Source organism: Theobroma cacao, chromosome 5, assembly GCF_053813885.1.
Source record: "Theobroma cacao isolate CCN51 chromosome 5, ASM5381388v1, whole genome shotgun sequence".
In the NCBI taxonomy this organism is placed as follows: Eukaryota; Viridiplantae; Streptophyta; class Magnoliopsida; order Malvales; family Malvaceae; genus Theobroma; species Theobroma cacao.
The window spans coordinates 13,739,795-13,811,883 of record NC_142643.1 but is presented as its reverse complement, the minus strand read 5'-3'; the positions used below and the strand labels follow the sequence as shown (position 1 = coordinate 13,811,883).

The 72,089-nt window shown below is 34.4% G+C and overlaps 1 protein-coding gene and 1 non-coding gene across 3 annotated transcripts; both read right to left on the bottom strand.

The window, feature by feature from the left end:
• Positions 1–41,533: 41,533 nt before the first annotated feature.
• FAS1 (chromatin assembly factor-1 (FASCIATA1) (FAS1)) lies at positions 41,534–49,987 on the bottom strand. 2 transcript variants are annotated; one of them, XM_018122172.2, is made up of 13 exons: positions 49,207–49,987; positions 49,003–49,102; positions 47,121–47,268; positions 46,921–47,044; positions 46,352–46,713; positions 45,951–46,262; positions 43,799–43,880; positions 43,593–43,730; positions 43,067–43,480; positions 42,805–42,942; positions 42,225–42,286; positions 42,096–42,141; positions 41,534–42,005 (listed from the first exon to the last, which is right to left on the bottom strand). In XM_018122172.2, the coding sequence occupies exons 1-13, from the start codon at positions 49,687–49,689 to the stop codon at positions 41,895–41,897; spliced, it is 2,520 nt and encodes an 839-aa protein (XP_017977661.2). In that variant the 5' UTR covers positions 49,690–49,987; the 3' UTR covers positions 41,534–41,894. The 2 variants fall into 2 exon arrangements, with proteins under 2 accessions (XP_017977661.2, XP_017977662.2); XM_018122173.2 differs by lacking the exon at positions 42,225–42,286 and having other exon boundaries at positions 49,207–49,985.
• Positions 49,988–54,706: 4,719 nt separating this feature from the next.
• Positions 54,707–54,812, bottom strand: LOC148762470 (small nucleolar RNA R71). The gene has a single exon (XR_016026824.1). It is a non-coding gene; the product is annotated as a small nucleolar RNA R71 (small nucleolar RNA).
• Positions 54,813–72,089: the final 17,277 nt, after the last annotated feature.

Below are 72,089 nucleotides of genomic sequence, written 5' to 3'. Positions count from 1 at the left end.
GAGTTGATTTCAGAGGCAAACAGAGAGATTTAGGTTTTTATTTTGAGAGCAACGAGTTTCAGGGGAGAGAGGAGGAGAGGCAATCAACAGTTATTACAAAAATAAACTCCTCACCTTTCTTTTAAGTGCTGCCTTATTTTATTTCTTTATAATTTCAAACTTCCCTCTAAATTTTGGTTATTTACCTTTGACAGTTTTTCATTCATTCCTTTTACACCCATTAAACCTAAATTCTTACCACATTTTACTTTTCTTTCTCTAAAACTCACTAAGTCTTATTATTTAAGGGTGTTAGACCATTCTTAGTTGACTGAGAAATCCTTAGTTGACTGAAAGCAGTCTGCTTTTTATGTGAAAGCTTAAGGTTTTCTTATAATTCCTTCACACTAATCATCCCTAAATTTTTTCTAATTTCACAGAATTTACCTTCACTCAGAGGTATGGTAAAAATGTTTGCTAATTGATGTAAAGTATTCATAAATTCTATCTTAATTTCATGTTTCACCACATGGTCTCTAATAAAATGGTGTCTAATTTCAATGTGCTTTGTCCTAGAGTGCTGCACAGGATTTTTTGATATATTGGTTGCACTTGTGTTATCACAGTATATTGGAACATTATGCATAATTATTCCATAGTCTTTTAATTGTTGCTTGATCCAAAGGATTTGTGCACAGCAATTACCTAATGATACATATTCATCCTGTGCTGTAGATAGTGCCACTGAGTTTTACTTTTTGCTGGACCAAGACACAAGCATCCTTCCTAAAAATTGGAATGTTCCACTAGTGCTTTTCCTATCAGTTTTGCTGCCAGCAAAGTCAGCATCTAAATATCCAACTAAGCTAAGAGTTGAGTCTCTAGAGTACCATATTCCTAGTTCTTGAGTGTCTATGAGGTATCTAAAAATTCTCTTAACAGTTGTTAGGTGTGATTCTTTAGGCTATGACTGAAATCTAGCACACGCTAAACTGAATATTTAGTCTACTTACTGTTAAGTAGAAAAGAGAGTCGATCATACCTCTATAGAGCTTTTGATCCACATCCTTACCTTTTTCATCTAAGTTGAGTTTCGTGGATGGACTCATTGGTGTAGAAATTGATTTCAGCTTTACCATATCAAATTTCTTGAGCATATCATGAATGTATCTTTCTTGGATGATGAAGATTCCTTCCTCACTTTGTTTGATTTGAAGACCAAGGAAGTACTTCAGATCTCCCATCATGCTCATTTTAAATTCACCCTGCATTTCCTTTGCAAAGTTTTTGCACAAAGCCTCATTAATTGCACCAAATAAAATGTCATCCACATATATTTGCACAATAATTAAATCATTTAGATATCTTTTAATGAACAATGTAGTATCGATGTTGCCTCTATCATACCCTTTCTCAACTAGAAATTTTGAAAGCCTTTCATACCAAGCTCTAGGAGCTTGTTTCAATCCATACAAGGCTTTATGAAGTTTGAAAACATGATCAGATTTTTCAAAGTCTTCAAAACCAAGTCGTTGTTCTACATATACTTCCTCTTGAATTAATCCATTTAAGAATGCACTTTTGACATCCATTTGGAACAATTTAAAATTCATGAAACATGCAAAAGCTACCAACAACCTTATTGCTTCAATCTTAGCAATCGGAGTAAAAGTTTCATCATAATCTAATCCTTCTTCTTGGTTGTATCCTTTTGCTACCAACCTAGCTTTATTTCTAATTACATTTCCTTTCTCATCTACCTTATTTCTAAACACCCATTTTGTACCAACAATAGGGTGATTTGAAGGTTTAAGTACCAATGACCATACATGACTCCTTGTGAATTGATCAAGTTCTTCTTGCATGGCCATTATCCAACTTTCCTCTTTTTCAGCTTCTTCAAAGTTTTTAGGTTCAATTTGACATATAAAAGCTTAAAGCTCACAAGTTTCTCTAGTTGCTTTCCTAGTTTTAACTCCTTGAGAAATTTCACCAATTATTTGGTCTTGTGGGTGATCTCTCACAAATCTCCAACTCCTTGGTAGATCATCATGAAGATTTTCTAGAGGTGGAGTTTCATCTTCTCTTATAAGTGAGTTTTGTTCATTATTTTTGTTGCTTTCTAAGCTCATTTCCTCCATTTGTTTTTCTAGGACTTCTACATCATCATCATCATCATGAACTTCTTTTTACAATGCATTTGACTCATCAAAAACTACATGAATTGATTCTTCAACAGTCAAGGTCCTTTTGTTAAAAACTCTATATGCCTTTGAGTTTAAAGCATATCCTAAAAATATTGCTTCATCACTCTTTGCATCAAACTTCCCTAGGGGTTGTTTTCCATTATTCAATACAAAGTATTTACAGTCAAATCTCCTAAGGTGAGAAATATTTGGTTTCCTACCTTTATAAAGTTTATATGGAGTCTTTGAAATCAAGGGTCTTATTGAGACTCTATTAAGAATATAAGCCGCTGTATTTACTGCCTCAACCCAAAGATACTTAGGTAGGTTGTTCTCACATAGCATGGTCCTAGCCATTTTTTTCAAGGTTCAATTTTTCCTCTCTACAACTCCATTTTGCTAGGGTGTTTTAGGTGCAAAAAAATTGTGATCCAACCTCTTTTCATTGCAAAACTTTTCAAACTCATCATTTTCAAATTCTCCTCCATGATCACTCCTTATGCTAACTATGGCTAATCCTTTTTCATTTTCTACTTTCTTACAATGACTTAAGAATGCTTGTAGAACATCATTCTTATGAGCAAGAAAATACACCCAAGTATATCTAGAATAGTCATCAACTATAACAAAGCCAAAAGATTTTCCTCCTAAGCTAGTTGTGCTTATTGGACTAAATAGATCAATATGAAGCAATTCAAGAGGTCTAGATGTTGACACAATTTTCTTGGACTTGAAAGATGTCCTAAATTGTTTTCCTAGTTAGCAAGCATCACATATCTTATAATTTTCGAATTTTAAGTCAGGCAGTCCAACAACAAGATTCTTCTTAATTAATTTTGACATAGTATGCATGCTCACATGTCCTAATCTCCTATTCCATAGCCAACTATCATTTTCAGCATTTGCAACAAGACATACTTCACTATTTACTTCAAGATCTTCAAGAAAAATTACATACATATTCTTCAATCTATTTCCTATAAATGAGATTTTATTTGTACTCATATCTATCAGTTCACACTTAGTTGAATCAAAGCACACTCTAAATCCTTTATCACATAATTGACTAATACTTAGTAAATTATGCTTGAAGCCTTTAACCAGCAACACAAGACTAATTTGAGTTTGGGAATTCTTACCAACCGTACCTATACTATGAATTCTTCCTTTTGAATCATCTCCAAAGGATACGGTTCCTCCATTTCTCTTATCCACCTAAGCAAACAGCATTTCCTGTCCTGTCATGTGCCGTGAATAGCCACTGTCCAAGTACCAAGGCTGTTTCTTCTTGAGTTGAGCTTTTGAACATGTCTCCTTGAAGTCCAGCTCAACCTACAAAACAGAATTTTAATTTTTCTTTATAGGTACCCATACTTTGATGGGTCCTTGGTTGTTAGTTGCAACAAATGATCCCTTAGGAACCCAAATTTTCTTAACTTTCTACACTGTTCTTTTCTTAAAACACTCATATGATAAATGACCATGTTTACCACAATTATAACATCTAGGTAAAGCTTTAGCTGAATTATTATTCTAGTATACAACTCTTTTTAAGGATTCATTTTTCAAACATTTAAGAGTTGTATTTTCATCAAGAGTTATTTGCAAAGCTTCAGACTTGTTTTCCAGCTCTTGTTTTAAAACCTCAAAGTCTGTTTTTGAGTGTTCTAACTCGATTTGCAAAATATTTCTTTGCTCAAAAACAGAAGTAAACTCTTGTTTGATTTGTTCCAAATCTTTTTCAAGAAATGCAGCCTTTTTCTTTAATGATTTGTATTTTGAAAAAAGTTTTTCAAATTCGTCATAAAGGTACTCATACTCATCCTGTAGATCATCATAAGAATTAATGCAGAGGGATGAGGGTACCTCTGTTTCATCCTCTTGTGCCATTAAACAGATATTTGCTCTTTCCTCATATTTTTCATCATCAATTTCAGAGCTTGATGTGTCACTGTTCGACCATGCAGCAGCCACCATTGCTTTCTTGGATTTCTTATTTTTCTTGGGTGTTTCATCTTTCAGCAATGGACATTCGAACTTAAAGTGACCAGGTTTCTTGCATTCGTAGCAGATCATCTCTTCCTTTTTGTTGGAGTCATTTTTGTTCCTTATTTTCCATGAAGCACCTCTTTCCTGAAACCTCTTCTAGTTAGCCTTATATTCTGCTCATTAGCTTTCTGAATTTTCTTGCAACTAAAGCTAATTCTTCATCATCATCACAGGAAAGCTCTTTCAGCTCTTCTTTAAGGATGTTGGCTTTAAGTGCAATGCTTTTTTCTTTTCCTTTGCTTCCCTTCGATCTTCTTCTTCTTCTTCCTTAAGCTCCAGCTCAAGAGTGAGAAGAGAACCACAAATCTCATCGAGAGTGATGATGTTCAGATCTTTAGCCTCTCTAATGGCAGTCACTTTTGGTTTTCAGGATTTTGGTAGGCATCTAAGCAGTCTCTTAACTAATTTATGTTCAGGGATAGGCTTGCCTAGCTGACTTAATTTATTTGTGATGTTTGTAAACCTATCAAACATGCTGGTGATGTCTTCACCAGGCTCCATTTTGATCATTTCATAACTATGTGTTAAGAGAACAATTTTGGACTCCTTTACTTGAGAAGTCCCTTCATGGATTATTCTAAGTTTTTCCCACACTTGTTTAGCTGTTGTACAGCTTGAGACTTTGTTAAATTCAGTGGGGGTCAAGGCACAATGTAATGTGTTGATGGCCTTAAAGTTTATTTGAACTTTCTTAGTTTCAGCCTCAGTCCATTCAGACCTTGGCTTGGGCATCAACTCATTTGTCATTACATTCACGGTTGAGATCATAAAGGGTCCATCAGTTATGACGTCCCACATTTCATAATCTATAGCCCTAATATAAATTGACATTCTAGTGCTCCAATAAGGGTAATTAGAGCCATCAAACAGAGGTGGTGTGTTTGTTGATTGTCCCTCAGCAACTATGATTTTTTGTTGAGCCATTTGGATTTTCCCAAAGGATGTTAAGCCTTAACAATAGGAAACTAGCTCTGATACCAATTGTTGGTCCCGATAATATGGGCTAGAGGGGGGTGAATAGCACAATTTGGCTCTTGACAAGATTAGAAACTGATTTCCAGAACTTAAGAAAACAAAAACAGAGTATAAAATGCACAGTAATTTTGAGTGGTTCGGTCCAAGACCTACATCCACTACCTTGATTATCCAACCGAGGATTTTCTCACAAATCCATTATGGACCGGTGAAATTCACAAGTTTTCACCAAGCTTTACAATGGCTTTTACCAGGCTCAGCCAAAAACCTTTTACACTAGTTTTTTACGGGCTCAACTAAAATCCAATGTGGTTTTCCAAGGCTAACCACAACCTTTAACAATCAAGCTATCCCAAGCTTGAACAACCCCTTAGAGTGACTCCCTCACTCTAAGAATACAAGAGAAGTAATAAAGAAGTACCTATGATCACTTACTTTGATCTAGATGGTACAAGATGAAGTGTTGAACTCTATTACAAAGATTGGCGTTTAAATGCAATAAGGTGCAGATAAGCTTTTTTGGTTTTTTTCACTTTCTATAGCTCAAATCTCATTCAAGGCTTCAAAAACTTGTTTCTCATTATTGGAAGACCCTTTTATGCTTGGAGATGCAACTCTTATGACAGTTTGACAGTTTATGGCTGTTGGAAACAGTTGAGGATGAGTTCTAGCTGTTAATCTATCTTGTAGTGCTCTGGTTCAAATTACAAACAGAGAGCTCTTAGTCGACTGACTTGGTTGACTAAGTTGGTTCTTTTTCTGGTTTGCAGATTCTAGCAGAAAGCACTTAGTCGACTGACTTGGTTGACTAAATTAATTCTGTTTCTCAAACTCTTCAGCCTGCCATTTCTCCAATTTGAAATTTGGTCAACCAATGTTCTTCCTTGTTTCACCAATAAGCTTCCTCCTTGTTATTTAGTTACATCTTATTGATTTTATCCCTCTTTTTCTTTCAAAAATATTCTTTGAATTGTCAATAAATTAATTTTATATATTAATTTCCTACACACTCAAGTAAAGGTATTAGACACAAATAAATGGGAATGTTTTATTATCATCAAAAACTAATGAAGCCAACACTCCCTACTCACACACTCTAACATCATCATGTGTGCACTCCCTACTCGCACACTTCAACATCATCACATAACATTATTCATCAATGCGAAACATATATTCATATATATATACATACCAACATAATATAGGAGCACATGGATTCATCCTTTTACACATTTCACATTTTCACAACATCAAAACATTTTTTCAAGGTCTTGTTTCCCGTCACACATTTTTAAAGAAAGGTTGGATAAAATCATTCAAATGTTTCGTCCAAATACATTTACATTTCCCAAAGAAATTTTAAAATGCAAGTTCACTCACCAATCTTTATTGATGTTTTGGTGGGCTCTAACTTTGACTAAGGTTCCGAATGGAGGTGTGGGGTTTCGTTGGAACCTATCACACACAACAACATCACCATCAACCCAACTTGGCATTAATACTATTCCAAAGCTATTTTCTAAATTGAGTTCTACTAGTCATTCCTAACTAGCTTCCAACTACCATTAAATAGCTATTATTTGCACTACTCTAGTCACACTAAAAATGATTAAATAATATCAACAATAAAACACTCACAAATCAAATTACTAGACATTATCAACAACTAAAAATCAACTCTAATTCACTACTCACCTTGGTAGCTTTGTAATTGAAATTCTTTTAAATAAATTTCAAGCTATTATAGAAGCTCCCTCTTTCTCTTTCTAAAACACCTAACCAGTAAGAGGAAGTATAAAAGTAAGACTTTTCAAGGGTTTTAAAGTGAGAGAGTGAAGAGCACAAAAGGTTCTATGAAAGGGTGCACAAAAGTATGAAAATTGGAGCTAGCTTGAGAGAAGTTATGGAGGTTTCAAAACAAGCTTCCATGAAGGATGAAAGCAGCGTGAGATGGGAGGAGGAAGAAGAAGAAGCTGTTGGAGAAATGAAGAAGCTACTAGAACAAATGATATTTATAGCTAAAGCTTATCTAATCTCTTCTTAAATTACGAAAATGCTCTTAACAAGTTGGCTTGTCCTCCTCTAATCCTTGGTGTAATCTTTTTACTCTTTTGACACTAGGACAAGGTCCACAATAGTCTAGAAATACTCGGGTTCACAAAAACTTAAAATTTTGACCTAAGATGAAAAATGACCATTTTGCCCCTACCTTGGAAATCATCATTATTTCTATCTCCTTTGTCATTTTATCCTTATTTTCATCATTCATTTATGCCTTAGGCCTACTTAAGCCTTAATATTTTTTGAAAACATACGTCTAGGGGCTCATTAAGGAAATGACGAAATCACCCCTAGTTAGTGATATCGCGTCTACTTCTAGCTACGCATTTATAAAGATCAAGGTCTCACATATATACAGACCACAAGAGCTTAAAGTATATATTTCAGCAAAAGGATCTTAACTTGCGGTAACGTAGGTGGATGGAGTTGCTTAAGGATTATGACTGCACCATTCTTTATCATCCTGGTAAGGCTAATGTAGTGGCGAATGCCTTAAGTAGAAAGTCGATGGGGAGTTTGGTACATATATCTATAGATAGGAGATCCTTAATTCGGGAGATATAAGGTTTAGGAGATATGGGTGTGCATTTTGAAGTTTCAGAGACAAATGCATTGTTAGCACATTTTAGAGTTAGACCTATTTTAATAGACCGAATTAAAGAAGCATAAAGTAAAGATGAGTTCGTAGCCAAGGCCTTGGAGGACCCTCAGGGAGGGAAAGGAAAACTATTTACTAAAGGCACAGATGGAGTATTGAGGTATCGAACCAGACTTTATGTTCCTGATAGTGATGGATTGAGGCAAGAAATATTAGAGGAGGCACATATGGCAGCATACGTGGTACATTTGAGAGCTACAAAGATGTATCAAGATTTAAGGAAGGTATACTGGTGGGAAGGACTTAAGAAAGATGTAACGGAGTTTGTTTCCAAGTGCCTGGTTTGTCAGCAGGTTAAGGTCAAGCACCAAAGGCCCGCAAGGCTACTACAACCATTACCGATGCTCGAATGAAAGTGGGAGCATGTTGCAACGGACTTTGTAACAGGCTTGCCTAGAACTAGTGCAAGCTACAACTCGATTTGGATCATAGTAGATCGGTTAAAGAAGTTAGCTCATTTTCTTCCGGTTAAAACTACATATGGGGCTGCCTAGTACACCCGAGTTTATATGGACGAGATAGTACAACTACATGGTATCCCCATTTCTATAGTATCTGACGGAGGGACACAATTCACTAGTAGGTTCTGGGGAAAGTTGCAGGAAGCGTTGGGCACTAAGTTGGATTTTAGTACAACGTTTTACCCTCAGACTGATGGGCAATCTGAACGAACAATACAAACATTGGAAGATATGCTGAGGGCATGTGTAATAAACCTTGGGGTCAGGTGGATCAGTATCTACCCTTAGTGGAGTTTGCTTACAACAATAGCTTCCAAGCTAGCATCCAAATGGCACCATTTGAGGGATTATATGGATGGAGGTGCAGGTCACCCATTAGGTGGTTAGAGGTAGGAGAAAGGAAACTCTTGGGGCCAAAGTTGGTGCAGGACACCACCGAGAAGATACGCATGATTCGACAGAGGATGTTATCAGCATAAAGTAGACAAAATTCATACGCTGATAACAGACGGAGAGACTTAGAGCTCCAAGTGGGGGATCATGTATTTTTTAAGGTCTCACCAACAAAAGGGGTAATGAGGTTCGGCAAGAAAGGAAAATTAAGTCCTTTGTATGTAGGCCCTTTCGAGATCTTAGAAAAGGTTGGAGCAGTAGCATACTGGTTGGCACTACAGCCAGCCTCTCGAATATTCATCCTGTGTTTCATGTGTCAATGGTTAGGAAGTATAACTCAAATCCATCTCATGTAATACGGTATGAAACCATTCAGTTGAGAGATGACTTAACCTATGAAGAGCAACTAGTGGCTATCCTTGATAGGCAAGTCAAAAAGCTCCGTTAAAAGGATGTAGCCTCAGCGAAAGTGTTATGGCAAAACCACACCAGTGAAAAAGTAACGTGGGAAGCGGAAGAGGAGATGCGAGCAAAGTATCCGCACCTCTTTAATACGTAGAGGTACACTACCTTATAGTTAGATTTAAATTTGGGGATCGAATTTCTTTTAGTGGGGCAGAATGTGAAATCTCAACCTTCATAAACTTATAGCGGAGGTAGATACGATGACATGGGTTAGGGGTAGTTTTGTCATTTTCTTTGTGAGCTCCTAAAAGTGGGTTTTTCTAATATTATCAAGGTCTAAGTAGGCCTAAGGAATAAATGAATAAGGTATATAATAATGAAATAAATGAAGAAAATTAAAATAATGATGATTTCCACAGTAGGGGAAAAATGGTCATTTTGAACCTCGAGTCTAAATTTTTAAGTTTTCATAAACTTGAGTACCCCTAGTCTATTATGGACCTTTTCTAAGTGTCAAAAGAGTAAAAAGTTGAGCCAAAGGGAAGAAGAAGGCAAAGTCAACTATGCAATGGTATTTTTGTAAATAAGTGAAACTTTAGTCAACTATAGTATAAATATCAAATTTTTTCAGCACTTTCTCCTCACTTCCAGCAACTTTTTCTTCTTCTTCCCATCCTTCTTCCTCACTAAACATTTTCCATCTTCCATGGAAGCCATCCCTTGATACCTCCATAACTTTCTCAAAGCAACTTCAATTCTCATGCTTTGGCACACTTTTTCGTAGAATTCTTTGTGCTCTTTCACTTTTACACCTTAAGAGCCCTCAAAAGTCTTTCCTCAATACTTTCTCTCACTAGTTGGATGTTTTAGATAGAGAAAGAGACTTTCCATAATAGCTTGACAAACTCTTGAAAAGGAATTAATTTACAAAACCACCAAGGTGAGTAGTGAGTTAGGGTTGACTTTTAAGTTGTTGATGAATGGCCAATAATTAGAATTGTGGGTTATTTTATTGTTGAAGGTTATTTACTTATCCCTAGTGTGACTAGAGTAGTATAAAATAATGACTAGTCAAATGGTAATTGGAAACTAGTGAGGAATAACTAGTAAAGTTTGATTTAGAAAATAGCTTTTGGAATAATATTCATATCCATGGAGTTGGTGTGATGCTATTATGGGTGATAGGTTCCAACGAGACCCCACATCTCAACTTGGAGCATTAGTGGAAGTTGGAGTTGATTAAAGAACCAACAAAGACAAATGAGTGAACTTGCATCTAAATTGTTTTGGCAAATGCATATGTGTTGAATGAATCATTTGAAAATTTTATTTGTTTTTGCTTTAAAGTGTACTTGGGGAACAAGCCCTAGATGAAATGTTCTTATATTGTGAAATGTGCAATGTGATTGGTTCATGTGTTCCTACATTACGTTGATGCGTATGTTATGCATTAGATGGTATTATTGTGTGATAATTATAACCGTGCGTATTCGGTGTGGGAGTGCACATGACAGTGCCGATAGTGTGCAGTGTGGGAGTGCACACACCAACGATTTATGCCATGTGCGATGTGGGAGAGCACATGATGCTAATGATGATATTGTAATGTGCAGTGTGGGAGAGCACATGATGCTGATGATGATATTGTAATGTGCGATGTGGGAGAGCACATGATGCTACTGATGATATTGTAATGTGCGGTGTGGGAGTGCACATGATGACCTAGCTATGTGCAGTGTGGGAGTGCACATGAGCTAGGAGAGAGTGGGGTGATGCCGGTAGTTGTATATATGTTTATATATGTTATATATATATAGAGGTTATAGAAAATATATTGTGATTGCATTGAATATTGAATGTTAAAATTTGACAAATGCTTTCCAATTGATTTTCACTGCAATAAAAATGGATTTCGTTGTGACAATAATTCTTTTAATTTCATTGCCTTGTTTTTTTAACTGCAGCAAAATTCATTCTCGCTGTAGCGAGAAACTCTCGGGTACTAGGGGGCTTGACTAGCCTAGATTTTTGCTGCAACGAAAATGCATCCTCGCTGCAGCGAGAAACTCTCGAGTAGTTGAGTAAAATGCTTGCTCGGGTTTTCGCTACAGCGAAATTCATTCTCGCTGTAGCGAGAAACTCTCAGGTGGTTGGTTCAAAATTTTACCCTAAATTTCACTGCAGTGAAGAGGCATTCTCGCTGCAGCAAACTCTGCTATGCTTGCCTTGCTTATCGTAGTTTTAACTCTTTAACTTCATTGTTGATCATGGATCTTTCAAAACTAAGGCACTAAATAATCAAGGGTTGATTTGAGGGGTTTTAACAAGAAATTAAGCTAAATTGCATTGTTTTCAACATAAGTGCATAATGTTTTCTAAAACTTCCCGTACTGATGCTTGTTCCCTTCCTATGTTCACTCACTGAGCTTATACTCACTCTTTTCAACTTCATGTTTTTCAGATTCAAAGGTAATTGGGACCTAGACTGAGGCGTCCATTTACACTCACCTTTTGGTAGGTATCATGGCATTCAGTAGCTGTACCTTCACCCAAGGTCACTCCGCTGGAAGTCAATGAGTCTTTTTGCCTGTGTATACGTACATGTGATGTAAATCACTAAGATACATGTCGTAAACAATATATGTTTATTTTGATTAACGTTGCCACTATGAGTTGGCAATGGGTGACATTATTTTGGATAATATAAATGTATATTGTTGAAATAATCATACGTGAAAATCATGAAATATGACATTTAAAGTGATGGATAGAATGATGAACAAGATCATATAAAAAAGGCTTGCTTGGGCTTAGTGGGCTATGCCCATTGGGCCCATGCACCGGTCATGGCACAGGAATTGGGCTGTGACACTTTTGAGAACTGGTTTTAGTTTTATTTTTATACAAATGTTTACACCATGCATTTAATGTGAAAAGCATTTTGAAAGGTTATCGAACCTTGTTTTTAAATGATTTTAAGCAAAAGTCTCAGAAAGCTTGATTTGGTTTTGAAAACAGTTTTGACAAACCGAGAGCATCGAGAGTAGGCCAAATGTCACATCGGGATAGTGTGACCTTTGTGCACAGGTGAGCTCCATCGAGAGAACCTTTGGGTCACCGACAGGCTATTAAACGAGGCTAGGGCCACGGTTTGTGATATATATGTGGCAAGGCCATGAGTTGATATATGTGGCTAGGCCACAAATTGATATACGTGGTTGCAACCACTTGATTTCTCTGATGTCAGCGAATATCATAGAAATTACCATGGCTATGGGAATCCGATGGAGGAGGACCTCCTGGATTGTTATTACGTGGAAGTGGGTCCACGAGTGATTACTATGTTTACCTACTCGAGAGCCTTGAGAGTTTTAGACTCGTACTCTTTTGCATGGTGGAGAGTTAATGTTTTCCGTAACTCCCCTATTTGCTTGCAAGCTTTCAGCGCTTTATAAGTTGATTTTGAGTTGATATACGTGAATGTGCACAGTTATTTTTACATGCCACACATTTTGGGAGCGTGCGTGATTTGTACGACTATTATGCTTTTAAAGGAAATGGATGATTTCGAGTATTGAAATTTATTTTACTATGCTTTATTTTCAGCATTGTTTACCAAGGAAAGTATTGCATTATGATTTATAGCATCATTTCTACAAGGCACAAATACCCTATTTGTGATTTGGTTTCATAAGATTATCCTTTTATATTCTGGTTTTATTATTCAAATTATCTATTTTGCGCTTGTTTCCCATCTACGCCTTACTCACGAAGTCGATGATCATTGAGTCTATGAGACTCACCCCCTTATCTCCCTTTTGTAGATAGTGATCAGCCTTGTGTGCATTCATCAACACATTTTAGCTATTACAGATAGGTAAAGGTATCACATAGCACCTTATTCCAAGTTGCTCCACTGCTAAAGGTCAAGTCGTCCGTAGTATGATGTATTGGTAAATAGTGTCAATGTAAATGTGCAGTTACTAAATTATAAACTACAATGTATTTTTACAATTATGGCAAATAAAGGTTAAGATGGCTTATTGGAATTTATGTTAAATATTTATTACAAAGAGTCATATGGTTCAAAGTAATTTCATAGATAAGTAGCATGAATAGGTAGTAATAGCTAAAATTCCAATTAAGGCTTGTTCGGGACTTGACGGGTTCTCCAGCAAGACTCGAACGCTAGTAATGATCGAGGAGCGATCGTTACAGACTTGGTATCAGAGCCCTAGGTTTAGTTAAGTCCTAGGATTTTCTGTGTCTATTAGTGGAGTTGTTAAAGTTAGTGTAGAGTCTTGTCCTTGGATTGTGGATGCGCAACACAAATCAAGGGAAGAAAGCTATATAAACTCTTATTCACCTAGAAGCCTACCTTTGTCTTAATACGTAAAAGGTTAAGAATTAACGCATGATTGTGAACAAGTTTTTGAGCTTCCCCTATGACACAACATGAGCAGCAATGAGAAGAAAAGGAAATATTCCCATAGTACTGAAGAAGGATAAATGGAATCCACTTATCGGAGCCGTTATGTGAAAGAGTGTGAAAGCCCATAAAGCAAATTAACCCAAATTCCTATTGGATGGGTTCTGTCATGACCTAAATTCCAGGTCATGACCGGCGCATGGGCCCAATGGACGTAGTCCACTAAGCCCAAGCAAGCCTATTAATCTGACGTGTTCATCATTCCATCATAAACTGTTAAGTCACATTTCATAACTTAGGGTCAAAATAATATTAGACATTTGTCATGTCAAACCCTGTTCTATAAAATAATTACGATGTCATTTACATGCTCAATAGAATGTTTGCATATTTAGGAAGTTTGAAAAATCGTTAAAAGACGATATTGCCCCTAATGGTACCATTAAGTCGATCTTTGTGCTTCTTTAATCCGATCCATTAAGATAGGCCTCACTCTAAAATGTACTAGCAACGCATTTGCCTCTGAAACTTCCAAATGCACACCCATGTCTCCTAAGCTATGCATCTCCCTAATCAAGGATCTCTTGTCCATAGAGATATGTGCCAGACTCCCCATCAATTTTTGACTCAAGGCATCCGCCACCATGTTTGCCTTACCGGGATGGTAAAGAATAGTACAATCATAATCTTTGAGCAACTCCATCCACTTACATTGCCGTAAGTTAAGATCCCTCTACTGAAATATATACTTTACGCTTTTGTGGTCCGTATATATCTCGCAAGTCTCACCATACAAGTAATGTCTCCAAATCTTTAAGGCAAACACGATTGCTGCCATCTCTAAATCGTGTACGGGGTAATTCTGCTCATGCCTTTTGAGTGCCTTGATGCATACTATCAAGCCTAGCTCTACAATATGTTTATTATGCCATTCCTACATAAGAATACATGTTTGCTTACTTGGGTACCTTGAAAATTGTTAAAGGACAGTATTGTACCAAATGGTACAATTCAGTCGAATTAAGCCTCGAACTAGTCCAAATAGAAATTTTAAGATGAAATTAAGAATTTTAAAACCCTAGAATGACTTAAAATGGTGATTCGGACTTCGAGGACCGATTTGGAGTCAAATTGGAATTTTCATGACCTAGGGGTAAAATGGTCATTTTTCCACCCGAGGTTAAAATTGGAATGTTGGAAGAAGTTTTTGATCAAGATTGACTATTTAGAACATAATTTGAGTTTGAGAAGTGAAAAATTTTAATTTCAACATTTTTTCGAGTATAGGGGTAAAATAATCATTTTGCCACTCATGGGCAAAATTGTAATTTTACACCACCCAACACTTGTCCAGCACATGGATTTTACCCAATATTATCATGGATAATTGACAAAATTTATGTGATGGAGAGAGATTGCTTAATGGCTAAGTATGACACATGGACTAATGGAATGGTGACGTGTCAAATATATATCCATTTATTTTTTTGGCTTAAAAACCAACATAAAATCAGCCCATTTCTCTTCATATGGCCGGCCAAAGCAAGAACAAAGGAAGAAAAGAAAGAACAAGAACCCTAGGGTGAAAATTCAAGAGAAAATTGGTGGATTTCAAGTAATCAAGCAATCAAAGGTAAAATTTCTTGATTTTGACTTGTGATCTACCTTTCTTATGCATTATTTTGCATTTTTCATGGTTGAATCACAAGATACCATGAAGGATTCATGGCTGACCGAATTTAGAGAGAGAAGATTTGATGATTTATTTGGTTAGATTTTGAGATATTTTAGTGTTTATAGTTGATTTATCATGTTTGGAAGGAAAACAAATAAGAAAAATCACATGTTCTTCATGGATTCTTCATTGGCCACATTTTCCATGTAGAGTGTGGATGATGATTTTGATTTTATTTCAAGTGAATTGGTTAGGAAATGATGAATTATGGTGAGAAAATCAAGTAGGAAAAATCATAGTATTGATGCACCCACCATGGCCGAATTTTCCAAGAGAAAATGTGAAAATGATTTTGCTAGATTTTATGCTATTTGACTTGTGTTTGATGATTTGGAGTATTGGGAGAAAAATGAAATTTATTTGGAGTTAAATTGGATATATCGGCCAATTAATCGAGAGATAGATTGAATTAAGCCAATACCGTTTTATTTAGGTACACAATTGAATTTGTGTAGAACACCGTGTTTAGATGATAATCCAAACAATTTGCATCTCATTTCATACATTAGTATAAAGCCTGAATTGGTTTTATAACAATTTAGCACAATGTAGTAAATGGCTTATTGTGCATTATGTCTATGTGGTGAGCATTCTAGCAAAAGTAAAGAGATAGTACCCGAGGATCAAGAATAGAAGTACTTGGAATTCGACTCCCGAAATAGTGAGTAACCTTACTATCGTCTTCATTATCTAAAGTGATTTTTATCCGATTTTGTGATTTTATGAAAAATGAGTTTAACTGGCAAATCTTTATGTTTTATAAGCAAAATGTCATTAAATGAAATGATTTTATAAAACTGTCTTGAAATTGAATGATGGTTTTGGAAAATGAAGTAATTGGAGACTAATTGTTGTGTTATAAATCATGGTTTGAATTGAATGGCTTATGATAATATTGGCATGAATGGTTGATTTGGTAAATGTGTTGAAAATGTATGAACTGTTAATTTGCCTTGAGAGGTTGTAAAATAAAATAATTGCCATGTCATGCTATTGTAAATTTTATTGTATGGTGGGTTTACTCGCTACAGTGGACGGGTTCCGTGGACAAGCCTATTAGAGGGGCACGGTAATCCTATTATATTTATACTTCAATGAGAGGCGTGGATGGATAACTCCTGAGGTTAACACTTTAGAGTTCACTTCACGCCTAACCGCCACGTGAGGGTGAACTCAGCCAACGCCAAGGAACGGCTATGTTTTCAAAATAAAAACATGATTTATGCGTACATAACTTTTTAACAGCCTTGGCGATCTTAGTTGGGATAGCCCTCGATCAACGTATCACTAATAACTAAGTATGAGAATGATTTTGGCACGAGCCAAAGTTTTAAGAAATTCATAAGCCATATTGATTACTCGATTTATATGAATTGATTTTATTTGGTTGAAATGAGTTGAAATGTGATGAATTACAGTATGTTAAATTATTTTATCTGTTTCCATTTACTCAGCTTTAGATATTTTAGATGGTATTTGTTTACTCACTGGGATTATATAATCTCACCACCCTCCTTTCCACCCCTTTCAAGCTCAGGATAGTCAGTAGATAGCTCACTTTGTTGAGGGCTACAGCTAGACTTGCATCCTCAAAAACTGTAAGTTTACTGCTTTTAATACTTTTGGTCGTTCATGAGCCCACATGTCACTGTAAATTAAATTTTATACTTTGGTTATCTATATTACAGTATGTATAAATTTATTTAGCTTTTACGCTACAAAAATTATTTACCGGTAACTCTATAAATATTGTTTTATAAGAAAATAGAATATTTTATTGAATATTTTTATTATATTCAAATAGTTATAATTTCACTTTAAATGAATGTTTTAGATATCTAAACTTATTTTTTATTATGAAATATGTGTTTTCCACTCGCATACTACATTTTTAACTGGTTTTGAAACTTTCAAGGAAAAATGATCAAAATACCCCTGTGAGAAAAAAATTATTTTTCTATTATTTTGATTTGGAAATAGTTTATAATCTCTCAAAACATGATACTTAACAACTGTTGCTCACAGGGGAAGTGAAAAAAACTGATATAAAAGCCTTACGAGGTTTCGATCGGCATTCCAGGTGATGAATGTCTATTAGGACATCGCGACGGTTGTCACAAGCTCGAGGAGAGTACCGGGTCGTGACAATTAGAGTGGTATCAGAGCTTTTGATTTTAAAGATTAGAGCTTTTGGGTTTAAAGTTGTTTTAAAATTTACAGTGTCAGTGTGGCCCAAGTTAAGTTAAGTTAAGTTAAGTTAAGTTAAGTTAAGCCAAGTTAAGTTAAGTTAAGTTAGGTTAGGTTGAATAGAGTGCATCCAATTGCATATAGAAACCTACCTGCTCTGGTGATGCATAAATGATTAAGTAATTATTACTTGGTTGCGTATAGGTTTTGAGGTGCATTGGTGACACACACACCATGTCTAGAAGAGACGGTAGTCCCGATACCTCTCATAGTGCTAATGAGGGATCATTAGATTCCACTGCCAAGAGCCAATGGGGCCCTGATTTAGGTAATCCAGAATGGTTTCGTAATAAGGAAAGCTTCGAGAGTAGCGAGAATTTTGAAAGTGAGAGCAGCTCCGATACTCCGAAAATTGTAAAAGATTTCCTTTTGAAACAACATGAAGAGTACCATAGAGAATGGGCGAGGAAGGCAATTGCAAGGGAAGGTATTCATCCTAGGAAGGGCGTGTCAGTTGTCCGACACTATCCTTCAGGCTGTGGGATGAATGTAAAGGAGCAACAAGAAAAGAATAAGGAGAAAGTAACTATTGCAAATTATCCCCTTAGGAAGGTGAACGTTGTACGACATTTTCCTCCCGATTGTGGAAGAAATGCTGCACTGGTGAGTTATGAGGAATGTAGGAGAATACAACAAGCCTCGATTAAGGAACAAAAGAGAAAATCTCAAGAGGAGGAGAACTTGGCAGAGGATCTTTTAAGAAGGACTTGGAGTAGAATCTTCCGATAAGATCATATTAAGATGATGATCCTCATTACATGTAATATTTTCGTAGGATTTAGTACTACTTTAACTCTAGGTAGATGTAGAGAAAAATAGATAATAGTTATTGTACAAAGAAATTAATAGTTTGGCTTTTAAAGTGTGTGACTAGAATGCATTATAAAGTAGCTATTTAAGTGATTGAAGGTATATGGGAATCTTTTGGTAGGACGGAAGTGGATTAGCACTATGACTATTAAGGAAAGATATTTATCTTAGTGGCATGGTTGATCATCTTAAATAATTATTGAAGACTGATGTGGAAAGTCATTAATGATTCAAGCAATTACTAGATTTAGCAATGAATATATTTTGCAGTACTAAGAAATGGACACCGATTAACGTGATGAACTTTTGGGTGATAACCCTAGATTTTGACGAGGTATAAAAGGTCATTTGAATTGATGATGTTTGTTGGGAATTATTACTTATCATAGTATGTGAGTTTTTGATATGATTCCGAATGCAAAGCTAAATAAATAAAATTCTGGTTTATGAGACAAATTGTATAAGAGAAGATGATTCCCGAGCAAACACATTGAACTAGGGGACTATGTTATAATAAGAGGGTTCAATGTGTTGTAATTGCACAGGATAATGGGAGATAGTGTGGTAAGACTAACAATCAATCATGGAGATGTGAAATTGGGAATCTTAATTGTAGTTATAATTCGAAAGGATATGGAAGAAATCAATGAGGCTCTAGATGACATTTTGAGCGATTAATGTAATAAAGTCAAAGATTGTAAGCTTGAGCGTGAAGGAAGTATAAAATGATGCCATAACATTATAGGAAGATAATCTAATACAAATATGGTCCATTAGAGATAAATGATGAAACTTGAGAAAGATAAACTCTTGATTAATAAGAATTGCGAGTGTAAAGTGTGGAGAAAGACAAACCATTTTCGTAGTTATTATAATGAAAGTCGATAAAATTATTGGAGTACAAGACAAGGAAGATAATTAGATATGGACGACAATAAATTTGAGGAATGTTGTGGATAGTGAACAAATTATGTGTGGGGTGGTATATATATCCTGAATTCATTACAACATATGGAAAGGATGTTTAAAGGTAGGATTTCATGAATGAAGATGAAAGTCAAAATATGACATGAGTTGAAATTGTTAACTTGGCTTAGTGTGTATGACAAGCAAATAGAAAGTACCTATGCTTATGGAATTCATGATATATGCCTAGAAGGGAAACCCAATGGTTGAGGATGATTGATGTAGTGACCTTGAATACAGATAAATAACTTTGATGAAGGAATTTTTAGTAATCACAGTGCTGCTGCACTAACTGTCCAGCACTGCAATGCTACGAATATCTCATGTCTATGATGCATGAGCAAGATGGGAGTGATATGATAATGAGCTTACAAGTTGAATTTTAGTCATTAGTCATTGAGCTTTGTTATTTGGGAGTTTTAAATGTTCTGGGGAATGTTAACTTGAATGAATTGAAAAGTTTCTTTATCTCCTTGTATATGGGCATATAATTAAAAGAGAAATTGAAAGATTCTTGAGATGGCTACATTGAGATAAGATACCAAGTGATGGAAGTGTGAATGAAGGATTACAAGGGCGATACAAAAAATGAGTTTATATAGAATATCATTATGAGAATTTACAATTCTTGTCTTGACTCAGTTAAATCAAAAGGGTTAGTAACAACACAAGTAAACTATGTGACATGCTAGAAACCCTTGGAGATAAATTGAAGCATGAGTAGTAAGGTATGCCTTTATGGAAATGATATGCTCAGAGTATGAAACAGCAAATAAGTGATTAAGTGTTTCAAGAATGTTTAAACACCTTTGAGAAATAATTATAAGTTCTACGTGATGAGCATAAGATGCGTGACTTTGAAACTTGCTAAGGAGCCAAACGGCTAAGTCATGGGTTAAGTGATCACCTGCTGTGAGACATAAGTTTAAGATAGGTTCCCCAAGGAAATACTCAAGAGAAGTTTTGCCATGGATCTCGTGAAAGCAAGCACTAAGTTATGTGGTTATAAAAAGAAAGCTGTAAGCTGAGAGCAATATTAGTATTAATATTGAAAAATACTTGAGGAGAATCTAGTTTCAAATCTTGTAATTTCAAGTGTAATTTATAAATTGGCTAAGGGAGAATGATGTTATGTTCATATGAAAGAGTGGAACAAAGGATGATAGAATTTGACCTTGATAATGAAGTCAGATAATGAAACTTTCCTAATATATTATGAAAATTGGAATTCGAAATGCTTGAGGCATACATGATTTAAATGAGTCTGAGTTTTAAGTTACAAATCAATATCGGAATGCAAGAAGGATACAAGGTAATGTAGAGGCATGAAGGATAATCGAGGAAAAAGGATGACTCTTAGGAATTGTGGTATTGCATAAGATGCAATGATCAAGTTAAGATAAATCTTTGAGGCATCAATGGGATTATAAAGCATACACGCATAATAAATTATAATTCAATGGAGATGACATTGTGATACAATGATATATAGTACAAGGAAACTTAAGCATATAATTGGAAATGGTAAGAAGAGAGTATAAGTATGTAAATGATGTGGAACTATGCACAGGCATGATGAAAATTTGTATGAATTATGAAGATTATTCTATTGAATCTTGGTTATGGATGGGAATGAACAAATAGAAATTAGTCTGAAGGCATTTGAAAACAAAGACCCATATACATAATGAGGAATATGGACATTTGAATGTGTGTGTATACGTATGTGTGGAGTTAGTGATGTACCCAACTAAAATGAAGAATGGTTTTAGTGGTTCGAGATTTGAACTCAATATATTTGATGAGTTGTATAGATACTGTAACGATCAAGAATCTTATTAGAAGTCGATTTATGGCGACCTAAGGAATTTTGGGGAAATAGTTAAGGAAATGTAATCTATAGTGCGATTAAGCCATATGAGATGGATTAATAGGATTAAGAAGATTGAAATTTCCTAAATGCAAGGTAAACATGAAGTATGTGGAAATAATTGAAGCCATTAATCTTCCCTAACGTTGAGGATATGTATAAGAATGAGTATGGCATGTTAATGATACTGTAAACTACACAATATTATATGAAGATGGAATGAATGAATGAAAGTCGAGAAGTTGGATATGGAATGAAGTAATAAGATAGTGATTGGTATACCTAAATAAGTATAAAATGCAATCGAAATTGGTATGATTGAGAGTGAGTTATGGTTCAAGTTTAATGATAGTAATGAAACATGTTTGGTGTCTCGATATCAGAGATCATAATTGTAAAGGTTACTGTTGATCTGATTTTAAAGGATAATAATAGACATAAGTGAAGTACTCGAGTTAAATTGGAGGTAAATGAGGTGAACAAATCGAAATTCCCTATAAAGGGGAGGACATAAAAAGTCAAGCATTGGATAAGAAAACAATATCCCCACCTTTTCTTTTAGTTCAGTAAATAAAATTTGGAGGTCAAAATTTTATTTTAAGGGGCGTAATGCTGTCAAGCCCAGTTCTACAATATTTTTATTATGCCATTCCTACATAAGAATACATGTTTGCTTACTTGGGTACCTTGGAAATTGTTCAAAGACGGTATTGTACCAAATGGTACAATTAAGTTGAAATAAGCCTCGAACTAGTCCAAATAGATATTTTAAGATGAAATTAAGAATTTTAAAACCCTAGAATGACTTAAAATGGTGATTCGGAGTTCGAGGACCGATTTGGAGTCAAATTGGATTTTCATGACCTAGGGGTAAAATGGTCATTTTGCCACCCGACGTTAAAATTTGAATGTTGGAAGAAGTTTTTGATCAAGATTGACTATTTAGAACATAATTTGAGTTTGAGAAGTGAAAATTTTAATTCCGGCATTTTTTCAAGCATAGGGGTAAAATAGTCATTTTGCTGTCCAGGGGTAAATTTGTAATTTTACACCACCCAACACTTGTTCAGCACATGGATTTTACCCAATATTATCATGGATAATTGACTAAATTTAAGTGGTGGAGAGAGATTGCTTAATGGCTAAGTATGACATATGGACTAATGGAATGGTGACATGTGTCAAATTTATATCCATTTATTTTTTTGGCTTAAAAATTAGCATAAAATCAGCCCATTTCTCTTCATATGGCTGGCCAAAGCAAGAACAAAGGAAGAAAAGAAAGAACAAGAACCCTAGGGTGAAAATTCAAGAGAAAATTGGTGGATTTCAAGTAATCAAGCAATCAAAGGTAAAATTTCTTGATTTTGACTTGTGATCTACCTTTCCCATGCATTATTTTGCATTTTCCATGGTTGAATCACAAGATATCATGAAGGATTCATGGCTGACTGAATTTAGAGAGAGAAGATTTGATGATTTATTTGGTTAGATTTTGAGATATTTTAGTGTTTATAGTTTATTTATCATGTTTGGAAGGAAAACAAGAAAAATCACATGTTCTTCATGGATTCTTCATTAGCCGAATTTTCCATGTAGAGTGTGGATGATGATTTTGATTTTATCTCAAGTGAATTGGTTAGGAAATGATGAATTATGGTGAGAAAATCAAGTAAGAAAAATCATAGTATTGATGCACCCACCATGGCCGAATTTTCCAAGAGAAAATGTGAAAATGATTTTGCTAGATTTTATGCTATTTGACTTGTGTTTGATGATTTGGAGTATTAGGAAAAAAATGGAATTTATTTGGAGTTAAATTGGACATATCGGCCAATTAATTGAGAGATAGATCAAATTAAGCCAATACCGTTTTATTTAGGTACACAATTGAATTTGTGTAGAACACCGTGTTTAGATGATAATCCAAACAATTTGCATCTCATTTCATACATTAGTATAAAGCCTGAATTGGTTTTATAACAATTTAGCACAATGTAGTAAATGGCTTATTGTGCATTATGTCTAGGTGGTGAGCATTTTGGCAAAAGTAAAGAGATAGTACCCGAGGATCAAGAATCGGAGTACTTGGAATTCGACTCTCGAAATAGTGAGTAACCTTACTATCGTTTTAATTATCTAAAGTGGTTTTTATCCGATTTTGTGATTTTATGAAAAATGAGTTTAAATGGCAAATATTTATGTTTTATAAGCAAAATGTGACTAAATGAAATGATTTTATAAAATAGTCTTGAAATTGAATGATGGTTTTGGAAAATGGAGTAATTGGAGACTAATTGCTGTGTTATAAATCATGGTTTGAATTGAATGGCTTATGATAATATTGGCATGAATGGTTGATTTAGTAAATGTGTTGAAAATGTATGAACTGTTAATTTGCCTTGAGAGGCTGTAAAATAAAATAATTGTCATGTCATGCTATTGCAAATTTTATTCTATGGTGGGTTTAGTCGCTGCAGTGGACGGGTTCCGTGGACCAGCCTATTAGAGGGGCACAGTAATCCTATTATATTCATACCTCAGTGAGAGGCACGGATGGATAACTCCTGAGGTTAACACTTTAGAGTTCACTTCACGCCCAACCACCACGTGAGGGTGAACTCAGCCAATGCCAAGGAACGGCTATGTTTTCAAAATAAAAACACGATTTATGCGTACATTACTTTTTAACAACCTTGGCGGTCTCAGTTGGGATAGCCCTCAGCCAAGGTATCCCTAATAACTGAGTATGAGAATGATTTTGGCACGAGCCAAAGTTTTAAGAAATTCATAAGCCATGTTGATTACTCGATTTATATGATTTGAATTTATTTGGTTGAAATGAGTTGAAAGGTGATGAATTACAGTATGTTAAATTATTTTATCTATCTCCACTTACTCAGCTTTAGATATTTTAGATGGTATTTGTTTAGTCATTGGGATTATATAATCTCACCACCCTCCTTTCCACCCCTTTCAGGCTCAGGATAGTCAGTAGATAGCTCACTTTGTTGAGGGCTACAGTTGGACTTGCATCCTCAAAAACTGTAGGTTTACTGCTTTTAATACTTTTGGTCGTCCTTGGGCCCACGTCTCACTGTAAATTAAATTTTATACTTTGGTTATCTGTATTAAAGTATGTATGAATTTATTTAGCTTTTACACTACAAAAATTATTTACCGGTAACTCTATAAATATTATTTTATAAGAAAATAGAATATTTTATTGAATATTTTTATTATATTCAAATAGTTATAATTTCACTTTAAATGAATGTTTTAAATATCTAAACTTATTTTTTATTATGAAATATGTGTTTTCCATTTGCATACTACATTTTTAGCTGGTTTCGAGACTTTCGAGGAAAAATGACCAAAATACCCCTATGAGAAAAAATTTATTTTTCTATTGTTTTGATTTGGAGATAGTTTATAATCCCTCAAACATGATACTTAACAACCGTTGCTCACAGGGGAGGTGAGAAAAACTAATATAAAAGCCTTGCGAGGTTTCGATCGGCATTCCGGGTGATGAATGTCTATCGGGACATCGCGGCAGTTGTCATGGGCTCGAGGGGAGTACGGGTCGTGACACATACGCAATCACCTTCCTATGTTGCATTAATACACACCCTAAACCAACTTGCGATGCGTCACAGAATACCGTATAACCCCTTATGCCTTACGGTAGGCTTAATACTGAAGCTGTAGTGAGACATGCCTTAAGCTTCTTAAAGTTATCCTTACAAGCGTCTGACCACTCAAATACATCCATGAACTCATTCACCACCAACACTTGGCTTATATCTCCAACCTTCGCCTGAGCATCCCTTACCACAGCCAAGTAACCTGAACAACCCTGTCTTAATAACCTTCTGGTAGACATGACCGATATCAAATTGGTTGGAGCATTGCTCCTATCCCCCTGAATACTAAATGGTGGCTCATCCGGGAAATCAAATCTAACCAATTTATAGTAACAGTCCACACTGGCATGGCAAGGTGATAGCCAATCCATTCGCAAGATCACGTCAAAATCTAAGGTGTCTAACACCACTAAATTTACCAAAGTGTCCTTGTCCTTGACTCGAACTACACAGGACGTATATTCCCATTCTGCCACAAATACCTCCTTTAAAGGAGTAAACACCACTGATTATTCTTCTATCCTAACACGATCCTTACCCAAACGAAGTGCAAAACATGGAGAAATGAAAGAATAGGTAGCACCAGGATCAAACAATACTCGAGCATCCATATTACAAACAAAAAGAGTACTTGAGACCACTGCATTAGATGTCTGGGCCTCTTGGGGTGTTAAGCATATACCCTCGCTTGACCTTTACCGATGAAACTCTGACGTCCAAACCCAAAAGGCTTGCCCTGAGAGGAAGCAACAGCATCTCTACCTCTTGATCCGCTAGCCTTCCGATTAGACGAGGCGGCTACTAAAGGAGCAAATAAAGCTGGCTAGGTGGAGCTGCGAGCAGAACCTTGTGATTGATGAGCCATTGGGCAATTCCTCCTAATATGTCCAGATTGACCACACCCATAACAAACTCTCGTAGTATGAAAACATCGTCCACTATGTCGTACTCCACAATTATTGCAACGATCAATAGCTTGACTACCCTGCCTTGAATCTTGCTGCCTTCCCCTACTAAAAGTTCTCCGCCTTGATCAACATTGGTACTAGTCAAGTCACTCCCCTGTTGGGGTAATTGTAAATCCTTTTGTGGGCCCTGACGGCTAGAAAACGAAACACCACTACTGAAGTCTCTACGACCCTCATAGCTCTCTGTCTTGGCCCTCTTTGCTCTATCCCTCGTAGCCCTACTTTCACTGGTCCTCATCTCAATCCGTTGAGCACAATCCACTACTGCGGAGTAGGTATTAAAATCTCGAGATGCCACAGCCCTAAACAATGGCTCCACCAGCCCATCCACAAACCTCTGAATCTTCATCTCCTCAGTAGAAACTAGATAGGGCTCATACCAAGCCAATTACGTGAATTTGATGTCGTATTCTGACACCGACATACTTGGGGTTTGTACTAATGCCTCAAACTCCCTAGCTCATGCATTACGTACACTAAATGGTAAAAATTGATCTAAGAAGGCTGTATTGAACTCTTTCAAGTCGACGACGTTACATTTGCAGGCTTACCTTTACGCAAGGAGCCATACCACTCTTGCGCCACGTCTTCTAATCGGAAGGCGGCTAACTCAACTGATCTAGTACTAGAGCATCCTAAGGCCTCACAAATTTTCTCCATCTTATCTAAGAAAAATTAGGGTTTCTTCGATGCATTAGACCTTGAAAATGATGAAGGCTTAAGCTTTAAAAAATCAGGAAGGGAAATCTCTAAATGACCCCTCTCAACCTCAAGATGTTGGCGATCGGCCTGCCCTTGGGAACTAGGGGATTCTTGTACTGTAGGTCTCCCCCCCACTATCCTCTGTATATCATCCATGCGGGTTGCCATTATCTCTACAACTCGATTAACTCCCTACAAGCTTGTCGCCAAGTTCTTGATGGTGATGCCCCCAATTGGTTGTCTATCCGCATCGCCCGAAGACTATCCTTCCTCTCATCTACTCACAGGCGTATCCGCCCTCACAGGCCTAGTGGCCCCACCATGTCTAGCTTGCCCCCTAAGGGTAGATGCCCGTGGCCTATCTGTCAGCTCATCAGGAGCATCTTGCTCCCCCATCCGTCTTGAGGCAACTCGTGTCTTAAGTGGCATTCTTACCTATACAAGAGCAAACACCTATTATTAAGCACATTTTGCAATTATAATCGTATCTAAGGAAAATGTGGTTTTTAAGATAGGGAACCTATGTGGTCCCTTGGTTGTAAAATGTGTCGCGGTTCACATTTCACAACCGAAGTTTCCACAAAAAGACCCGACACTCCGTTGGACCAACAAAAGGAAGTCCTAGGACCTAAATAACCTAGGGCTCTGATACCAAGTCTGTCATGACCTAAATCTTGGGCCATGATCGACGCATGGACTCAATGGACATAGCCCACTAAGCCCAAGCAAGCCTATCTATGTGACTCCAATCATCGATTTCATCATTCGTTCTTACAACCGTATTTCATATTTCTTATCAACGAGTATTTCAATACTTTTCTATCAAAACCATATAATCGCATTTATATGACTCAAAATAATTTCATCCGTGCAATCTCGTAGTGGCAACATTAATCAACATAAACATCTATTGCTTAAGATATATATGTCTTAACAATTTACATCAGGGTACGTATGTTCCATGAAAAGGACTCTAGACTTCCAGCGGAGAGACCATAGTGAAGGTGCCGTTACTGAATGCCATTGATACCTATCAAAAGATGGACGAACGTGGACACCTCAATCTAGGTCCCAACTGCCTCTTGATCTGAAAACATGAATTTGAAAAAGGTGAGTATAAACTCAATGAGTGAACATAAGAAGGGAATAAGCAATCGATAAGGAGAACTTGGAAATCAAGATGCATTTGTTTCAAAAACAATGCAATTGATTTAATTTCCTACTAAAAACCCCTCATTTCAAACTTTAATTAATAACCTCATAGTGTTGCAAAAACCCATGATCAATCCATGAAGTTAAATGGCTAAAAAATATGTCAAAATCAAGCAAGGTAGCAAGCATGACAGCAAGTTTCTCGCTGTAACAAGAAACAGTCTTAGTTTCCATATGTTTTGGTTTTTCAAGAATATCTCCCACTTCAAAAGTCTAATTGACATGATTTTTAAACCGTTAGAAATCTAAGAGGCTGGGCTACAACTTTGATGTTTACCACTTTGCCCAGTTCTGATTGGAAGGTGGTCAAAATATTTGTCAAAGTAAAAGCACTGCACCAAAACTCGGGAGTTTCTCGCTGCAGCGAGAAGCTTCAGCAAATTTCTCGCTGCAGCGAGAACTAGGCCAGTGTGACACCCCCAACCGGAGAGTTTCTTGCTGCAGCGAAAATGAATCTCGCTGCAGCAAGAAATAGAGAAATTTGGTTAAAAGGGGTCTTGTTACATCAAAAGCCATTTTCTTGTTGAATGGAAAGCAATTTGGGAGCAATTAACAATGCCAACATGCAACACAATCACAAATATTTCCATAACTTTCTATAACACACACATATATCTATATATACATACATCATCATGCATACCATCCCGCGACATTTAGCTCAATGCAATATCATCATCATGTGTGCACTCCCTACTCGCACACTTCAACATCATCATGTGTGCACTCCTTACTCTCACACTCTAACATCATCATGTGTGCACTCCCTACTCGCACACTTCAACATCATCACACAACATTATTCATCAATGCACAACATATATTCATATATATATACATACCAACATAACATAGGAGCACATGGATTCATCCCTTTACACATTTCACATTTTCACAACATCAAAACATTTTATCAAGAGCTTGTTCCCCGGCACACATTTTTAAAGAAAGGTTGGATAAAATCATTCAAATGTTTTGTCCAAATAAATTTACATTTTCCAAAGAAATTTTGAAATGCAAGTTCACTCACCAGTCTTTATTGATGTTTTGGTGGGCTCTAACTTCGACTAAGGTTCCGAATGGAGGTGTGGGGTTTCGTTGGAACCTATCACACAGAACAACATCACCATCAACCTAACTTGGCATTAATACTATTCCAAAGCTATTTTCTAAATTGAGTTCTACTAGTCATTCCTAACTAGCTTCCAACTACCATTAAATGGCTATAATTTGCACTACTCTAGTCACACTAAAAATGATTAAACAATCTCAACAATAAAACACTCACAAATCAAATTTCTAGACATTATCAACAACTAAAAATCAACTCTAATTCACTACTCACCTTGGTAGCTTTGTAATTGAAATTCTTTCAAAGAAATTTCAAGCTATTATAGAAGCTCCTTCTTTCTCTCTCTAAAACACCTAGCTAGTGAGAGGAAGTATGAAAGTAAGACTTTTCAAGGGTTTTAAAGTGAGAGAGTGAAAAAGCACAAAAGGTTCTATGAAAGGGTGCACAAAAGCATGAAAATTGGAGCTAGCTTGAGAGAAGTTATGGAGGTTTCAAAACAAGCTTCCATGGAGGATGAAAGCAACATGAGATTTGAGGAAGAAGAAGAAGAAGCTATTGGAGAAATAAAAAAGCTGTTGGAACAAATGATATTTATAGCTAAAGCTTATCCAATCTCTTTTTAAATTATAAAAATACCCTTAACAAGTTAGCTTGTCCTCTTCCAGTCCTTGGTGCAATCTTTTTACTCTTTTGACACCAGGACAAGGTCCATAATAGTCTAGAAATACTTGGGTTCACAAAAACTTAAAATTTTGACCCGAGATGAAAAATGACCAGTTTGCCCCTACCTTGGAAATCATCATTATTTCTATCTCCTTTGTCATTTTATCCTTATTTTCACCATTCATTTATGCCTTAGGCCTACTTAGGCCTTAATATTTTTTGAATGCATACTTCTAGGGCCTCACTAAGAAAATGACAAAACTACCCCTAGTTAATGATATCGCATCTACTTCTAGCTACGCGTCTATAAAGATCAAGGTCTCACACAAGCACAACCTTTATAACTTTTCAAGGCTAAGTTAGAACTTCTATGCCTTTTATGGATTAAGCACAACCTTCTGAACTTTTCAAGGCTAAGTTATAACCTTTATGCCTTTTATGGATTAAGCACAACCTTACAATAATACCTTTTGAAGGCTAAGGCACAACCTTTTCTCTTTTAAAATTTTGAGTAGCAAGGATACCTCTAGTAGGTAGGTTGTGCTAAGTAAGTACAATGTAGGATGAGTATGATGAGTATAAAAATGTATATAAAGAATGGAAATGAAAGCACAAACAATTTAGAGCTTAAAGATAGCTTAAAAGCTAATTGAAAGAATGTGATTTGCTTACTCTAGCTTAGTTTCTCTTTCTTTTTCTTCATAAGATTTTATTCTTGATCAAATGATATTTTTTCCCACTCCTCTTACTTGTAAAATGTGTTGGAGAAGTCCATTTTATGATTGGAAAAAGTTTAGAGCCATTGAAGATGATTTGGTGAGGAAACTAATCATTTCTCTTGGATTTTTCATGTTTAACAACTACTTTTGAAGCTCTAAGGTATTATATGTCTTCAATATAAACTTGTAGAATCAAGCTTTTAAATGGCAATGTCGATCCTATAAGCTTTCAATGCCCTTCTTGCATTTTGCCTTGGGATCAAGCTTTAAGGCATGGGATGTCAATCATTGGCTATTGATCTTGGCTGTTTGGGTGTTGATTCCTAACGCTTAAATTATGCAAAATGCTTCCTTTTGAACCCGTTTTAGTGCCATATACTTTGACATTCCAAAAGCAAACGCATGGGGATTTTGAACATGAACAATTTATGTTCAAAAATCACTTAAACAAGTTCAAAAATCATTTAACAAAATCAAAACTCATTCAAGCACATTTAGAACTCATTTAAGTAATTTTGAAACTTTTCACATAGAAACACTTAGGAACTTCAAAGATTACTTAAAACAAGTTTAAAAACTATTTGAACAAGTTCAAATACTCATTCAAAAATCATTCAAACAAGTTCAAGGATCAACCAAACAACTTCAAAGATAATTTAAGAAATTTTGATCATTTTTATCATTCTAAAATTATAATCATTTGAAAACTAACTCCATATAATACCAATTCATGATTTTCATTCTTATTGGGCTTTGAAAAATATTTTTCTTCAAAAACACTAATATATAAAATTAATATAAATAATACAATCTTAAAACACTTTTTAGAAAATACACCAATTGGATTTCTTGAGTCCAATAATCTTATGAAAATCGCTTGAATATCTTCCTCAATTTAAAACAATGAATCCTTTATTGAGAATCCATTTAATTTATTTATGTTAGCTTTATTAGCTTTAAAATGATTATAGTTTTAAAATGACAAAAATGATCAAAATTGCTTAAATTGTAACACCCCGTACCTTGAGTAATGGCTAATAAAACGTATTGGATACCAATTGAGGTGAATTAAGGTCACTCAATGTGTTACTAGGCATAAGGTGATGAAAGGAATATTTTAAAATAAAATATTTTTTTTGAACAAAATAATATTAAAATAATATAGATGTCGAATTGGTTATATTACAAGAAGAACATGTGATTCTACAATTTGTCTAAGTGGAGGAGAGGAAGTAAGAAAAATTTAGAAGAAAATGAGCATTGGTGGGGCTCACGTGCCTTCATTAAATGTAAGAAAAAGTAAGTATATATTTAAATATTATGGTGAAACCTTTGTGGAGTATTAATTTGATATTTTATTTGTACAAGTGTAAAGGAAGGAAAATAGAAGAGAATTGAAATTAAAGGAATGATGGGAGGACTTAATTGAAAAGAATAAGAAGTTAAGGGGTGGAATTGTAAATAATGAAAAGTTAAGGGTTGAAGTTGTAATTATCAAAAGTTGAAGGATCAATTTGCAATTTAGGAAAAGTTTGAAGTACCAAATTGTAAAGGATGAAAAGTTTGGAGGGTCAAATGGTAAATAAAGAAAAATTAAAAGACCTATGTGCAATTTCACCATTTTAAGCTAAGTGAATATTTAATGTATGTATATTTGTATTTTGCAAAAGCAAGATGAAATTTAAGTTGGATGCAAGTAAAACGAAATGCAAGTGAGATTGTTTAGCATAATGGAATTGGCATGTGAAGTTACTATTACATGTAGATGATTGCATGTAACAAGGATAAAGCTTAGTGGGAGACATGTGGGACCCCCACCATGTGAAAAATGACAAAGAGAAAATGAACAAAGAGTATTTAATTGAAAGAAAGCCATGCATGAAATTTGAGTGGGTACACATGGTGGTAAAGAAAGGATTAAGAATAATAGAAATATATTAAAGATTTCATGAAATCCTATTGGTTTTGAGGAAGGCCAAATAGGAAATAAGATGCATGAAGTCTTATTGGTTCATGGGGTGGCAAAGGCTATTGGCAAAGGAAATGTGCATGAAATATTGTTAGGTGATAAGGTGGCATTAAAAGGAAATGTAAATGAAATGCATAGAAATGAGTGTGAAATGAATTATGGCATATTGCATGGCATGACATGTGATAAAAAAAAAAAAAAAGAGAAAGAGGAAGTGACCTTGGGCAATTCGCCCATGTATGAGAGAATAGGAAATGAAAGCCATTTCAAGGCTTTTGCCTTAAGAGGTCTGCCCCATTTGGAAGAGAAATGTAGAGAAAATAGCTTTGTGAGGCTTCCACTTGAGAAGAGAGAAAGAGTAGAGAGAAAAGGAAAACTAAGTGAAGGCTCGATTTTGTGAGATCTTAGTGCACCCATGAGCTCTTTCTCTCTATTCTCCTAACACCAAGCTCCGTTTCTTTTAGAAATTCATCCTTGGTTGAGAGATATGAGTTAGTTCTCATAATGGTCAAGAAATATGAAAAAAGAAGCTTTGGATCAAGAGAAAAGAATATAGATGATTCATGAGTTCAACCAAGTTATGGTAAGTGAAATTTTATTTTTTGATATGGATTTCTTAAGGAAATGAGTTTTAATTTATGGGAAATGTTTTGTGGCAGCAAAGATTAGCAAGGTTTGAAGGAGAATAGTTGCATACATGTCACCAAACCATTGTTTAATGGTGGATTTAAGGTGTAAGAAAAAAGGGTAAGTATGTTCTTGACTTTTGAATCTTATAGGTGGTAGAAAAGTTGAATGTTAAATTAGTAAACTTTTGTGGCAGTCTTGATGATCAAAGCTTTGGAGAAATGTTGGAGTTGCATGAAAGTCCAATCCATTCCAAAGGTAAGCATGCAATGTAAATTGATTGTGCTATCTTGGGTACAGTTAGGAAGAATGCCTATACTAGTTATGAGTTTTGATGTTTTGTTAATGTGTTGTTTTGGAGAATGTAAAGGATTGAAAATGTGGATGGAAATTCAGAAATCCTAGAGTATTATGGTGTAAATAGATTAAATAATGATTTCATATTACTGGTACATGTGATATAGAAAATTATGCATGTAAAGATTTAAGAATTCTTTGGTAAACTTGCTACCTCTGTGTGTGTGTGTGCGCGCGTAAAAGATTAATTTTGAAGTCAGGATGATTATAGCATGAATTGAACTATTTGGTTAATGGTTAGTTTTTGAATGCGATAGGGGAATAAAGAATAGGATATAAAAGCATAAAGCTAAGTGTGGGCAACAAGTGTGGGATAGGATAAATTGTAAAGTTACTAAGTATTTTGGATTTAATTGCTACCAGGAAATTGACAAGTAAAGGATAGTTGATGTGGGAGTAAATCAAGAAGGATAACGGTTAAACGGTAAGTGATATTGATCGATTAAGAACATAAAGAATTTAATTGGCGAAGTAATGTCCCACCAAGAAAGGTGAGTAGGAGGTATATATTTCAAAAGGTTTCATACTATATAATATCATATGTATAGTAATCTGTCAATGATTTATTCAATGTCATTATGGAAAGTATGAGTTGCTAGAAAACGATAGGTGGTTTAAATAGCTATTTGTAAAAGATTTATACACTGTTATTATGAAAAGCATGCTCTAGTAGAAATGATAGGCGATTGTGAATGCAATTATTTCCGAATTAGCTTTTTATATAATATATAAGCTTTATACGTAATGGATTTTAGAAACTAGGAAACAAGCTCTTCATTATGATTTGCATCAAAACGTGCCTTGCATATTTGTGTGAAATGCATATTGGGTTACACTTTATAAATGGCCAAATTACATGTTTATCATGCTTTCATTTAAATTCAAACCTTATACAAGGGTTTTACACCATACGTTCTATGTGAACAAAGTTTTTAAAGGTGGTCGTATTTTGTTTTCAAAATGGTTATAAGTTAAATATTTTGAAAACATTGTCTTAGCTTATGAAAAATGGTTTTGGCAAACTGAAAGAATTGAGAGTAGGTTCGAATGTCACATCGAGATATTGTGACCCTTGTACACAAGTGAACTCTAGCTAGAGATATATATTGGATCATCGAGAAGCTGTGAATATAAGTGGCAAGGCCACATGCTGTTATACGTGGTTGCGACCATATGATAAACCATGATGCTCCGATGTTCGGCCAACATCATTATGATTGCCATGGCATAGGGAACCAAGGGAGAAGGCCCCTAGGATCGTGAACTGATTGCCTACTCGAGAGTAGCATCTCTCTTCGATTTCAAACTTGTATTCTTTTGCATGGTGAAGAAATATTGATTTTATGTAACTCCTCTTTATTTGAAAGCTTTTAGTGCATAAAGTGTTGCGCACAAGTTTATTCTATGTGGATGTATACAAGTAGTTATACATGCCTTGTTTAATGGGAGTGTGTGTGTTTATATTTGGCCCTATTGTGAATACAAATGTATTAAATGATTTCCTTGATCGAAATCCATTCTATTATGCACTGATTTTTGCATTGTTCTTGAAAACGGTTACACCGCATCACACTTTTTATGGCATATTAACAAGCCACAAACACCTTATTTTGATTACATAAGGTTAACATTTTATATAATGATTTTGTTATTCAAAATCTCTACTTAACGCTTATTTCCCATCTTCGCCCTGCTTGCTAAGCTGATGATCACTAAGTTTGTGAGACTCACCCCGAATATTCTCATTTTGTAGAGAAGTGATCAACTAACGTTCTTTTCCTCAACACATTTTTGGTACATTGCAGCGTAAGTAATGGAATCTCTTAGCAACTCCTTCCATGTCAGTCTGCTGCTAGAGGTCTTTATGCTATCAAGAGATTTTAGGAACTTCTCATTTGTTATAAAATGAAAAACATATATTTATATGATGATGAAACATAGTGTATTGAGAGAATATTTGCCATTAATGAAATCATGATGGTTATGAGATTTCCAAGAGACATGTTATGGTTTGTTGAATTGATAATTATGGAGGCTTGCTCGAGACTTGGTGAGCTTGCTTGCGAGACTTGAGCGTCAGTAGCGATCGTAGAAGCAATCGTAACATGAATGATCTTTGAACTTGTTTGAATGATTTTTTAAGTTGTTCAAATGAGTCTTTAAACTTAATTTTATTAATGTTAAAAACTCTCATACATTTGCTTTTGAAGTCCCTAAGTGTTTCCTTATGCAAAGTTTTAAAAATTGTATGAATGAGTTTTGAACTTGTTTGAATAGTTTTTGAACTTGTTCAAAATGCATGAATATAAATAATTTTCTAACACCTTTTTCAGAAAAAATGCATGAGTATAAAAAATGAAAAGTTGAAGTAAAAGACACGAGAAATTTATAGAGGTTTGGCCTTGTCTATAGGTGCCTACGTCTTCTCCTTTAGCAAGCTAAAGAGTTTAAATCCGTTATTGAATAAATCAATACAATGTCATTCAAGGGTCAAGCACAACTTTTATAACTTTTCAAGGCTAAGTTAAAACCTTTATGCCTTTTATGGATGAAGCACAATCTTACAATAGTACCTTTTGAAGGCTAAGGCACAACCTTTTCTCTTTTACAATTTTAAGTAGCAAGAATACCTCTAGAATGTAGGTTTGCTAACTAAGTACAATGTAGGAAGAGTATGATGCGTATAAAGATGTATACAAAGAATGGAAATGAAAGCACAGAATTTTGAGCACAAAGAATTTGGAGCTCAAAGATAGCTTGAAAGCTAAGTGGAAGAATTTGATTTGTTTACTCTAGCTTGGTTTCTCTTTATTTTTCTGCCAATGATATATTTCTCCACTCCTTTTACTTCTAAAATGTGTTAGAGAAGTCCATTTTATGGTTGGAAAAAGTTTGGAGCTGTTGGGGATGATTAGGTAGAGAAACTAACCATTTCTCTTGGATTTTTCGTGTCTAACAACTACTTTTGGAGCTCTAAGGTGTTTAAGGGTGTCGATCCTAGCTTGAAATATGTCTTCAATTTGCACTTGTAGGAACAAGCTTTTAAATGGCAATGTCGATCCTAGAAGCTTTCAATGCCCTTCTTGCATTTTGCCTTGGGATCAAACTTTAAGGCATGGGATGTCAATCCTTGGTTATTATCCTGGCAGCTTTAGTGTTGATCCCTACAGCTTAAATTATGCAAAAATGCTTCCTTTTGAACCCATTTTGGTGCCAAATACTTTGACATTTCAAAAGCTAATGCATGGGGATTTTTAACATGAATAATTTAAGTTCAAAACTCACTTAAACAAGTTAAAAAATCCTTTAACAAAATCGAAACTCATTCAAGCACATTTAGAACTCATTTAAGCAATTTTGAAACTTTTCACATAGAAACACATAGGAACTTTAAAGATTATTTAAAGCAAGTTTAAAAACTATTTGAAGAAGTTCAAATACATATTCAAAAATCATTCAAACAAGCTCAAGGATCAATCAAACAACTTCAAAGGTAATTTAAGAAATTTTGATCATTTTTGTCATTTCAAAACTATAACCATTTGAAAGCTAACACCATGTAATATCAATTCATGATTTTCATTCTTATTGGGCTTTGAAAAATATTTTTCTTCAAAAACACTAATATATAATATCAATATAAATAATATAATCCTAAAACATGTTTTGGGAAATACACCAACCAGATTTCTGGAGTCCAATATTCTTATGAAAATTGCTTGATTATCTTTCTCATTGAAAATAATGAATCCTTTATTGAGAATCCATTTAATTTATTTATGTTAGCTTTATTAGCTTTAAAATGATTATAGTTGTGAAATGACAAAAATGATCAAAATTGCTTGAATGATCTTTGAACTTGTTTGAATGATTTTTGAAATTGTTTGAATGAGTCTTTGAACTTAATTTTATTAATGTTAAAAACTCTCATACATTTGCTTTTAAAGTACCCAAGTGTTTCCTTGTGAATAGTTTTAAAAATTGTTTAAATGAGTTTTGAAATTTCTTGAATAAGTTTTGAACTTGTTTACATAAGTTTTAAACCTCCCTAGCATTTGCTTTTGAAATGTCCAAGTATTTGGCATCAAATTGGGTTCAAAAAAAAGTATTTTTTATATTTTAAGTTACAAGTATCGATACCTTTGTATTGGATATCAATACATTTTACACAAAATGCTTCTGAATGCAAGGTATGGATACCTTGTGAAAAGTATCAATTCCTTGAGCAAATGTATTGATACCTAGTGAAAAGTATCAATACTTGAGGTTCAAAACTAGCCATTAGACACAAAACTCAAATGAAAAATAGCTAATTTCTTCACCAAATCATCTCCAAAGCTACTTTTCCAACACATTTACAAGGTTATAAAAGTGGAGAAAAATATCAAATACTCAAGAATGAAATCTTATGAAGAGAAAGAAGAAAAAGAAAGAGAAACCAAGATAAAGCAAGAAAAACTATAAGACCTCGACCTCTATAGGCTCGTAACTAGGTGTAGACACTATAACACAGGCCAGGGGTAATTTCGTCATTTCCTTAGTGAGCCCCTAGAAGTAGGTTTTCAAACAATATTAAGGCCTAAGTAGGCCTAAGGCATAAATGAATGATGAAAATAAGGGTAAAATGACGAAGGAAATAAAACTAATGATGATTTCCAAGGTAAGGGCAAAATGGTCATTTTTCATCTCAGGTCAAAATTTTTAAGTTTTCGTAAACGCAAGTATTTCTAGACTATTATGGACTTTGTCTTCGTGTCAAAAGAGTAAAAAGATTGCACAAAGGATTGGAGGAAGACAAAGGTAACTTGTTAAGGACATTTTCATAATTTAAGAAAAGATTGGATAAGTTTTGGTTATAAATATCATGTGTTCCGCACCCGAGCATTTGTCTCATTGGTTGGTGCATAATCCCCCTACCTAAAGAGTAGAATTTGAATCTCCTCTCCCCCAATTATAAAAAATATATATATATCATGTGTTCAAGCAGCTTCTTCATTTCTCCCGCAGCTTCTTCTTCTTCTTCTTCCTCCCATCTCACGTTTGTTTCACTTTTCATGGAAGCTTGTTATGAAATCTCCATAACCTTTTTCAAGTTAGCTCCAATTTTCATGCTTTTGTGCACTTTTGCATAGAACCTTTGTGCTCTTTCACTCTCTCACTTTAAAACACTTGGAAAGTGTTACTTTCATACTTCCTCTTACTAGCTAGGTGTTCTAGAGAGAGAAAGAGGGAGCTTCTATAATAGCTTGAAAATTTGTGGAAAGAATTTCAAATTTACAAAGATACCAAGGTGAGTAGTGAATTAAAGTTGATTTTTAAGTGTTGAGAATGTCTAGTAATTTGATTTGTGAGTGTTTTATTGTTGAGATAGTTTATTCATTTTTAGTGTGACTAGAGTACTGCAAATAATAGTCATTTAATGGTAGCTGGAAGCTAGTTAGGAATGACTAGTAGAACTCAATTTAGAAAATAACTTTGGAATAGTATTAATGCCAAGTTGGGTTTATGGTGATGTAGTTGTGTGTGATAGGTTCCAACAAAACCCCACACCTCCATTCGGAACCTTAGTCGAAGATAGAGCCCACCAAAACATCAATAAAGATTGGTGGGTAAACTTGCATTTCAAAATTTATTTAGGAAATGTAATTGTATTTGGATGAAACATTTGAATGATTTTATCCAACCTTTCCTTAAAAATGTGTGCCGAGGAACAAGCCCTTGATAAAATGTTTTGATGTTGTGAAAATGTGAAATGTGTAAAAGAATGAATCCATGTGCTCCTATATTATGTTGGCATGTATATATATGAATATATGTTGTGCATTGATGAATAATGTTGTGTGCTGATATTGAAGTGTGCAAGTAGGGAGTGCACACATGATGATGTTGAAGTGTGCGAGTAGGAAGTGCACAAATGATGATATTAGAGTGTGCAAGTAGGAAGTGCACACATGATGATGATATTGCATTGAGCTGAGTGTGGCGAGATGATATGCATGATGATGTATGTATATACAAATATATATATATATATATATATATATATATATATGTTATAGAAAGTTTATGAAAATAATTGTGATTGTGTTGTGTGTTGGCATTGTTAATTGCTCTCAAATTGCCTTTCATTTTAACAAGAAAATGGCTTTTGATGTAACAAGACCCATTTCAATTAAAATGCTCTGTTTCTCGCTGCAGCGAGATTCTCTCGGGTTCGAGTGCAATGCTTTCATTTTGATGAAGATTTTGACCACCTTCCGGTCAGAAATAGGCAAAGTGGTAAACATCAAAGTTGTATCCCAGCCTCTTAGCTTTCTAATGGTCTAAAAATCATATCAATTGGACTTCTATAGTGGGAGATATGATTGAAAAACCGAAACATATGCAAACTAAGACTGTTTCTCACTGCAACGAGAAACTTGTTGTCATGCTTGCTACCTTGCTTGATTTTGACATATTTTTCACCCCTTTAACTTCATGCATTGATCATAGGTTTTTGGCAACACTATGAAGTTATTAATCAAAGTTTGAAATGAGGGGTTTTTAGAAAAAAAAATTTAAATCAATTACATTGTTTTTGAAACAAGTGCATTATGATTTCCAAGTTTTCCTTATTGATTGCTTGTTCCCTTCTTATGTTCACTCACTGAGTTTGTACTCACTGTTTTCAACTTCATATTTTCAGATCAGGAGGCAGTTGGAACCTAGGTTGAGGTGTCCACGTAGTTTCGTCTCCTTAGTAGGTATCTTGGCATTCCGTAGCCACACTTTCACCTTGGTCACTCCACTGGAAGCCAGAGTCATTTTTGTTTGTAAATACGTACATGTGATGTAAAGTACTAAGATGTATGCCTTAGACCATATATGTATATTTTGATTGGTAAAGCCACCATGTGTGGCAATGGTTAATGTTATTTTGGGCTAATATAAATGCAGTTTTTGATTGTTATAACTTACTATTAAAGTACTTAAGGGTTGAGATTATGAGATGTGAATGTAAGAATAATTGACAGGATGATGAGCAGGATTATATAAATAGGCTTGCTTGGGCTTAGTGGACTATGTCCATTGAGTCCATGCACCGGTCGTGGTCCGGAAATCGGGTCGTGACAAAAACACACTCTTCCACGTAGCTTTTAAGCTATCCTTGAGCTTTAAATTCGTTGTGCTACCACTCCTATTCATTGTATACATCTTTGTATTGCTCTATCTTTATTGTACTAACTTAGCAAAACCCACCTTCTAGAGGTATCTTTGCTACTCCAAATTATAAAAGAGAAAAAGTTATACCTTAGCCTTCAAAAGGTAGTGTTTGAGAGGTTGTGCCATATCCTTAAAAAGGCATAACAGTTCTAACTTAACTTTGAAAAGTTAAGGAGATTGTGCTTGATTTTTAATTAAAAGGCAGTGTATTGAACTTATTCAATAGTGGATTAAACTCCTTAACTTCCTAAAGAAGAGGATGTAGACATCTATGAAGAGGGTCGAACCTTCATAAATTTTGTTTCTTTTCTTTTTATTTTTTTCTCCTTGAACTTGTATATTTCACCTTGAAGAAGTTATGAAAAATTTATTACGACTTACTCATTAATTTGTATATAGCCTACACTTATTTCACCAAGATCACTACGATTTATGAGTATCATGGTTCGGAGCAGGTTTCCAGTTTCAGCAATTAATATACAGGAGTTGAAGATTCAAACAAGGCGAATCCCAGTGAAGGAGTAGATGCTTAACTATGACGTCGCCTAGCTTGACCATCGATAGGCTCTAGAGCTTAACTGTGACAGCACCTTGCTTGACTGATGTTTGGCTGGAGTTTAAGCCCCTCTGCCACGCAAAGACAAGTGTATATTACAAAATCTCACGTGAATAAGTTAAAAGAAGAATTTATAAACATAGACAGCATATTTTAATAAATTAAACTTTAAAAAAAAAACATTAATTTTATTATAATTTGATTTCAAAATCAATTCAAAACTCAACTCTAAACGTTGCAATAGATGAAATGACCCAACTCGTGACAAAAACGTGATGAAATGAGAAAAACTGTCACAGTCCTACATCGAATAAATAAAAAAGAATCTTGGCACTTACCGATATAAACGCCATACACCCCAATAAGACATGCTTGTTTATGCCAGCGTCAAGGCAACTTATTTATTATTTGTAGTATAGGGTTCGTGGATTTTTCTAGGTTACATTTTCACCCCTGTAAATTCATGCAAGGCATAATGGAGACCAGCAAGCAGAAAAGCTGTTTCATAAAGTACAAATGGCTTTTGATCGAAGGAAGCTTCTAACTTCCTGGAACATTTCAGACGTAGCTCCTTAAAACTTATCAAATTAAAATTATAGTCCCCAACCAAATTATAAAGAGGCCAATACGTCACGACTTTACTAGAATTGCAAGGTTACAAGCAGAATATTCAGAACACATCGGCTGCAGTTATCTCCAAGATCTGAGGGGAGCCTCTCCTATATCATGCACTATGAAAGACTTCATACACAAGATGGACCAAAGTTCAGATTCCTCGCCTAATCCATTCTATCATGTGCACAAAATTTTACTACATTGAGCTTCCATCAAGATTACTTGCAATGTATACCATAAGTTGAGAGAGCAAAAAAGGTTAAGAGCAAGGAAATAAAGAGCTAAAAAGAGTGAGACAAGGCTATTATGTATGGTTGTATGTATAACTCTGCTGCTCCTGGGCAGCAGAACTGGGCTTCAGTAACTGCTGAGGAGAGGTGTCAATGGGGCTGATACTCTTATCAGAAGGAGGCAAGCACCTTTTTGAGAAAAATGCAGCAATAGTTTTGGTTCTTCCACCACCCTTCTCTGCCAGTCAGATTAGAAAAAATAAATCTAGTCATAATAAGAAACTACCAAATAAACTTCTTGAAGAAAACCAAATAGGTGCATAACTACCTGGTGAAATTGGAATGCCAAGTTTCTGTAAGATTTCTTTCTTGACCTGCAGAAAGATTTACCCCAAATCAGCTAACATATACTTTGACAAACTCAACGCAGAGCTGAAATGGTCAATTAAAGACTTTCTTTCTAGAATGCCCAGCAGTACAAGTGCCAGTAGAGTAGCTGCAAGCCAAACCCCTATGGACCTGGAAGTGGTTAAGTTATATCAGAAAGCATTTACAAGGCATGATGGTTGATACTTGATATAAAGGCATACATCAAATGTATGCAATTACCAGGTTTGTTTGGGCATTCAAGTCCAAATTCTAAATTACCCAAATCTAGCCTCCCTTGTCAAGGACAACCCACCATAAACTTTGAAGAATCAAGATCAATCAGAAATTGTAAACAGTTAAGAAGGCCAGAGGGGAAAGAAAATTACCTGAAAGATACGGAAACCAAAAAGAAATTAATTTAACTAACTCATGCAAATGAGTTTCCAGTATCAAACCATTAATTTTACATTCCGCTCCTCTATCACATCCATTGTTAGTATTAAGGTTGAATTCAACCAAACTGTCAATCCTTAAACCAAGCATGGTACTATAGTATTCCTAAAATGGAGTCACAATAATTATGTTATCCATGTAGGCCCAAAAATAATAATGATAACAAAAGAATGGCACAAGCAGAGTCAGACTAAAGTCAGGAATGAGTCACTAACCTGCCAACGATTATCAGAGAATTCTGATATCTCACGCACTTTGGTTTTTAATTGAGACTTTGGAATTGAAGGAAACTTTTGTTGCAAAGACTCTACCAACCTATTGATACCAAGGGAGCATGACTGAATAGTCGATACCTAAAACAAACAAGATCATCATTAGCAGCAAACCACTGCAATTTTGTACTAGACTTGTTGACACTCCCAAGCATAGTATTGAAAGGATATTTTACATTAAACTCCTATCAAATGTGCAACTTACAATTAGAGGCATATCTGAGTCTAGAATAGGTGCCACTGTTAAGACTGGTGTTGTACTGGCCTTGCTACTTGACAAACAAGCTTCTTGATTGTCATCTGCAATGCTATCTACTGATATCTCTACAGGTGAGCCATCAGGACATGCACGCATGCTCAGAGCTTGCAAGCATGTCAGCTCCAATTTACAAGTATTGGTAAGATCTTCAGCCATTAGCACTGAGGTCTTTTCATGTGATATATTTAATATAATCAAGGGTTGATTTTTTTGAAGTGCATGCTCAGTTAAACTGTTTAGATACTTCTGTTGCCTAAGAAAAGTATAAAACTCCTCATTCTGCCCGTCTTGCTCACTCATAGGGGAACTTTTGGTCTCTTCAAGTGCAACATCAGTTCCAGTCCCATCAACTTGTACCCCCTGCATGCAAGCCTCAAATAAGCACTTTGAACTGTTGTTTTTGAGTAATAGTAGGCAGATATTTTTTGGTTTATAAGCTAGTAAGAATATCTTTTACATCAAATCTCATTACCTCATTTTCTGAGAGATATCCATCTGGTACAAAAAATCCATCTTCACTTTCATCTTCATCATCAGCTTTAGAGCATCCTTCAAAACTTTCCTCTTCTTCATCTTTATCGCAATCTGAGAGGCTTTCACCTGGCTCCTCCTGTGAAATGAAATTGTTATTTCCAGGTTAATATCTAAATTTCGGTTTGAACAACAAGCTCACTGTACCTCCTCCCATTCTTCATCACTATCAACATCATAGTCTAAATCTGGGTCCTTCCTCAATGGGCAGCGAGGTCCCACAACATTACTGAAATACAACAAAACCACAAATTATCATTTAATTATGGAAATACAAAGCAGGGCAGACATAAAAGCAACACCTTCACAAAGAACACTAACTAAATAACACTCCAATACCCTGTCCCACTCATATTATCACTGTTTCCTTTTAATATTATTCCATTCAAGATGCTACTTTGGAAATGTAAATAAATTTAGAACTCATTTTCTAATTTTACCCTTCAATTGTAACCATTTAACAGTGATGAGACCCACTAAACAAACACTGCAATACTTAACTTCCTTTTCTTTGACTCCTACAACTATGTCAAGAGTCAACAAATGATGTTCTGAGCAGGATAGGGAGCACATAATATACCAGAAAGTTGCAAATGCAATCACTGGAAATAATAAACAAAACATGATCAACAAAGAGACCTGATAATTGTAAACAATTTTCCACTTAATTTTCCATTGCCTTCTTTGGCGAGAAACATCTAGTCTTTGGACTTAGTTGAAAAAAAACACAAGCATTAGGTGATCCAAATTTTTGATTTTCTTTCACTAGAGATTATGAAAAGATGCAAGAGGTAAAGAAATAGTTGATCATTCTAGTGTGAAGGTCATTCCACCAGTGACACAACTAAAATGACATCAGAGACCATAGAAACAAAGGAGTTCTTGTAGAAAAAAAAAATCAATGCAATATCTTTTCCTTATTTGGGCTAAGGTCAGCTAAATTTAATCGAGCTTGAATAATGACTGAGCTTATGCGACCTTAACATAGTGTGTTAGAACTCAGCTTAGCATAATTAACCAAGCACTAAGCCGAACATGAACTCAAACCACGATTGGGCATAAGCCACAAAAAGCAGCTCAAATATCAGAAAGTTATAAAACTCAAATTTTCTTTTTATTTTAAAAAAAGACTTTGAGCCCATACCATTTGCAGGCCAAATGTCATGAGGCCAGAATGGCCTGGCCTCATGACACTTACTATGGGTCCTTCATGTGCAGGACCCCTTTCAATTTTGGTTGGCAGAACATGAGAGTGACTTACTATAATGCCATCTCCCACTTTGCCTGGTTTGTGGAATCGACTGGGAAAAGTATTAGAGAAGTTTTCTTCACATTTCCCATGTCCCTAGCCTTATCATGTCCCCATTTTTAGACATATAAAATTATTCTGCAATAATATGTTTTAAAAAATAATCGATGATTTTTAATCTATGCTGATGTCTACTTCTCAGCGACATCATGTCAAATCATGATTCAAATTGTGGTAAGAATTATTAAAGCTTTAAGTAGTCAAATTGACAAGCACATTATCATTGGATTTGTTCAATAATGGTTTACTGAATCTGTTCATGAACATAAATGAGTCAAGCTTACAAATGTTCACATTTCCCATGTCCCTAATCTTATCATGTCTCCATTTAAGCACGTAATAATATTCTGCAATAATATTTTTAAACAATAATGGATGATTTTAATATATTATGCTGTCTACTTTCAATGAAGTCATGTCAAATCATGATTTGAAATGTGGTAAAAGATATTAAACCTTCAGTAGTCAAATTGCCAAGAGTTTTTCAAAAAAAAAAAAAATTGCCAAGAACATTATTATTAAGTTTGTTCACAAACAGCTTATTGAATTTGTTTGTGAACATACCTGAGTCAAGTTTACAAATTTTTTAACTCAGTTCTGTTAGCAATCAAGCCTGAAAATAGTATTCAAACTCACTCATTAAGCTTCATAAATGAACATAAACTAGCTCTAACCAAGCTTGTTCAAGAGCATTCAATGAACGCACTGGTTACTTACATCCCTACACATACAGCTCGTACGAGTCAGAAAATCTAACCCTAAGTGCAGAAAAATTAAAATTTGTTAAATAAAGTTTCCAAAGCATCTCAATTAAGGGCAGCTATTTTGCAATATCACAGGATAACTAAAGGTTACAGTACAAGAAGTGGCATTCAATCTAAACAATTTGACATTTTCTTCTATTCAACGCACCTTTCAACTATATACTAATATTCAACATGAATCGAGCTTAGCTTAGTGGAAAAGTATGCAAAAGAATTAGGAGCCTACCTTTTCTTAGGCCAAATACCAAAAAATGCAGGTCTGTAGCTCTTATCAAACTGCAACAACTGCTTCCTCCCACAGCACTTAACATCAGCAGCTGAGATATCAGGGTTAAAGCATGATCTATCATCAGAATTCTCTTCTCCCCATCCATCTATAATCCTTTCAACGCTCAATTCATCATGGGATGACCCTTTATTAGCAGTTAACTTAAGTTCCTTAAACAATTCAGTCTTAGGTTTCCTACGCATGCCCCAACACTGTTTTTGATTTGAACGAAGAAAATGACCTAAGTGGCGCCAAGAAGATAAGTGCAACCTGAAAAGTACAAAGCCAATGTGAATTTGAAACAAAATAAAACCAAAGCCAATAAAATTAAACAACTTAAAGCAAACAGAAAAACCTACTTGCGGAGATCATCCATATAAGTTTCTCCTTTGGATGAAAGAGTGGTGTCCATCAACAGAGTAACTGCTTCAGGTACCTTTTCACTCTTCTGGGTGGATGGACAAAATGTGGCTGGCTTAGTCAATTGTTCAATCTGTCTTGGTGATGTTTTACACTTTTTGAGGAAGCGCTCCATAAGTGAAGCTTGCTTTTGAATTGAAAGTTGCTTTTTCAATTCTGCCTCTTCCTTCTCACGCCTTCGTTGATCTCTCTCAACTTCCTCTTGCTGTTTTCTCAGCTGCTTCCTCATCTCAGCCTCCTCTCTTTCACGACGCCTTTCATCCTTTTCCACTTCCTCCTGCAACCGCTTTCTCTCCTTTTCCTGAAATAAACTATGTTCATGAACATCTAGGAAATAAAAAGGATCAACTGCATTTAACATAAAAGTAATTTTGCTAAACCAAACAATAACCACTATCCTGGGAATAATTCAGATTTAGACATTCCAATGGCACAGTAAAAACTAAAAATAAAAAGTATTGACAATAATTGGCTTTGCACAAGACATGCTTTGAAAAAATTGACATACATTTTGCAACTTTTCCTTTTGGAGTTCACGGTCCACTTTCTTCTTCTCCTTCTCAATTTCTCTTCTATTTCTCTCGAATTGCTTAATTAACAATTTTTCTTCTCGCTTTGCTTCTTTCTCAGCCCTATGGCAACAGAAAACTTTTACTGAAAAGAAAACAAGTCAAGCACAAAAGTTGTAGAACCATTAAAGATACCTACATCTCAGCACCACTCTTCTGTAACATGTTACTCATTAACAAGCGAATTTCTGCCTCACTTAATACTTTGAGAAGCTTTTCTGATGCTTTCATGAAATCATGCTTGTAGTTCTGATCATTCTCCCACTTTTGTAACAGTGTTATCATTGCTGAAATGAGCACAGATATCAGTAGCCTAATTCAAGCATAAATTAAGGCATTACAATTGAAAAGTTGCTCATCATAATCAATGAAAAGCACAAATGGCAAAGATTGAAATGCCAAATCAATTGATAAGAATATGAAAATCAATTCAACAACAATTCCCCACTGAACAGCAAGGCACATGTAAATATGCAGGAAAGACAGGCAACAGGTAGTATAATATGTTCATAGACACAAAATGCTGTAAGAAGCTTTTTTAACCAATTAACTTATCGTAAGCTAGCCAGGGCTCCACATTCCTACAATGCAAAACACTGAATGGAGAATAAAAAACTAATACATCTGTTAATTGCATATAAAACTTTAACAGGGGCCTGAAAAGATCGAGTAAAAGAAGATAGCAACAGGAACTGATTCCGAATGAGTTAATTCTGCTTCACTCCATTAAGGAAAGGAAATTAATATGTGCATGACTCTATTGCTTAGCAAACTACAACTCCATGATGGTGAAAAGAATGATACCCATATACTGATTGCTGAGTTGGCTCCTTATGTTGTGCACAATGTTAGAACATTGGAAGCACACACAAGCCTGGAGGGAGGGAGAAAGAGGGAAAAAAAAACTCAAAGACCTAATGCTTTAGTAATAAAATATGTCACAACAAAATAGAGTCCGATATCAAACATCAATTCTTTTCACAGTTTGAGCCGTCATATAATCATCCAATTCTCTAGATAAGCAGTCTTAACCACCATCCTGGATATTACCATGTACTAGCTATCGTTGAGATGGTCATTCAGATGAATAACTCAAATTAGTATTCACCATAACAGTGGCTTCAAATTCTGAAACTACTACAGTTAGTTCTTACTGAACAGCATACCTATCACTATCTATGGACCAAAGATTACAAAAATGTCAATAATTATTCAGCAGTTGAGGTATTAGTACTTTATTGAATATGGGCTGCTGATACAAAAAAAAGTTAAAAAATGAAAAATAATAAATCTGGAACACAATATGACCAGCATCACAAGTTGGGACTGCCTCCAAAAGGGAATTCCTCTTTAAACCTCCCAAAACTCCACATCAATGACAGCACTTATGTGACACTGATGGAAGATGTTCCTCTGTAAAGAGTACAATACTCTGAACTTTGTTCACATGCAACAGTAGTATGAAACTGGAAAAAATTCACAAAGTAAGGGATTTCAAGGTATTGGTTTTCGATGGAGATGATATTCACAATAGTTTGATATGTTTGGTATGGATTGATCCAAGGCCAAATTTCTAAACATAAATTGCACTCCATAATGCATGTGCATATCTGAAATTCTAGCAGTTATATTAATGAAGAAGGATTTTTGAAAGGCATTTGTAACTAGATGGGGGGAAAAAGGACCTTCAGCCGACTAGAATCATGGGTTGAGCCAGATTAACATATAAGTCACTCACTTGGCAATGTCAGGTTAACCTAGAAGTTCAAACTTGTTCTCTAAAAGCAATTGGCAACAGAATTACCTTATTTTCCACTTGAGGACAGAGTGACAATCATAAAAAGCTTGATGAGGCAAATCTAAATTACAAGAGGAGAAAATAAATAAAGGCAGACACATCCATTTCTGGGTAACCAAGGTCATCCAATATTTAATTCCATAATCAAACAAGAAAGAAGAAGAATCAAGAGGTTCAATAGAAAAGAAATCCAGGGCATCCCAGAACAGAAATTCCTACTTACCAGAAACGGCAGTAAATCTCTCATTAATCTTCTTCCTACAAGTACGCCGAATTTTTAAAGTGGCACGCACAGATTTTGGCATCAACTTTACATCTCTAGTCTATCAAATGAGCAATGTAAAGCAAGTTAAACACTATCTATATCAGAGAACATAAACGCATAAAAGCAACAAAAACCCAAAAAGAAAAAATAGAAACAACTCACCTCCCAACACCAAAGAGAAGAGTTGGCATCGTCCTCCAAAATATCAGCATCTTCACTACCCAACCCATATTTCACTCTCTGCCCTACAAATAGCACCGCGCTTTTCACCGCGGCCAAACTCACATTCCCCATGCTGTCCTTCACCTTTTCATGAATTGCTTCCACCAATCTCGACAGCGGCAAATCACTCTCCTCCATCAGAACCGCAACCACTGAATTCAATGGACCGGACTCAACTAATCCCAAACCAAAACCCATTCCGAAACCCGATTTCTGCTCCATTACTTCTTTGTAATACCCATAAAGCCCGTCCATTTCTTGATACAATTCCTTGATCTGGGCCTCTCTTTGTTCATCGCTCAAGGTCTCCGAAACCCATGATGCTCTCTTTCGCTTCCCGGTCCTCTTGGGTTGATCTTGGCTATCCGTCTTGGGGACCTTCGGATGATCATCCAGGTCGATTACCGTCGCTGAGTCCGCCATTGTGACCAAGAAGCACCAAATCCTGACCCTAGAAACCGAAGATTGATTTTTGCAGATAAACCCTAGTAGATTAAAGAGATAACACAAACCAGGGAGATGAGAAATGACACCCTTTTTTTTTTTTTTTTTTGGACTGGGTGGGGGTGATTATAACTCAAAAGATAGCAGTATTTCTAAAGAAATTTCAGACTCCGAATTTCCTTTTATTTTTATGAGTTTTTTATAGGATAAGTAGAGTGTCTGAAATGGTGAAATTGTTACAACGTTATTGTTACGGAGAAGGAAAAAAAATCATAATAAAATAACTAACATTAAAAAAGATTGGATAATATACTTTTTGCCGCCAAGATTTTGCCTCCAAGTATAAAGTTCAATGCAACTTGGCGCCTTAACATTTTTGGTGTTGGCGGGTCAAAACACTTGGCCCCGACACGTTTCATTTGAAATTTAAAAGCTGATCTATCGGTTCGCAGATCGCTTTGCTAACTGGGTTCGGGCTGGGTCACTTTTCCATTCGCCTCCGCTTTGGGACGAGAAAAAGCCCCGTACCCTACAAGTTTTGCTTGCCAGATCCAATTCGAAAATTGAAGTCGGATCCGGGTTGAGTTTTTATGTTAAAAAAATCAGTACGGGTAGAACTCGGATTAGGATGCTCCGCCTTGACGTTTATATATGAAATTAATATATTTTATTATTTAATTATTTATATTTACATATTATATTAATAAATTTTATTATTTAATATGTTAATTTAAGAGATCTAACATAGTATCATTTTAATCCTTAAAAGGCTTTCGAGGTGCTACATGTGGCATTGTAAAATTTGGTTACTACATAGAGGGTATTTTAGGCTTTTACAAATGAGGTTGATAGAGTTTGGTAATTTGGGCAAAAACTAGAGATGTTTTGGGCATCTGTCTGAAATAGAGGGTTGATTTCAGGTTTCTAAATACGATTTAAGGGTGTTTTAAGGTTTTCTTCTTTATTCAAGGGGCTTTGTGGGGTTTTTGTTTTGCATTTATTTCTCCGATGTCCTTTGGCTTTTGCCTTCTTTTTCATTCTTCTCTTTTTTTTTTGGGTATTGGGTTTAGCTGCCTAGGGTTTTTTAGATTCCTTCTCTTCAATTGTGTCGGCTCTTTTGTTCTTATGTTCGTTCGTCTGCGATGGTTTCATTTCTTTGGATTTTTATGGATTCTTTTATGGTATCTGTTGGTATATGCCCTTGAGCCAATTGGATTGATCAAGAAATATATATATATATATATATATATTATCATTTAATGCATACTTAATCGCATAACTATATGTGATAGAAGTTTTTCTTCATGTTAGTGCAATAATAATGAGTTATTAAGTACTAATTGGATGAAGCCCATGGAACATAAAGGCCTTACAAGAGATTTGTAAAGTTGTTACAATTATGAAATCATTATGCATCAAAATCATGTTTCTAAAATTGTTCCTGGTCCTTGTATTGTCAAGACAGGGCATTGACAATGCTCAAAGACTGATACATGTTAAACCTCTTTACTTGGAAAGTAAGCAATCGATCCCATAGATTGAAGTATATGAGATATTTGAGGATAACATGTAGGTGTTTATTAAAGAACAAGTTCACTGAACATGACCCGCTATAAAAATTTCATTTGGTATTTCACTCAAGTGTCTATGGAAAACATTCTCATGTGATAGTCGTGCAACTAGTCATTGGACTTGAGAAACCAGATCATCTTGTATGGAGAATGACATACTTTGATTTTACCCCTATGAGTCTGAAGGGGACCAGATGCCTAAACATGGTGTTTTTGGGTATGCCATTAAGCATGCGAAAGTGAATGAATGTTCAAAAGAGGATTCATCACCCTAAGTGATATGAAAGGATGTATCTTACTTGTTCTTAATTCTTGATTAACTTGTATAAAGTCTTTAGCCAAAGCATGATGAATTTGAGGAAAGTTAGTTTTTTAAATTCATAAGGTTATTCATGAATTATGAGAACTAATATAGAATGTCATAAGTAGATACTGAGTCATACTTTATGATATATTCGAGATATTTGATGAAAGGACCATGTTGCACTAAGAGGCTTATCATTGAAAAGCTTTGTCAAATTCTTTAATTGACTTTTTAACATTTTGGTGGTTATAATGTATTGCTAGATGCCGCTCATGATCTATAAATATAAATCAATTATGAAATTGATATTTGATTAGGATTTATATTTATTGCCAACATGTTAGAAGCTTAATGGGTCACACATATTAAGTGATATGATTGGGATTAAATAAGGATAATTAATTAAGTTGGACTTAATTGAAAAATACCAAAATAAAGTGGAAAATTAATTAAGTTCTCAGAGACTTAATTAAATTAAAATATAATTGTTGTATTTAGGGTTACAAATTAATTTGGCTATATAAATATGTTATGTTAACAAACTAAAACTCTAAACCTCTAGCCACTTCTCAACCGTTTCATAAAATAAGAAAAGAAAAATAATTTTCTTTGTCTGACCAAAAAATAAAGATTCGGCAAGAACTTTCGGTCTTTTTATTTTTAAAACAAAACTTGCTAGTATAAGTAAAATTCTACCTTTAAGAAGGTCTTATTCAGTCATTGTGTGGATTACTGTTAAAGGCCAAACACTTGGGTGGTTGAAGTTTTGACAAATCATAAAGTTGAAGAAGAAAATATTTTTTATTTAATTAGCTCTTAATTACAATATCTAGAGAAATGTATGTAACTATTAAACATATGAGTGTTCATAATTAATTTGAAAGTGATAACTCTATGATATAGAGTTATTTGAGCTTAATTTTGATAATAATTTGACTTAACTTTTGTAGTAATGGTAGAAATTTATAGGTTTTATTTAATTATTTTAAATTAGTTATTTTAGGTGAGTCAATCTAATCATGGTTAATTTTAAGCTTAATTTGGTGTTAATATGGATAAGATAGGTTGTTATTGATTTAATTGTACTTTTGTAGGTGTTTGATGAAAGAAGAATTTTAATGAAAGAAGGAGAGCAATTTCAAGGTGCAGACTTTTAATGCATATGTTTCGCTATTTTGGCCATAACTTTCTCTACAAAGGTCCAAATGAAGCGATTCTTAAACCATTGGAAAGCTAAGAAAAATAAATACAACTTTTATGTTTACTACTTTACCAAGTTTGGTATGGAAGATGGTCAAAATTCTTATCAAATTTGATGCACTGCAGTAGTCATAGAGCAATTACGATTTCTATTCATTAATTTGGCAAAGATGTGACTTACATAGTTTTTTTTTTTATATAATTGGGGGAAGGGGCATTCAAACCTTGCTCTTTAGGCAAGGGGATTATGCACCAACCTATAAGACAAATGCTCCGGTGCTGTGACTTACATAGTTTGATGAGGAAATCCTAGCTGAAATTGACTTCTTTCTTCACCCAACTTAGCCTAACTTCAAAGCCTATAAAAACAATCTTTCGAAGGACTTAAGGGAGGGAAGAGAAACACCAGATTAACAGCTGAGAGTCAAGCTACAAAGTCATTGAAGGAATTTGAAGAATTCAAGGAGATTTAGAGATCAAGAATACATTCCTTGGTTTTTTCTATCTTTTTTTTATTCTTTTATTCCTTTGGTTTTAATGATTAAATTTTATTCAATGATGATGTGTGACTTGATAGGGAACTAAGTTTTTAATCTAAGATTATGATTGAAGTCAATATATAGTCTGAATTCTTTATATTTCTTTTATTATGTTTGATAGATTTAAGTTATTTATTTTATTTTGTTCTTAATGCTTCTAGGTGACTGGCCACCAATTACATTGAATTGGAAACCTAAGTTAAACCTTGACGAAGGAGATTTAGGTAGACCTTGAATAGAATAGCGTATGATTGAATTCACTTAATTGATTAGGTGGTTTGATTTGTATATAGGGTAGACATACACTTATAAGCCATACGCAGCCAAAATTAGAGCACAAACTTAATGAATCTTTCTTCAATATAATTTGCATAGACATATAGTAAATTAATTGGAAAGATATTTTTATAAGAAACTCGACAAAGACTTATAAATGATTTAAGACTCTAGGTTAACAACTTAATCCATTAAATTAAGTTAAGAGAGAGAGACAATATTCAGATGAAGTATTGAGGGATATCATAATCTTATGTCTGTTAATCACTAAAAGTAAAATTTGCTGATATATTAGTTTAGTTTTTAGTTTATTAATTTAAATTTTTCTTTTTAATTTTAATTGTGTAGATAAAATTAAGGTGTGTTAATTTTAGTACTTAATTGTAAGGATTAATTCAATTCTCTGTGGGATCGACACTTTACTCATCTCTATATTATCTTTGAGATACGTGCACTTGCGTGAGTAGAGAAATCAACAACAAGTTTTTGGCGTCGTTGCTGGGGAATTGATTTTTAATTCTTTCTTGTTAATATTAATACCAAGCATTCTTAATTTTAATCTAGACTTTGTTTTTTTAATTTTTTAGGTACTTTTGGTCATTGTATGCAAAGAGCCCGAAATTTGAAAATTATTCCTTTTGATCCAGAAATTGAGAAAACTTTTCATAAACTTCGGAGGAAGAATAAAAAAATTTTTGCTCCAAGTAAAACAATTGCTGATCAACAAGAGTAAAAGACCAAGCCTTTAAGCAATTATTCAGTTCCACAACTACAAAATCTTCACTCTAGTATCCGAAGACCTCCTATTCAAGCCAACAATTTTGAAATTAAGCCGTCAATCATTCAGATGATTCAGACTGCTATTCAATTTGGGGGTTTGCCTAATAATGATCCAAATGCTCATATTGTAAATTTTCTAGAAATATACGATACATTCAAGGCTAATGGTGTTACTGATGATGCCATAAGATTGAGGCTTTTTCTTTTTTCATTGAGAGATAAAGCAAAGAGTTGGTTAAATTTGCTTTCTGCTAGTTCCATTAATATTTGGGATGATTTGGCTTAAAAAATCTTAGCAAAATTCTTCCCACCTGCAAAGTCAGCTAAAATGCAGAATGATATTACTTCTTTCATGCAATTTGATTCTAAATCACTATATAAGACTTGGGAGAGGTATAAGGATTTGATGAGAAGATGTCCTCACCATGGATTACCTAAGTGGCTGCAAGTTCAGACTTTTTATAATGGTTTGCTGAGACTTTTTAGAACTATTATTGATGCTGCCGTTGGAGGTGCACTTATGAGTAAATCCATTAATGAGGCTTATGATTTGCTCGAATAGATAGCTTCTAATAATTATCAATGGCCATCTAAAAGATTAGGTACAAGAAAAATTGCTGGAATTCATGATTTAGATGTATTGAACACTGTTTCTACACAATTGGCCTTTCTCACAAATAAAACAGAGAAACTGAGTGTTAATGCTGTTCAGAACTCCTTTATGACATGTGAATTTTGTGGGGAAGGACATTCCAATGACAATTGTCCCCTCTATTATGATTGTTGAAAATAGGCAACAGAACAATCCTTATTCCAACACTTATTATCCTGATTGGAGGAATCATCCTAATTTTTCATGGAATAACAATCAAGGGTCTTCATCAGCGACTAAGTCAAACTTTCCTCCTAGATTTCCATCTAGAGACCCTATGCTAGAGAAAAAGCCTTCAATGGAGGATATGTTCATGCAATTCATGACAAAGACTGATGCCTGCATTCAAAATCAAGAAGCTTCAATTAAAAATCTTGAGAGACAAATGGACCAATTTGCCAGTGCTTTAAATACTAGACCTCAAGGTACCTTACCTAGTGATATTGAACCCAACCCAAGAATAGAAGGTAAGAAACATTGTATGGCAATCACTCTCCGCAACGGAAAAGAGGTAAGTAGTAAGGAATTAAATTCAAAAATTTCAATTCAATCTGATGAGAAAGAAATTGAAAAAGATGCTAAAAAAGATATTATGGTTGAAAATTTTTCTGAAAATTCAAAAGAAAAATCACAATCTGCCCCTACACCTCCACCACCTTTTCTTCAACGTTTTCAAAAGCAAAAACTTGACAAACAATTTCAAAGATTTCTTGAGGTATTTAAAAAACTGCATATTAAAATTCCTTTTTCTAAAGCTTTAGAACAAATGCCAAGTTATCTTAAATTCTTGAAAGATATCCTGACCAAAAAGAGGAAATTAGAAGAGTTTGAGACAATTGCACTTACTGAAGAGTGCAGTGCTATAATCCAGAATAAGCTTGCACTAAAGCTTAAAGATCCAAGAAGTTTTTCTATTCCATGCATTATTGGTAGTTTTAAAATTTCTAAAGCTTTATGTGATTTAGGTGCTAGTGTTTCAATAATGCCTTTATCTATTGCTAGGAAACTTGGATTTCAAAAGATACAACCTACTACAGTTACCTTGCAATTAGCAGACAGAACAATCAGGCACCCAGTTGGGATTATATAGGGTGTTTTGCTTAAAGTTGGGCATTTATACATTCTGGTAGACTTCATTGTGCTCAAGATTAAAAATGATGTTGAAATTCCTCTTATTTTGGGAAGGCCATTCTTAGCTACAACTGGAGCACTTATTGATGTGAAGAATGACAAAATAACTTTTAGAGTTGGAGAGGAAGAAGTGGTATTTAATTTATTCAATGCAACTCAGTATCATTATATAGATAGTTGCTATAAAGTGGATTTAGTCAATGAGGGTAAAGGTAAGCCTATTCTACCACCTTCAACAGAGCAGGCGCCAATTCTTAAGACAAAACCACCACCACTTTCCAGCTATCTTGATTTTGTGGTTGGACAGCAAGTAATACTTTCTGATTCACAACTTCATCTTTTGCCATGGAATCTTAGACCATATTAGGGGAACAAGTTTAAGGTAAAAAAAATTCATCCTTATGATGTTATCGAGATTTATATTGGACTTACCAAAGTAGTCAAGGTCAATGAAGAAAATCTCGAGCTGTAAAAAGTAGTACAGAAGGGGGTACCATAGTCAAGCTAGTGACTATAAAGAAGCGCTTCTTGGGAGGCAACCCAAGCACTCTAACTTACTTTCTTTTATTTATTTAAGTATTAAATTATTAACACTTTTTTTTATTTATGCAGGTTCATATAAAAAAATTAAAATTTTTTTTTTAAAAATTCAAAAAAATTTCAAGAAAAATATATATTTTAAAAAAATTTCATATAAAAAAATATTTCAAAAAAAATTTCAATTTTTCTTTTCAAAAAAAAAATGGTCAGTCGCGGCTTAGCTGGCTTCCAACAACGTGAGTCACGGCTCACTAGGCTAGGATCTGTGACTCCAAAAAAAAAAGAAAAAAAAGAAGAAGAAGAAGAGGCCATTTGGACGTGGGCTGTGGCTCCCACATGGGGTAGGCCATGGGCCCCCTGAAGTGGCAGCCCACTAGCCACCACCCTCAATTGGGCTGCCAACATTGGGTAGCCCACTAACCCAACCTAAATCCCTTTTTTTATTTATTTGGACTACCCATTACCCATTTACCCACTTACCCCCTAACCCATTTACTAATTTACCCATTATCCAACAAAAACTTTTCCTTTATTTATTTTCTTTTTAGTTATTTTTATTATTTATTTTATTTCTCTACATTAATTAATTAATTATTTTTTTGTAGTTAAAAAAAAGTTCCTCCAAGTGGCAATAAAGATGATAACAATAAAACGGAGGATTAGAGCTTCTCAAAAATTCATCCAATCATCAAGGGAGTCTCCTTTACCTTTCTTTTCGTTTTTCTAACATTGATGACAATGTTTAGTTTAAGTTTGGGGGGGTGAATTTATTTTTCTGGTGATGAATATTTTGTGAAAGTTTTAGATCTAATTTTATTTGCATGCATATTTATAAATAATTTAGGATTAGTTGGTAAAAGAATTTAAGATTTGTTGAACCTTAGGAATCTAGAAGTAAAGTTGTGCCAATTTTTTCAATGATTTTTTTTATCCAATAATGATAACTAGTTGTCTTGAATTTTTAGCCTTTGGTGAATAAGAATTTTGTTTGGATTCATGCTAAATTTTTTGTTAAGTATCTTGTTAGGATGTGATTTCCACAATTTTGTGTACAATATCTTTTACTTTGAATTATTGTGAATATTTAGAGAAGGTTTATATTGATATAAATTTTAGATTATGTCATGAATTCTAGAATTTACTTGATTTTCTCTTGAGGCGAAATCTTAGGCAATACTTAGTTAGGGAGATGATTTAGGTCATCTTTGAACTGTTTGAGCCTAAAAAGCCAACCTTATTAAATTTTATCCCTAGTATACCCCTTTTGAGCCTAATTTCTCTTTTTTTTTGTTTAACTACATAATAATTGAGCTTAACCTGAAAATTAATTTTTCAATTTTAGAACCCTCACTCCTAATCATGCATATTGTTTTAGGAAATATAAATTGAGCTAAATGTTGAAAAAGGTGGAAAGGTGATGTTGATGTGAAAAAAAAAATTCAAAATATGAAAAATAACCCCACTACCTACAATACAAAGAAAATAAGTTTGAAGGTGTGAAATTGTGAAATTGAAAAAAATAAAACAAAAATGTGCTGTAGAAAAAAGAAAAAAAATGAAAGAAAAGTTCAAATGTGGAAGAAAAGGTGTACTAGGAGAAGGAAAATAGAGCTCTATATATATAGGTCTTATAATAATTATGTGCTTAGGGTGATTTGAGCCACATTTATATCTTTTATCATACCTTGACCCTAGCCATACATTATAAGCTTTATAAAGTCCTATTGATTCCTAGCTTTGTATTATTCTACATTAATGGAGAGAGAGATGAAAAATAAACCTATGAAAATCTAGTATTAATTTAAAATTTGTGTTGGCATAAACTCATTTGGATGTCATGATATTCTTGGTAAAAGATTTCACACACACACGGAAATCTATTCGAGAATGTGCCTGCATTAAAATTGAAATATGAATTTGAATGAGACCTTTATTTTTCCTTAGATTAATGATTTATAGACACACTTTGAGGAAATTATAAAGAATCATTGAGTGGTGCACTTTAAATCTAGTAGTAGTAGTAGTACTAATAATAACATATTTATTTTAGTTTTCATTAACTGAATTTGATTTTCATAAGTTAGGTCTTTTCTATGTTTTGCTTGAGGACTAGTAAAATATTAAGTTTGGGGGTGTGATAACTCTATGATATAGAGTTATTTGAGCTTAATTTTGATAATAATTTCGCTTAGTTTTTGTAGTAATGCACAGAAATTAGTAGGTTTTATTTAATTATTTTAAATTAGTTATTTTAGGTGAGTTAATCTAATCATGGTTAATTTTATATTTAATTTGGTGTTAATATAGATAAGATAGGTTGTTATTGATTTAATTGTGCTTTTGTAGGTGTTTGATGAAAGAAGAATTTTAATGGAATAATGAGAGCAATTTCAAGGTGCAAACTTCCACTGCATATATTTTGATATTTGGGCCATAACTTTCTCTAAAGAGCTCCAAATGAAGTGATTCTTAAACTATTGAAAAGCTAAGAGAAAGATCTACAACTTTCATGTTTACCACTTCCCAGTTCAACATGAAAAATGGTTAAAAATCTTGTCAAAATTGACATACTATAGTAGTCTTGGAGCAATTACAATTTCTGTTAATTAATTTGGCAAAGCTGTGACTTATATAGTTTGATGAGGAAATCTCAGCTGAAATTGACTTCTTTTTTCACCCAACTTGGCCTAACTTCAAAGCCTATAAAAACAACCTTTCGAAGGACTTAAGGGAGGGAAGAGAAACACCAGATTAACAGCTGAGAGTCAAGCTATAGAGTCATTGAAGGAATTTGAAGAATTCAAGGAGATTTAGAGATCAATAATACATTCCTTGGTTTTTTCTATCTTTTTGTTATTCTTTTATTCCTTTGGTTTTAATGTTTAAATTTTATTCTATCTTTTCTATCGTTTAATGTTTTGATATTTTGGCCATAACTTTCTCTGAAGAGCTCCAAATGAAGCGATTCTTAAACCATTGAAAAGCTAAGAGAAAGATCTACAACTTTCATGTTTACCACTTCCCAGTTAAACATGAAAAATGGTTAAAAATCTTGTCAAAATTGACATACTATAGTAGTCATAGAGCAATTATAATTTCTGTTAATTAATTTGGCAAAGCTGTGACTTATATAGTTTGATGAGGAAATCTCAACTGAAATTGACTTCTTTTTTCACCCAACTTGGCCTAACTTCAAAGCCTATAAAAACAACCTTTCGGAGGACTTAAGGGAGGGAAGAGAAACACTAGATTAACAACTAAGAGTCAAGCTATAGAGTCATTGAAGGAATTTGAAGAATTCAAGGAGATTTAGAGATCAAGAATACATTCTTTGGTTTTTTCTATCTTTTTGTTATTCTTTTATTCCTTTGGTTTTAATGTTTAAATTTTATTCAATGATGATGTGTGACTTGATGGGGAACTAAATTTTTTATTTAAGATTATGATTGAACTCAATATGTAGTCTAAATTATTTATATTTCTTTTACTTATGTTTGATAGATTTAAGTTGTTTATTTTATTCTATTCTTAATGCTTCTAGTTGACTGGCCACCGATTAGATTGAATGGGAAACCTAAGTTAAACCTTGACAAAATAGATTTAGATAGACCTTAAATAGAATAGCGTATGATCAAATACACTTAATTGATTAGGTGGTTTGATTTGCATATAGGGTAGACATACACTTATAAGTTATATGTAATAAAAATTATAACACAAACTTAATGAATATTTCTTCAATATAATTTGCATAGACATATAGTAAATTAATTGAGAGAGATATTTTTATAAGAAACTCGACAGAGACTTATAAATAATTTAGGACTCTAGGTTAGTAACTTAATCCATTAAATTAAGTTAAGAGAGAGAGAGACAATATTCGGATGAAGTATTGAGGGATATCATAATCTTAGGTTTGTTAATCACTAAAAGTAAAATTTGCTGATATATTAGTTTAGTTTTTAGTTTTTAGTTTATTAATTTAAATTTTTCTTTTTAATTTTAATTGTTTAGATAAAATTAAGGTGTATTAATTTTAGTACTTAACTGTAAGGATTAATTTAATTCTTCGTGGGATTGACACTCTACTCATCTCTATATTATCTTTGTGATACGTGCACTTACATGAGTAGAGAAATCAACAACAGAAAGTTACATGAAAAACACAAACATTGATCCTTTAAGATTCAACTGTTTCTCTGATTAAATACTAGTTTGTTTTTTCGCTGTGTTATATTTTTAATTTCTTGATTATTTTCATGTTTGAACATAAGGTCAAATCCCAACAGTATCTATGTTTCGGGTGTTGGTCTTAAAAAGAGTGCTAGAGAGGGATGAATAGTATTAAAGTATTTGAAAGAAAACTCCTATGTTTGAAAAACTAGTTGTCATGACTCAAATTTTGGGCCATGACAGGTGCATGGGCCCAATGGACGTAGTCCACTAAGCCCAAGCAAGCCCTTTAATCTGACATGTTCATCATTCCATCATAAACTACTAAGTCACATTTCATAACTTAGGATCAAAGAAATATTAAACAATGCCAACTCATACTGGCATACCAATCAAGTGTACATTTCGTACAACATGTATCTTAATAATTTACATCAAGTTTGTCTATACATCTAAAAAAAAAAGACTCGATTTCCAGTGGAGAGACTCGGATGAATGTACAGCTACTGAATGTCAAGACACCTACCAAAAGATGGATACAAGTCTACAAGGACATCTTGTCCTAGTTACCGGCTGCCTCATGATTTGAAAACATGAAGTTGAAAATGGTGAGTATAAACCTAGTGAGTGAACAAGGAAGAGAACAAGCAACCATAAGGGAGAATTTAAAATCATGATGCACTTGTTTTAAAACAATGCAATTTAATTTCATTCATACTGAAAACCCCTCATTAAACCCTTAAATAGTAATCACTTGGTAATGATGAACCCATACATAACAAATAATTTGAAAAATGAAGGCTTTAGTGATACACAAGCAAGTCAAATGCGACAACGAATCTTCGCTGAAGTGGAAAGGCATGCTGTAGCGAGAATGAATTTTTGCTGTAGCGACGTTGGGATTAAGTTATTGGCCAAACAAGAGTTCCTCAACTGACCGAGGGTTTCTCACCAAACCTACTCATTTTAAACTTAATTCACTTATTCCTTAATGTTGGAAGTTCAAGCTCAACTATGGTAACAAAGAAATGGAAAATAGAGCAGCAACCAAACCAAAAAGGAAACAAAACAGAAAGTTTTTTGCTGTAGTGAGAATGAATCTCGTTGCAGCAAAATTTTGGTCCTAAAACAGAATGTTTCTCACTGCAGCAAGAAGCTACAATACCTTTCTTGCTGTAACGAGAATGCATTTTCGTTGTAGTGAAAACCAAATTGGTGAGGCTCTTAAAAACTCGAGAGTTTCTCGCTTCAGCGAGAACAGAGCAACATGAACAAGATTTCCATTCCCTCAATAAAAGCCATCCTGCTAAAATGACACTGACAACATGAAACACATGAAATCCCCAAAGTGCAATGTATCAAATTTCACATACATTTCAATCATATATCATTTTCATGCTCTTTCATTTCATAAGTAAAGATATGCATACATACATAAATAACATCCATATCATCATAATCACACCCGGCTCATGTACATCCCCCCACATCGTGCACATAGCCGGAGCCATCGTGTGCATCCCCCAACATCGTGCACAATTAGTGCCATTGTGTACATCCCCCCACATCGTGCACACGGGCACTATCATCATCCATCTCACACCATCATCATCACCGACATGTGCATCCCCCCACATCGTGCACACACATGGTTAGAATCATCATACACAATGTCAACTATCATGCACAACATATATATATATCATCATGATGCAATAGTGCATGAATCCATAGCAACCGCATATCTTAACACAAAACCATTTAGCAAAAGCTTGTTCCCAAGGCACTTATTTTAAGAAAAGTTTGTACAAAATCATTCAAATGTGTGACAAGTACATTATATTCCCAAACAAGTTTTGAAGCCAATTCACTCATTGGTATATTGTTGAGCCTTTAGTTGACTCTAATTCTCCTAATGATCCAATTGGGGTGATGGGGCTTCGTTAGAACCTACCATCAAATTAACATTACCATAATGTCAATTCATACTTATAACCCTAAAAGCTATCCCTCAGCAAGCTTTCAATTGCCATTTTAAATGGCTATCTATGTTCACTATCTTAATCACTATAAAAGGAATGAACATACTCAACAATAAAATATCTCATAATCCCAATTACTAACCATTGTTCATAGCTAAAAATCAAGCTTAGTTCATCACTCACCCTAGGGTTTCTTTGTAGTTGAATTCTCTTCCAAAAGCTTCCAAACAAATGGTGTAATTCTCTCTTTCTCTCTCTAGAATGCCCAACTAGTGAGAGAAAGTATGGAAATAAGATTTATCAAGGGTTTTGAAGTGAGAGAGTGAAAGAATACAAAGATTCTAGTCAAAAGGGCACAAAGGTATGAAAATTAAAGCTAGAGAGAGAAAATTATGCAAGCTCCATATCAAGCTTCCATTGTCAAGCCCGACCTTATAAAATACTTTCCATGTCATTGATATGATTGACAATATGCTTGCATACTTGGAAAGCCTCGAAAGAAAAATCGTTAAAAGACGACAATGTACCAAATGGTACAATTAAGTTAATTTAAGCCTCGAACTAGATCAAATAGAGAATTTAAAATGAAATTAAGAATATTAAAGTCCCAGAATGGTTTAATATGGTGATTTGGAGTTCGAGGATCAATTTGGAGTCAAATCAGAATTTTTACTGTCTAGGGGCAAAATGGTCATTTGCCACCTAGGGACACAATGGGAATTTTTAGAAAAGAATTTTTTTTTGGCCCCATTTGACTTATTGGAGTATAATTTGAGGGTTTGGCAGTGAAAAAGTTTAATTCTGGTGATTTCTAGAGTGTAGGGGTGAAATCGTAATTTTGCCACTCGCGAACAAAATTTGAGATTTTGAGAGAATTTAGATCAAATTTGACAAATTGGAGAATGGTATGAGTATAAGGGATGAAAAATATGTCTATGGGCAATTTTTTAGTTTTTGGGGCAAAAATGTAATTTTTGACTTTTACGGGGGCAAAAGTGTAAATTTCAAAAATTACTCCACCAAGACTTTGGATAAGTCTGAGAATTTTATCTAAGCTATGGATATGTGGGACAAGTGTATGGTGAAAATTTGGAAACAAATGGATGGCTAGAATTTAAGGAATTAATAAAACATTAAAAAAATGAATAAAATAATATTATCTTATTTTAGCCTTTAAAAAGGTAAAAATTCCAGAATTCTCATCTTCTTCAGCTGTCCAAACCAGGGGAGAAAAGGGGGAAAAAAACAAATAAGAACCCTTTCGGAAAATTTGGGGAAAATCAAGAGAAATCAAGAAATCAAGCATTGAAAAGGTAAATTTCATTGATTTTCCTTGTGATTTTCACTACCCATGCATTTTTTTTCTCATTTCCATGCAAAATTAGAAAGTGGGTATGGACACCCATGCTGGCCAAACCTCCATGGATGAGTTTTGAGCTTGATTTTTGGTTGATTTTAATTGAATTAAGTGATTTTAGTTAAGTTATATTGAAATATAGCAAAAATAAGCTAGAGATATAATTTTCTCCCATTGAAACCCATTATGCCAAATTTTCTAGGGCAATATTGGCTGCTGATCATGATGTTTATTTGAGGAATTATGATGAATAATGATGAATTATGAGCCTAGAAAAATAATGAGAATTTTCGGAGCAAAAATATAAATTTTTACCCACTAGGGGTATTTTCATAATTTGCTATCGAGACTGATAATTTGCACCACACTAAGGGAATTAAGTCAATTTGGGTGCAATTGAGGTATAGAAAATGAAAAAAATTAATTTGGAGTTTAAACGGACGCATATATCGATTTATCGGGTAAAAGACCGAAATAGGCTAACACCGCATTTAGGCAAAAATTTAGACATTTTTGCATTCCATATCAAGCATTAGTAGTCTAAATTAGTTTAATTTCAATTTAGTACCAATGTGGTGAATTTCTCGATTTTGTACTGTGTCAAGGTGGTGAGTCCTCCGATAAAGGCAAGGGAGTTGCACCCCAGGACCAGTAGTCTGAGTATTTCGAAAATCCCCACTCTAGACACGGTGAGTAACCTTACCATCATTTTAATTATCTAAAGTATGTTTTTATTCGATTTTGGTGAATTTTATGAAAATGAGTTCAAATGGTAAATTTTTATGTTTTGTAAACAAAATGAGTTTAAATGAAAATATTTTATAAATTGTCTTGAAACGAAATAACGATTTTGAAAATAGAGTAATTGGAGACCACTAATATATTGTAAATTTAAAATTGAATTAATGGCTTATGTTATTGTATTGGCATGACTGGCTGGGCTGTGTTTTTTATGAATTGTATGAATTACTTTATTTTACCCTTGCAGGCTGGGTAGTAATATATTAGCCCTGCCATGCTGTCAAAATTTTATTGTATGGTGGGTTTGACCTGCTGCAGTGGGCTGGATTCTGTGGACTAGCCTATTAGAGGGGCACGGAATCCTGTTATATTTTTACCTCGGTTGGAGAGGCGAGTAGGGTAACTCTCGAGGTATACCTTTTAGAGTTCACTTCACGCCAAACCACCACGTGAAGGGGAACTCGGCCAACGCCAAGGAACGACTATGTTTTCAAAATAAAAACATGACTTTCTAATAGCCTTGGCAGACTCAATTGGGATAGCCCTTGGCCAAGGTATCCCAGATAACTGAGTATGATAATAATTTTTGGCATGAGCCAAGCTTTTTAAGAAATTCATAAGCCATACTGATTACTTGCTTTAAATAAATTGATTTCATTTGGTTGAAATAAGTTGAAAGATGATAAATCACAGTTTGATGAAATGTTTTAATAGTCTCCTTTTACTCGACTTTAGATATTTTGAGTGATGTTTGTTTACTCACTGGGGTTTTATAATCTCACCACCCTCATTTTCACCCATTTCAGGCTCAGAATAGATTGTAGATAACTGATATCGGCGAGGATTACAGTTGAACTTGCCACATCCAAAGACTGTAGGTTCATTTCTTTTTATACTTTTGGTCATTCGTGGGCCCACGTGTCACTGTAAATTAAATTCTATACTTTGGTTATCTGTATTACGGTATGTAAGAATTTATTTTGCTTTTACGCTATAAAAATTATTTATGCAGTGTTCTTAAAATATCGTTTTATGTGAAAATTGAATATTTTATTTAATATTTTTATTTTATTATGACAGTTATAATTCCATTTTAAACGAATGTTTTAGACATCCAAAATTATTTTTGATTATGAAATATGTGTTTTCCACTTACAAACTATATTTTTAGATGATTTTGAGATTTTTGGGATAAATGACCAAAATACCCCTGTGAGACGGAAATTATTATTTTATTTGTTTAAGTTGGAAACAATTTAAAATGTTTTAGAATGTGGTATTTGGAAACAGTTACCCACAGGGGAAATGAGAAGCTGATATTAAAGCCTTGCGGGGTTCCGATTGACATTCTGGGTAATGAATGTCGATCGAGACGTCGCGGCGGTTGTCACGGGCTCGATGGGAGTTCCGGGTCGTGACAATTAAGTTGGTATCAGAGCTGTTGGTTTTAAAGATTAGAGTTTTGGGTTTAAAGTTATTTTAAAGCTGATTTAAAAATTTACAGTGTCAGTGTGGCCCCGAGTTAAGTTAGGTGAGGTTGAATAAAATACATGCATAAGCATATAGAGCCTGAGGTTGCCTAAACTCACTTTGTTCCCTCTTATAGATTATTATATCTCCTCGACGCGAACAACCACCTTTCACTAGATCAGTTGAGAGGGGAAGAGGTCGTTTCCAACGTTGTCAGTTAGGTGCAATAGAGGAGGAATCGACTGCATCCACCATTCGGGCAGCACTTGCTGTTGAACAGACCGAGACTTCTCCACATCCTCCACCTCCTCCGCCACTTACTAGTATTTCTACCATGCCTCTTGAGGCAGTTCAGGCATTAGCAGCCTTCTTTACTACTATTGCTGGCCAGGCTTAGGCTGGTCAAGCTCTTCCTACAGTTCCTCTAGCTGCTCATTCAGTACCACCATCCCCACCTCCTGCCCCACTACTAGTGTTGGATGTTTCTAATTCTAAGAAGCTTAAAGAGGCTAGGCAACATAGTTGTGTTTCTTTTATGGGTGAGTCGGACGCAACCGTGGCTAAAGAGGTGGTGCGAATGGCTTTAAAAGCTGAAAAGCTTGCGAATGAAAATAGGAGTTTGTGAGCTAAGTTAGCAAAAAGGAGAAATCTGAGTGTATCTTCTAGTCAGCCACCAAAAAGGGGCAAAGACTCCTCTGTTTCAGGAAGTTCACGTAGATGCATAAATTGTATGAATTATCGTGTTGGGCCATGCAGAGGGCCTGCACGATGTTTTCATTATGATCAACCGGGTCACATTAGGAGAGATTGCCCACAGTTAGGACAGGCTACGGTAGTTGCTCCATCTCCACCAGCTCATACAGATATGCAGAAGAGAGATTCCTCTGGATTGCAACCGAGACAGGGATGATTTTGACATACCACCAAGGGTAGATTAAATATGTTGAAATTAATGCTTTAATAAAGCACATATGATCAAAAGCTAGTTTGTAAGTTGTAGTTTTCATGATCATGAAATATATAAAGATTATCAATATATGGACATACATTTGGAGTTGTAATTTACAAGTTTGAAGTATTTAAGATATGATTAAATGGAATTAGCATTAGTTAAGGTACGTAAATCTTTTAATTAATTTCTATGGAGTATGCGTGATAGTAGAATGGAGGAACATCGTGCAGTGATGCTATATGGTGAAGTTACTATACAATATGGAAAGAGTATTCTAAAGTGAGATTTATTGATTGATGATAAGTGATGTGCAATCTGAGATACATGTAGCTATGAATAAATTTGGAGATCTTTGCTTAAGCAAACTTGTATTAAATGTTATGGTAAAGATATATGAATGCTAGTGGCAAAATAAATACGTTAAATCAATGTTTTGATCGCACACTTGTGATAGAAAGTTAGTCTTGCTAATTGTGGTATAGACTCGAAGGGAAGCCACACGATTGTGAATAATTGAGGTAGTAGCTTTAAAGGTGGAAGAGTTGCTAAGATAAAGTGAATTCAAACCGTTGCAACGCCACAGTTCTGACTATTAAATGCTGCCACGTTAAGAACCCCTAATGGCTAGAAAGCAAAAGCAAATTGAGAGTGGCATGAAGATGAAACTCACAAGTTGAAGAATGGTCATTGGTTTTCATGCTAAGCTTTGTTGTTTGGAGTCTTAAGTGCATTGGGATGTATTAAGATAAAGATGATGAGTGAAATTGCAAAGTTTTTTTTTTTATTGCCTTATATATATTGGCATGTAAGAGAAAGAAAAGTTAGAGAATTTTTGAGATGGCTATATAAAAATAAATTAACATGTGGAGTGTTAAGATGAATAATATGATGACTGAAGTCAAATCTTAAGAAATAAAGAAGACAAGAGATTAAGTCTTGTTAAAGACTAAAAAGGAAGTGAGTGAAAGGTTAGATGAATGTATGAGATACTGATAAGAGATGTCAATACCAAGTGAGGAAAATGTAAATAAAGATTTCAATAATGATATACTTGGTGTATAAAAGAGTAAATAAGTAATGAAGTGTTTCAAGAATGTTTAAACGCCCTTGAGAAAGAATTATAAGTTATACATGATGAGCATAAGATGCGTGACTTTGAAACTTGCTAAGGAGCCAAATGGCTAAGTTATGGGTTAAATGATCATATGTTGTGAGACATAAATTTAAAATAAATATCCCTAAGGAAATACTCAAGAGAAGTTCTACCATGGATCTTGTGAAAGCAAGCACTAAGTTATGTAGTTATAAAAAGGAAGCTATAAGCTGATAGTGGTATAAGTATTAACATTAAAAAATACTTGAGGAGAATTTAGTTTTAAGTCTTGTAATTTCAAGTACAATTTGTAAATTAGTTAAAGAAGAATGATGTTATATTCATATGAAAGAGTGGAATAAAGGATGATAGAAGTTAATCCTGATAATGAAGTCAGATAATAAAACTTTCTTAATATATTATGGGAATTGGAATTCGAAAATGCGTGAGGCATACATGATTCAAATGAATCTGAGTTTTAAGTGAAAAATCAATATCGAAATGCAATAAGGATACAATATATAGGAGACATGAAGGATAATCGAGGAATAAGGATGACTTTTAGGAATTGTAGTATTGCATAAGATGCAATGATCAAGTCAAGATAAATCTTTGAGATTCCAATGGGATTATAAAACATACACGCACAATAGATTATAATTCAATGGAGATGACATTGTGATGCAATGATATACAGTACAAGGAAACTTAAGCATATAATTGGAAATGATAAGAAGAGAATATAAGTATATAAATGATGAGGAACTATGCACAGGCATGATGAGAATTTGTATGAATTATGAAGATTATTCTATTGAATCTTGATTGTGGATGGGAATGAATTAAGAGAAATTAGTCTGAAGGCATTTGAAAATAGAGACCCGTATATATAATGAGGAATATAGACATTTGAATGTACATGTATATGTATGTGTGGAGTAGTGATGTACCCAACTAAAATGAATAATGGTTTTAGTGGTTCGAGATTTGAACTCAATATATTTGATGAGTTGTATAGATAATGTAATGATTAAGAATCTTATCAGAAGACGATTTATGGTGACCTAAGGAATTTTGGAGAAATAGTTAAGGGAATATAATCTATAGTATGATTAAGCCATATGAGATGGATTAATAGGATTAAGAAGATTGAAATTTCCTAAATGCAAAGTAAACATGAAATATGTAGAAATAATTAAAGCCATTAATTTTCCCGAACGCTAAGGATATGTACAGGAATGAGTATGGCGTGTTAATGATATTGTAAACTACACAATAGTGTATGAGGATAGGATGAATGAATGAAAGTCGAGAAGTTTGATATGGAATGAAGTAATAAGATAGTGATTGGTATACCTAATAAGAATAAAATGCGATCGAAATTGGTATGATTGAGATGGAGTTATGGTTCAAGCTTAATGATAGTAATAAAAGCATGCTTGGTGTCTTGATATAAGAGATCATAATTGTGAAGGTTATTGTTGATCTGAGTTTAAAGGATAATAATAGACATAAGCAAAGTACTTGAGTTGAATTGGAGGTAAATGAGGTGAACAAATCGAAATTCCCTATAAAGGGGAGGACATAAGAAGTCGAGCATTAGATGAGAAAACAATACCCCCACATTTTCTCTGAGTTTAGTACATGAAATTTTGAGGTCAAAATCTAATTTTAAGGGGGGTAGTGTTGTCAAGCCCGACCTTATAAAATACTTTCCATGTCATTCATATGATTGACAATATGCTTGCATACTTGGAAAGCCTCGAAAGAAAAATCGTTAAAAGACGACAATGTACCAAATGGTACAATTAAGTTAATTTAAGCCTTGAACTAGATCAAATAGAGAATTTAAAATGAAATTAAGAATATTAAAGTCCCAGAATGGTTTAATATGGTGATTTGGAGTTCGAGGATCAATTTGGAGTCAAACCGGAATTTTTACTGTATAGGGGCAAAATGGTCATTTGCCACCTAGGGACACAATGGGAATTTTTAGAAAAGAATTTTTTTTTGGCCCCATTTGACTTATTGGAGTATAATTTGAGGGTTTGGCAGTGAAAAAAATTTAATTCCGGTGATTTCTAGAGTGTAGGGGCGAAATCGTAATTTTACCACCTGCGAACAAAATTTGAGATTTTGAGAGAATTTAGATCAAATTTGACAAATTGGAGAATGGTATGAGTATAAGGGATGAAAAATATGTCTATGGGCAATTTTTTTAGTTTTTGGGGTAAAAATGTAATTTTTGACTTTTACGAGGGCAAAAGTGTAAATTTCAAAAATTACTCCACCAAGACTTTGGATAAGTCTGAGAATTTTATCTAAGCTATGGATATGTGCGACAAGTGTATGGTGAAAATTTGGAAACAAATGGATGGCTAGAATTTAAGGAATTAATAAAACATTAAAAAAATGAATAAAATTATATTATATTATTTTAGCCTTTAAAAAGGTAAAAATTCCAGAATTCTCATCTTCTTCAGCTGTCCAAACCAGGGGAGAAAAGGGGGAAAAAAACAAATAAGAACCCTACCTGAAAATTTGGGGAAAATAAAGAGAAATCAAGAAATCAAGCATTGAAAAGGTAAATTTCATTGATTTTCCTTGTGATTTTCACTACCCATGCATATTTTTTCTCATTTCCATGCAAAATTAGAAAGTGGGTATGGACACCCATGCTGGCCAAACCTCCATGGATGAGTTTTGAGCTTGAATTTTGGTTGATTTTAATTGAATTAAGTGATTTTAGTTAAGTTATATTGAAATATAGCAAAAATAAGCTAGAGATATAATTTTCTCCCATTGAAACCCATTATGCCAAATTTTCTAGGGGAATATTGGCTGCTGATCTTGATGTTTATTTGAGGAATTATGATAAATAATGATGAATTATGAGCCTAGAAAAATAATGGGAATTTTCAGAGCAAAAATATAAAATTTTACCCACTAGGGGTATTTTCGTAATTTGCTATCGAGACTGATAATTTGCACCACACTGAGGGACATTAAGTCAATTTGGGTGCAATTGAGGTATAGAAAGTGAAAAAAATTAATTTGGAGTTTAAACAAACGCGTATATTGATTTATCGGGTAAAAGACCGAAATAGGCTAACATCGCATTTAGGCAAAAATTTAGACATTTTTGCATTCATATCAAGCATTAGTAGTCTAAATTAGTTTAATTTCAATTTAGTACCAATGTGGTGAATTTCTCGATTTTGTACTGTGTCAAGGTGGTGAGTCCTCCGATAAAGGCAAGGGAGTTGCACCCGAGGACCAGTAGTCTGAGTATTTCAAAAATCTCCACTCTAGACACGGTGAGTAACCTTACCATCATTTTAATTATCTAAAGTATGTTTTTATTCGATTTTGGTGAATTTTATGAAAATGAGTTCAAATGGTAAATTTTTATGTTTTGTAAACAAAATGAGTTTAAATGAAAATATTTTATAAATTGTCTTGAAACGAAATAACGATTTTGAAAATAGAGTAATTGGAGACCACTGATATGTTGTAAATTTAAAATTGAATTAATGGCTTATGTTATTGTATTGGCATGACTGGCTGGGCTGTGTTTTTTATGAATTGTATGAATTGTTTTATTTTACCCTTGCAGGC

What these genes read in the sequence shown, in the direction of transcription:
- FAS1 (XM_018122172.2), bottom strand. Translation starts at nt 49,689, where the DNA reads ATGGCGGACTCAGCGACGGTAATCGACCTGGATGATCATCCGAAGGTC. An exon ending in GATATCTCTCAGAAAATGAG is followed by an intron (nt 43,481 to 43,592) that starts GTAATGAGATTT and finishes GCTTGCATGCAG; the next exon opens with GGGGTACAAGTTGATGGGAC. An exon ending in ACTCAGATATGCCTCTAATT is followed by an intron (nt 42,943 to 43,066) that starts GTAAGTTGCACA and finishes TGTTTGTTTTAG; the next exon opens with GTATCGACTATTCAGTCATG.